Raw genomic sequence first — 72,089 nt, 5'->3', positions numbered from 1 at the left:
CGGAAGGCAGCATGGGATATTTTGCTGATTACGGATCACTGAGAGACTATTAAATTCTACAAAAGATGTACTACTCCGCAAAGGAGAGCAGAGCCAATTTCTTCTTTGGGAGCAGAAAAAAAATGCTACAGCTCTGGTTGCTGAGAGCAGATTATATTGACAAATGATCACTATGATGATCCACAAGCAACCCCATCATTGCATTGTACTTTTGCATTTAACTTATACCTGAGAATAATGTGTTGAGCATCTGGATGTTGGCTCGGCTTTCAAAAGAAAAACACATTGCTTGTTGCTGACAGTTTGCTTTCTACTGCCTATCACCATTTTCTTTCTATTATGGCAATTGAGCAGTAGTGATGCAAATTGTTCCTCTGTGAAATGTGTGCCAGTGGTTACTATTATCAACCCTGTCTCGTACAAATTACCTTTTTATACTATAATACTACTATAATGCTACGGTGGCCGACAGGGGCAAACGCACTGCAACTTAATGAAAGACACGCAAATATACAAAACACAAGCAAATTAAGAAAACATCTTTATTAATTTGACAACACATGCGCAGCATTTAGCAAACTCACTGCACACACAACACAACCAATTACACAGACGCAATTAAAGAAACGATACAAAAATAAAAGCACACAACTCAGAAAAACAGAAACAATGCAAAAAAGAAAAGCACACAATCCCCGAAAACAAATGTAACAAAAAAACGCTGCATCCAGATTATACACGGATGTTCTCCAGGCCTCTAGTGCTTGTCCCAGTTACAGTAGTAGGCTACAGGCTAGAGAGTGGTGGATAAGACAATGACTATGTATCGGCATTGTTCAGCAGTTGTTGGGTATGTGAGTGGAAATACATCTAACATGCTAACGCATATCTGACACCATCACCTAGATGTACCAATCACTGGAACGAGACAACCAGCCTTTAGATACAAATAATTAAATTTGATTAAAGGGAAAAGAGCTTGGATGTTAAACAAGAGCTTATTCATTATTTTACCTACTGTTAAAAAAAGCAAATACAAGTTAATCTCTCATACACTACTCTTTTTGCACTTGCTCTGTTTACTTTACATTTTTATTTTTGTATTCCTCCTGAAAGTGACTTTATTTTGTGGTTGGATTGATAGCCTACATCTGGTTTCAGGTTGCACTAAAAATTCATTTTACTTGAACAGTGCAGTGTTAAACAATTTTAAGAAATAGAGATTTGAACCTTATTGAAATTTGTTTTGTGTAAATTGTTAATAATTGAGCAATGGGAAAATAATCGCTAATTAATCGTTAGATTAATCAAAAAATGAATCATTAGATTAGTCGACTAATGGAAAAAATAATCGGTAGATTAATCATTTAAAAAATAATCGTTTGGGACAGCCCTAGCAGGGATACAGTAGTGCACAGAATCCCCATGGTTACCACACATTGATCGCTGGTGTTTAATCACAGAGCGTTGTCCTTCACATGAGGAGCGTAGTAGACCCCGCAGATCCATGCGGCTACGCAAGCAAAGTGTTGCTTCCCGTGTGCAAAGCCCTTTAGACATGTATGTAGTGAGAGTAAATAATACTAAAAATTTAAACTTCAGTTATATAGCACTTTTATAAAAAACAAGTTACAAAATGCTTTACAATAGGGCTATTATATCAATATTGTGATGTGAGACTAGATAACATCTTATATAAGACAAGTTTAGTCTTTTCATGATTTTAAAGGTTGCATTAAAGTAAAGTGATGTATGTAGACTGTGTGTTGTATGTACAATCAATTCTGTAAAGTGTCCTTGGGTTTCATCAAAGGCGCTATATAAGTGTAAGTTATTATGTAATTTTTTTAACTTACCAGACTGTTGTAGCTGTTTTATGATTTGCCTTTAACCACTTAATCATTATATCCACATTACCGATGATTATTAAAATCTAATTGTGAAGATATTTTGTGAAAAAAACAATTGTCAACCCTACAATATCGTTGCAATAGTGACATTGAGGTATTTGGTCAAGAATATTGTGATATCTGATTTTCTCCATATCGCCCAGCCCTAGTCGGTGAGGCATTGAACCTCCAACAAACAAATGAAAATTAAATTTAACATTATACCTAATAGGTAAAGAAGAGATACCGCTTACCGAGTTTGGGCCTTTAATTAATCTTCACTAGAAGAAGGGTGTTGATGTTAGGGTGTTGAACAGTGTGCTGTAATGCTCAGACAGATTACATTAAGCAGCAGGGACACACTGACTGAAGAAAACACAGGATGCATGTTACCTGTCTCTAACAGCGCATTTAAAAGTGCCAGATCATTTATACACGCTTAGAGGCAGGGAAACTGGTGACACGGCTGGTTGGCCAGATGCTTCAGCATACACACAGAGGGTGAGTCTAACCAGAGCTCTCCTGTCCCACCTCTAATAATATCAAGAATCCTGATTTAGACTTCATCGTGATTACTTTCATGATTGTTATCTGGTCATCTACGGTTACAGTGCAAGCAATAACTGCTAATGCAGCCCACTGCTAGTCTCGCATTGCCAGACCTTCCTCCACAGCGCTGCAAAGGAGGGTCTGGCTAGTCCACACAGCATTCAGGGATGGGAGAAAAGCGTGCTGTGGTTAATTGGAATTTCTTTTAGCCAATCATAATCATCATGGGCACTGAGCGCTGCACGGATCCACTGGAGTTTAAAATTACAACACAAAGAAAGCGGTAGGAAACGGACATCCGGCCGAAAAGAGGTGCATCCTGTGGAATTTCCGGCAGCAACGGAGCAATCCCCGGAAGTGGAACGTCGTGGATATAGACTAGCCCACTGCTAAATGACTGATCCAATGCCAACATCACTAACCCTGTTTACCTCACCCAAAGCATGATTGGAGCCCAGGTGGCAAAATATTAAAATATATTGATCCAATAATAAAAAGAAAAATAGGCTATAAATAAATAAATAAAACATTCCATCCTTTTTTTACGCTATTGGTATGTCATCATTCACACATAGGTACTCCTGATGTGTTCAAAATCTGCACACAATGCACAGAATGGTCGACGGTCTTTCACCTGCACCCATCAGGAAACGGGAGAAAGCTTTAAAGTGGGACATATCAAGTTACGTAGCTACACAACAATGAGGGTGAGTAACATAAATTAAGCACATAGCATATGGCGCTAGCCTAGCTTGATGTCTGTAAACAAATAGCTTTTCTTTAAATCAGTAGTTTAGCTAGATAGATTGAACGACATATGACGGACAGTATGTGTGTATTTACAACTGGTATTTAATGACTCCACTTTGTAATTTGTCCTCGTTTGGTTAACCATGTTCCTGGGGATTTGGCTAATTTCAGACATGTTAGAGGCAATTGTAAAACCTAAACTGTAATATAACTGAAAAACAAAAGAAACTGGATTGTTTGTATCAGTTTTTACATCACTGTTGCATGTTTTTCAGATGTTCTAAATTCTTATAACATTATATATATATCTGTATAGAAAGTTGTAAGTACAATTCCACTCCTATAATAAAACACTATTTAAAATAGCAGTTATTTATTTTTACCCTTATAAAATCAATACAAAGCAAATTGAAAAAAAAAACAAGTATTTTGTTTCAGTTTCCCTTCTTCCAGGTGGGGCTGAAGTACCCCTGTTGAGCTGCACCGTGTGCATGGACCAGTGTTGTACAACCACACTACTGTGTTGTTCCAGTCAGTACATTACTCCAAACGCAAAATCCCATTGGTTCCCCCTGTACTCACCTGTGTGCAGAGGGCAGGCATTAGTGGCACAAACCAGGTACGTTGGCAAGTCTGATAATTTAATTGTAAAATCTGTTACATACACTTATCATTTCTTTCTTGCTTAAATTCACAGGGTGCAGAACAAGGCCCAGGAGAGACAATTACTGTGATGTCCACAAATCCAAAGCAGAGAAGGTAAGGTAAGATAGTAATGATGTTAAAGAAAGCTATGTACACCTAATACCTTATGTGTTGATGTCTATGAATTTGTTTTAAATAGGAGCACACTATACAAAGACAACAGTGGAGAGTTGCTGGATCGGTCTGTCCTCAAAGTGCCAGAGATCTACAAGGACTTCACCCGTTTCTGCACCATCACCTGCATAATCCAAGTGATAAAAGAGAGAACAAACTATTTTGTTCTCTGCTTACATGAATAGGTGCCTGTAATGTCTGCACACATAAACAATCAATTAATAAATGTTAAGTATCACTGATATTTCTTAAATCATTGTGGTTTTTCAGAGCAATAAGATTATTAAAGTCATGTTCATACTTGCAACAAATTAAAACCCTTATCAAGGCAAATAGGTTTTTCATTTTCTGTAATCTAAATCTAAAAACAGTATAATTAAATTTACCAGAGTGGACACTTGCAGGTTGTTAAACAGCTTTAATTTACCTTGTCAAAACAATAAGTAATTCATAACCAACTGCACAATATTTGACACAAAACCTAAAAAGCGTATGGTTCATACTCCTGTGAAGCAGTACACTTTGCCTGTAGGATTTACTGTAGCAGGAACAGTGATATTGGCAAACTGATGACCCAGGTACAGGTGAGTTTGTGAGCAGGGTTATGATATGAACTAAAATAAAGATAAGATAAGTCTAGTGTTCACAAGAGGGATAATTCAGGTATTGCAACACAAGTTATAGAATAAATGAATTAAATAGGAGGTATATATAACTAGTAGAAAATAAATTAACTAAACAAGAGCAATTAAGGCAAAGTTATGAGGAAGTAGCAAGCTAAAGTGATGTATAATCAATAGCAGTGAGTCACATCAACAGTGTACACCAGAATAATATATACTGTGATTAAGTAATGATACTTAGTGTTGTCTGTAGACTACTAATATAACAAAACCGAAAAATAATATAGTGTACGATGCAGTATGGAGAACAACCGAGTCCCATATGACCCCAAGAGACTTTAATTGCAGCTGTTGATGATGTTGCAGATGGTTGTAGTCTGTAGCCAGTCATACAGTAGGTAGATCTGGAGCAGCAGGGTGACTTCTAGCTTTCATGGGCTGGTGATAAGACTCTGCTGCTATGATGGTCGAGCCCTTCATTCTCAACTGGAAGAAAAGAAAAGAAAATGCTTGTTTTTTTCTGTTCAGTTTGCTTTGTATTCATTAAAAAAAACTGCTATTTAAGGAGCAAATTATTCTAGATCTGTTTTTATTATAGTGATAACATTGTACTAAACATTACAACGTTTTATACAGACTGATATGAATCCATCATTTTCAAACTAATGTTATATGAAGAAATGAAGACTAAATTCTGATGAACAACACACAACAGTGATGCAAAAACGAACACAAACAATCTTTCACACAAATGTTCTTTCAGTTATATTACAGTTTAGGTTTTACTATTGGCTCTAACATTAAATTAGCAAAATCTCCAGGAAGGAGAGGTTAACCAAACGAGGAAAAATACAAATACTGTCGGTCATATGTTGTTCAATCTAGCTAAACTATGAAGAAAATCTATTTGTTTACGGACATCAAGCTAGGCTGTATGTTAGCATGTTTGAAATTAGCCAAATCCCCAGGAACATGGTTAACCAAACGAGGACAAATTACAAAGTGGAGTCATTAAATACCAGTTGTAAATACACACATACTGTCCGTCATATGTCGTTCAATCTATCTAGCTAAACTACTGATTTAAATAAAAGCTATTTGTTTACAGACATCAAGCTATGCTAGCGCCATATGCTATGTGCTTAATTTATGTTACTCACCCTCATTGTTGTGTAGCTACGTAACTTGATATGTCCCACTTCAAAGCTTTCTCCCGTTTCCTGATGGGTGCAGGTGAAAGACCGTCGACCATTCTGTGCACATTATTGACATATACTAATAATAAAGCGATGGACGGCGTTGTTAAATAAACTTGGGTTACAGACCCATGGTTACATGGGAGCGGGGCCGCAACGGATGTTCTCACATAAAACGAACGCACCCTCAACGGGGCAAGGATCATTTCATTGGTCAACACTACACCTGGCATTCTATTGGTTGTGGAATTTTGATACTGTTGTAACACAGAAAAATCCAAGCGCGCAGGAGAGATCCGAGAGCAGCAGATTAGCAAGCGCGCAGAATCAGGCTGAGTGCGAGGAGAAGGTTCAAAGCTGAGAGCAGGAAATCTGTCCACAGAACAACATATCTGAGTCCGAGCACAAAGTTTGAGCACAAGCAGAGCAAATCCAAGCGCGAGCATGACCATTTGAGTGTGAGAGCAAGGTTTTGAGGGAAATTATTACAAAATCTGAACGTAATATCAGTGAAAAATGCTCTCAAATTGAAAGAATGCGCTCTTGAATAAAGATACTAATATAACTCCATATATTTTATGTATTGTATATTTTTTGTATATTGTGTTGATAAGTGCCTATATGTATATTGTTGTCTCTATTGTAAAGTATGTGTATGTAATCTATATGGCCAATAAAACTGATTCTGATTCTTATATATTTTTTTGGTACCACGGTCAAAGTTTTTTAAAGGTTAGGGAATGTAAAAAAGAACGTTCCCTAAAGGTTCCATAAAGGTTACAACATTAGGGGAACGCACACCTCTCATGCAACGATTTAACCAAGAAACTAAACTAAATCAACCAAGAAAACTTTCCATGGGAACCAAAACCTAACCAAAACCTTAACCTTCAGGGAACGTTCCTGCAACCAAAAACTAGAACGTTCTGGGAACCATAAATTGTTAGCTGGGAAGGCAATAAACTGCAGAGACCAGGAGGGTCAGGCCTGAAGTTACCCTTGGAACATATGGTATGTTTTTATTCTTCTTCCATATAAATTGCCATACAGTAGGATCATGTATGTAATGTCACTTATATGCATTGGCTATGTCCATGTTTAGAATGGGTATATTCATTCCCATCATAGATTCAATGATCAGTGAGGTGGACAGGCGCTTTTCAAACTCTAGCAGCAAGATAATGAGGGGTATACAAGCTTTTAACCCATCAAACAATGACTTCTGGTTTTGTTAGTGGCTGAGGAATATGGCTCTGAAAAGTATTAAAAGTATTTTTGTGTTTGTTTTGTTAAAGCCATTCACATATAGGGATTCCCACATACCGTCTACCCCTGCCACCTTGCCAAGACCTCTTGCCACCCCTTTGCCACCCCATGTAACTAGATCCACCACTGCTCTGGATCCATGGACTGAGACTAAAAATGATGTCTAGTGGATGTTTGTTAGGATTAATAGATGCTTTTAACTTACAGTTTTTTCCGATTGCTAAACAACAGTGGGCACAACTGGAGTCACATGTGCAAAACTCAAACTACAGTCTGCACTACCAACAGTCACCTGAGCTAAACAGTTCACATCACCTGCAAAACAGGCTCAGTGCAGCCAAACACTATGCACAAGCCTCACTGAGATAACACACACTGTCACTCAGAACACACTGAGGGTAAAAACCCTAGCATCAAACACCAATACAGAAATTACAAACTTTTTCATCTTTACAGTTTGAACAATTTGAGTGACTTGACACTACTCAATAGTTTATTTAAGGAAAAAATATAGATTGTATAGCATACCAATTTTTACATAAGGTAAAAAAGAAGGAATGAAAATCAGCCGTTTTCTTCAATAAAGTATTTTGTCTCTAGTAATTTATGGAATTACTGGGGTAAAAAAACTAAATGTACATACGTAACAGTACCAAAGAATAGTGTGACTAAGCTTGCCTCGCTCCAGCATCATGTGGCAAGTTTTCTTCATCACATTGGATGTCTGCATCATCTCTAAATAAAAATGAATGTGGTATTTCTATTGCTTTCACCGCCATTACTTTCTGAAAAACAGTAAGAACGCAGTTTTACTATTGTAAAGATAGTGTTTTTCACTTTTTTTATAGCTGTGTACATAACCTCAGACATCTTACCTGGACATATTGGTATCTTTGCTCTTTTACCTGTTTATCTCAAACGGTACAGTGTATAATTGTTTCATTCTTATTTGGTGTTTGTATACAAAAAAAGGCTTTCTGAGCTTTCTCTATATAAATACCATATATGTTCACTAACTAGTCTAAAATAAGACACCTACTTAGGCTTTCAGTTAAAATTGCAATCAGCAGTGTTTGATAGGCACCAGACTGAAATCTATTCTGTTTTGAATGTGTGGTTAACAGTTTTACAGCAGTGTGTTAGCATTTGAACAAAGTGCTGTAAATCTACAGTGTTGTGCACGTTGTGGTTACAGTTTTTTACGATCAATATGACACGTTTTTCAATACTTTTAACAACTTTCCTAAACTCTTAACACAGTTAGCACAACATCCGTCTGTGTAGGCTATACAATTAACACATTTCTTGTTGCTTTGACACAAAATGCATACAGTTAACACACATTTAAAATGCTTGAACTTCTTTTACACACAAGCTCCACCAAAACCAAAACAATGGATCTTTACTGCCAAATGTACAAATGCTTTCACACTGTATGTCAGAACAGATAACATCATGTTCTAAACCTAACTTATAGGCTAAAGTCAAAGTGAACAGCTGATCATATTGTAAATTGAAACCAAAATATATCGCCTGCATTTTATGCATGCATTTATTGAGAAACAGCTGATTGAAGTTATAGATCAATCACAGCTGATTCCCTTCTAAGAAACAATCTTTCAATCTTTCAATCACATGATCATATGGTAGTACAGTAAAAGAGGACCTATTTGAACAATATACTGTAGATGAACACAGAAAATAAGAAAAATGCCTTCACAACACACACAATTCTGTCTCTGTCTCCTTTTTTTCATAAACCGTACATTCTATAAAGCTACTCTGAGATGGGTCAATCATTTTTTGGATTGAATCTCTGCAGCAAAAGAAACAAATTGGTGAGCGGGTAGAGCAGGCGCACATATACTTGGAGGTTTGTGCCTCGACGCAGAGGTCCAGAGTTCAAATCCGACTTGTGACGATTTCCTGCATGTTTTCCCCCTCTCTCTCTTCCCTTTCTCAACAAGCTGTCCTCTCAAATAAAGGCGGAAAAGCCCAAAACATAATCTTCAAAAAAAATCTAAACCCAACAAAACAAAAATTTAGAGAGGCTTCAACAGAAACTGCAGTGCAAAACACAATATATGATCAATACAATCACTTGTGTCTGTTCAATGTCGATACATGAGGAGGAGTGGTCTTCTGGTCCCCCACCAGCACACTGAAGACACTTGGGGTCTGCAGGCCTTTATCTGAGTGTCTTGAAAGGGCAGACCTGACTGACACATATAAAATAATGCAGTTTCTGTAATTCCATGGGATGTTAGTGTTTTGTATGACATTGTGCTATGATTGACTAAATGTTCCTGTTGGGAGAGAACATGTGTTAGTGTTTTGGAAGAATTATTTGATTTTGAGACATGATTGCATTGTTTTGGTAAACAGTGTATTGTGTTAGTGAATTATTGTATTTTGAAAATCAGTGTTGGAGTTTAGTTTACAATGTGTGATTTTGAGCATGAAATTAACTGTTTTGCCAATCGTGTGTTGTAGTTGTGTTGGTGCATTAAGAGTTTAGGAAAGTTGTTAAAAGTATTGAAAAAAGTGTCATAGCGATCGAGAAAAACTGTAAAGTCATGGGATAAGTGTGTAGAGTTTTGAAAACTGTGTTCAAGCAATGAAAAACAAACTAGAGTTTGGTCCACATGAACTGCTGCTGTGCAGACTGTTGTTAGAGTTTTGCACATGTGACTCCAGTTGTGCCCACTGTCGTCTAGCAATCGAAAAAAACTGTAATTTGAATTCCCCCAGCCTGCATATGGTCCCCTAGTGGTTAGAAATGGCGATAAGTGTAAACCAAGCCCTGGGTATCCTGCTCTGCCTTTGAGAAACTGAAAGCTCAGATGGGCCGATCTGGAATCTTGCTCCTTATGAGGTCATAAGGAGCAAGGTTACCTCCCCTTTCTCTGCTTTGCCCGCCCAGAGAATTTGGCTCGCCCATGAGAAAGAGAGAGACATCATAGCTTGCAAACAAGCAAAGCGGCAGTTGGTCAAGGCCACACCCCCACCCTCCACCTTGCCCCCCCCCCCCTCACCCCCCCCCCCCCCTCCTCCTCAATAGCATTTAAAGGTACAGACACAGAAATGGCACATCCTAAGGAAAGCTCATTGTAGGACTGGCTCTAATGGCTGTAATTCTGCACTAAGGCTGAATTTCAGGAAAGAGACTTCAGATACAGTATTAGGGGACCACTAAGGCCTATTTAAAAACATCCGAAAAGCAGCATGTCATAGGGCCATTAAGCTGCAGATCATCTTGCCTTTGCTGCCTCACAGAACTGTCTAATAAAGTGAGAATGAAATGCTTTCCTTCAGAATGAGATTGTCATGCTTTGACACCTTTTCAAAAAATGAATGCTTAATGTCCATGTTTGACAAAATTAATATTAAATGTATAGATTGGATGCTCTATATGTAATAAGTATTTATAAAATGTATAAGGTGCGATGTTTGTCCTTTTTATGTAGGGAGAGTTAGAACAGTATACTTTGTCATTATTTATTTGTCAAGTTGATCCCTATACTGTCTTCTAGCCTACCCGTAATAAACAGAATATAAAGTAGTTCAACACAGGTAATCATGTTTGTTTAATTTCTTTTCATGACTCAAATGTATGCTATACAAACAATGGGCCTCATTCACCAACCGTTCTTACAAAGAAATGCATTCTTAAACCCCACTTACGCACATTTTACAGAATCTGACATTCATTAATGTTTTCTTATGTTGGATTTGTTCTTAGCTAAGAACAAAATCTACCAACAATGAAGAGCACTCTAATGCACATTTGAGTGATGACAGTTTGCTCTAAATAATTGGTTACTGCATTTTATTTAATTCTACAGTCGTTTACAATGATAGTAATTTACTGTAATGTATTTCTGATCATTTGTTGGAAAAAAGAAATCATAGTATGCAAAGAAACACAAACACTGCAATTTACATCAGGAATTAAACTGATTAAATGCTATTTGTAGGGGCAAAATGCAGTGGTGGAATGTAATAAGTACAAATACTTTGTTACTGTACTTAAGTACATTTTTCACATATCTGTACTTTACTTAAGTAGAATCAATAGTGCATACATTACATTTTGCAGCAATTATCTATATTCTCTACTCCACTACATTTATACAACGTTCCGTTAAATTTTCTGATCAGTTTTCCCCCTGCCAAAACGTCTTCTTGACCATCACATGTTTGTCTCACCAGTGAAGTTTGGTTGCCATAGATATATAGGGCACCGCCGATCCTTCATCGGCTTCCAAGCCGGCTCCGGTGCTCCAGAGCAGCGCCGCTGACCCTCGGTAATACAGCCTCCGGTAAAAGTGAAAATGAAAATGTTTGTTTTTTCTTATTCCCGTTTTTAAATCATAGTTTCCATCTATTTGTCTCCACACCGTCATACTTCTCCGCCAGGCTGCATAAGACGCGTTCATATCTTATTTATTTGGCTGGACCTCTTCACATTGACTCCCCATTCCCGCTGCTTAACACACTTTATTTGCTTACGCTTCCATGGTTATAGAAAATAAAACCATCTTAAAATAAACCCATGAATAAAACCAACCGCATTCCGATTCTAACAACATATTTCCATTTTATGCTGGTTAGGATAGGAACTTTTTTTTTAAAACCCAGGCCTTGTTTGTGGTAGTGGACATATTACCATTTAAAATGGTAATATGCAAAGTACATTTAAAATCAGGTACTTTTTACTTTACTTAAGTAGGGTTGTCATTGTGGCACTTCTACTTTTACTAAAGTAAATATGTCTCTGGTTATTTGTACTTTTACTTAAGTACTGAGATTCAGTACACCACTGCACAAGTTATCTGCGACTCCAACAACCATCTCAGCACTTCCCAGGAGGTGCACAGGAAGTGTCATGTCCTTATATGGGAATTTGCGGGGCGTTTTCTTATGCTAATTAGGAACAATTGACACATGCTTTCAATTACTAAGACGTGGGATTCATCAATCCTAAGAACACAGGTGCAAACAATTCTGCTGTTTAAGAACACGTCATGAATCCGACGTATACTTTTCTTTGGGACTTTCTTAAGAGAAAACTTAGGAAGATATTGGTGAATGAGGCCCAATGTGTTTATGGTTAAATCGCTTACAAGAACACAACATTATTTACAAGAGCACAGATTCTACATAGATCTCGCCTCTTAATTTCGCTGTCAAAGTGCACCACATTGATGCATCCAGTTTGCATGCCTGGTTGCCCAAACTTTAGAAAAAACAGCTTTACTAGCTCAGTCTTGAAACTACATCATCAGCAACAACAAGACAGAGCATATGGGCAAGTGTGTTCACATTAATGCCATAGCACTATATCATGGGACAAATTGGAAAATGTTTGAAGTTATCCTGGCTAACAGAGTGATCTAAATAAAAGTCTCCAGGGATTCCTGGATAAAATGTTCTGACCCAAAACTCGACCCTCCAAGTGCCAATCTCCAAGGCCAACAGACCCCTGGAGCAAGAGAAATACATTTACATAAAGACAGATGAGAGTTTACGAAAGACTACAAAATAATAAAGTAGGCCCTTTTATTCATGATCACAATCCATAGATCATTGCATGGTGAATTTGTAATCCTGAATCTGCTTACTTGTCATTTCTAAGAATTGTATGGAATAAAAAAGACTATCTCTGGTTCTGCTGCATCAATTTTTATCCCTTTTTATTTTTATTTTTTTAAACTGTCCAACCTGAGTCTGACAGTGTTATAGGAGTGCATTGCTAAATTTATAGAATGCTTTTTTAATCTATGTGACTGTCCATGAAGATCATCCATATCACTCACCAATAGTGAAATGCAAAAAAAACAACAATAAACCGTAAAGACTTGTGGCTGCAGGCGCCACAAGACTGCAAAACATCCAGACTGGCTTTAAGCCTCTTCTGCTGTTGTATTTATAATATAATGAGTGTGTTAATGAGTGTCACCTGCTTTAAAGAGAAATTGCATAACTGTCAGTCATTTATCTGTAATTTTATGAAGCTGCTGACACAGTATTTCTCTTTACATCTGAATATTGAGTTGCTTTAAGCATCAGACTGCATGTTGATGAAAGAATACAGCCCATGTGCTCTGTGTAAATCCTAATATGTCACTTTCTTTTTGATGTTTTTCTTTAAACCTTTGGCACTAGCCATCAGTGCTGTTTTTGTACCCATTTTTTTCCAGTAAATTGTCACTGCTGTCCATCATTGCTGTGTCCTTTTTGCACCACCTGCCCAAAAAAACTGTGTGGCCTTACAATCACACTGGGTGTTCAGTTAAATGGATGTTTATTTGTAAACAAAAATGTACTGTTATAACCATAATACACATGATAACATATAGCTACACCTCACGTTCCCTGCCAAGCGTGGCTGTGTTTAATAACAGCAGCATTGGCATTAAAATTCTTGCTGTACTTGAAATGACATCTCAGTGCTGTCAGTCGTGTAAATATCACAGACTGGGTGTTGAAGCATGCTCATTATGCTTTCATGTCTGTTATGGCTTGTTAATGAGAGAAAAATGCCATCAAATGTCGAGAATGACTAAAGAATGGCCATTTGTTTCAGGACTGATATTCACTTTCGTGAACAGTCGACTTGGCTATGAGTGGGGAGCACCATTAACTGTTGGTGTTCTGCCTTAAGATCTCGGTTACAAGTTATGGTTATGGTTATGGTTATGGTTAGGGTTAGGGTTAGGGTTAGGTTTGGGTTAAAACGCAGCGACCCAGGATGGGTGCTGCAAGGGGCACGGGCACAAGGGGACCACTGGTGTGAATAAAACACTTAAACACCTCCTTAAAAAGCCGGGTTCGGTTATATAGTAGAAAGTAATAGAAAGAAGGTATTGGAAATTGCAAGCGTAAGAAGAAAGAAAAAAGAGAAACAAAATGAAACCGTAGAAGATTACATAAGTAAATTATGTCAGAGATGAGAGCAGGCATACCAAAGAAAGAGACAGAGAGAGGCCAGACACAAGCACCTTAGTCATGGGTTCTGCAATCTGTAAGCTTACTAGCCAGCTGTAACTAACAACAACAACAACAACAACAACAACACACACACACACACACACACACACACACACACACACACACACACAGTGAAAATTCCCACAGAAGTGCCACAAGAGCCACACCTCAGGCTAGCTGTTCACACACATCCCAAAAGAAAGAAGCTTTGATGCAAAGCCTGAATGCTTGCTTTTATCTGCCTCCATTGGGTCTATAGTAAATGTGCATGAGAGGGGTGTGTGTGTGTGTGTGTGTGTGTGTGTGTGTGTGTGTTGGACCATTTCTACACAAATGCTTTCAAAGTGTAGATTTTCCATAGTTTGTAAAAAGAGGCAATATGTTTGATTGGTTAAGGATGAGAGGAATATAGACAGAGAGCCTTGTTGGCTTACATGTCTGGCTTCTACGACCAAATTAATCTCCTAAAGTGTTACCACTACAATATGTGAGTGAAAATCTGCCCAGTGCCACTGGACATTTTGGTTGGCTCCACCACAGCAACTTGAATCCAGTTTTCCTCAAAGATATTTGATTTTTCTGCTTTCTGTCTGTGTGGGTGTGTATGTGTGTTAGGGTGACTAGATGAGAATGGTTAAAATGGGGGGTAACATGAAGGAGGGCATCCCAGTTGCTTTAGATATCAACTGTAGAAACGTTTGGGTCACGTCATGATGTCTGAGAGTACTGAACACAGGTTTAGATTTCTGTGTGGCTGGAGGGACATGTAGTTAAAGGAACACGCCGACTTATTGGGAATTTAGCTTATTCACCGTAACCCCCAGAGTAAGACAAGTCCATACATACCCTTCTCATCTCCGTGCGTGCTGTAACGCTGTCTGACGGTTCCAGTATTAGCTTAGCCCAGCACAGATCCTGCAGGTAACTGGTTCCAACTAGCCTACTGCTCCAAATTGTGACAAAAGTGACAAAATAACGCCAACATTTTCCTATTTACATGTTGTGATTTGTATAGTCACAGCGTGTACAAAAAACAACGTAACATGAGACACAGCCATCTTCTAACAGTAAACAAACCGGGAACTATATTCTCAGACAGGCTTGCTGCGAGCATATCACTCGGCCCAAGTACTATATTCTTCCGCCTGACAATATAGTTCCCGGTTTGTTTACTGTTAGAAGACGGCTGTGTCTCATGTTGCGTTGTTTTTGTACACGCTGTGACTCTATAAATCACAACATGTAAATAGGAACATGTTGGCGTTATTTTGTCACTTATTTGGAGCAGTAGGATTACTGGAACCATTCACCTGCATGTTCTGTGCTGGCCTGATGCCGCTGGAGCCGTCAGACAGCCTTACAGCACGCACGGAGATGAGAAGGATATGTATCGACTTGTCTAACTCTGGGGGTTACGGTGAATAAGCTAAATTCCCAATAAGTCGGCGTGTTCCTTTAAACTCTCCCGGCTACTACTTAAGAGTCTGCTCTTGAGACTTTGCTCTAATTTTTGGGACATCTGGTTACCCTAGTGTGTGTGCATGCGTGTGTCTGTCTGCACTCCCATAGCATGTCTGTAGTGGCTCACAGAGGCAACTTTCACTGTTAAAAGTTTGGACTAAACAGTGGGCTGATGGTGATGGACCCAGGGAAGTCCTCAGGCACCTGCCTTACTGCCCGTACGATATGGATAAGGGCTCTCCGTGAAATACTCCTGCGTGTCACTGTGGCAAATATGTGCCTGCCACCAAATTTAGTGCTGCAGGTAATAACTGGAAAGGTCTCTGGCCCCAGCGTCACAATTGTTTATCTGATATCTCAAAGATGAACTGAAATTCACAGTGGATATGAGAAATATTGCTCAATGGTGTTTTTTGCCCCCAACTGCTCCTTCCAGGCAGCGTTGCTACCGCTACCTTCAAGGCACCTAACCCTAACCTTAACCTTAATCCCAACCCTAACCATAACCAGTGCCTCCCAATGGTGCCTTCCAGGCAGCGCTTCCTGGTATGTTACTACTGCTATCACAACTGTTGATGCATTGATCAGCCATGTTGGATTTTGAGCTCGGAAATCCAAAGGGGGGCGTGTTTCCGACTTTACAAATGGAACGCACTATTACTACCTTGAATTCATTGATTGAGGATTACCCCACAACTACACAGTAAAGTTTCAGCTCACAGAGAGCGAAACAAGAGTTGGATTTCAACCGGAAAATTATACTGTAACACTGATGGTAATAATAATAATAATAATAATAATAACAATATATTGTTTATTATTATTTAATATTTTTTGTACAATTAATTATTGTACAGAAAATACCTAGATTGATATTGAAGGTATAAAGAAAAGCATGGTTATAGCTTAAAAAGGTGGTGTAGTGTTTTGTTCAATAAAAAAAGTACTGGAAGACATACCAATGACATTGGTAAAAAGAAATGTTTACAGCAAAAGACATGACAGGAGAACAAGTTGAAATGTCATGAAAGAGGGAGAGACATCCTCTGAGAAAAAAAAAGTTTTGTGATAGTAAAAGCAGAGACAAAAAAGAAAATGTGTGTGGAGGAGAAGAGGACAAATGACAAATCTTGATGAATATGAGAGCCAACAGAATTCTAATACTTACTTTATCATCCAGCCAGACTTCTCTGACAAATCACTTAATATGCAAATAGCTCTGTATTTATTCCAATGACAAATCACACCGTCATATAAACAGACTCGTGAAATACAATGCATACAGACGTCTGCGTGTGCACACACACATTAAAACGCAGGTGGTGAAATGAGTGGTGAAATAAAACCAGTGATGTTTAAAAACTACTCCATTTGTTCCATTGATAAATGCCACCGCTGTACTGCATAAAGAGGATAGATGCCACAGTTCCACCTGCACTGTTATTGTGTGTGCTAATGTGTTTGTCAGTTTAATAGGCAATAGATGTGTGTGTCTGTTACTTATGTTTGCACCTACGCTACATTTTTCAACTTATTAAGTCTTTAATGGAGCTCTGTGTCATATTTTAGAACATGAATGAACAATTACTTAACGGTGTCAAATTGCAGAAATATTTGTGCCAGAAGGGCAGCTGAAGTTGCAGATGTTTCATAACTATGACAATTTGCTCTAAAAAAGGTGAGAAAAATAATGCAAAACAAGTTAATCTAGTGTTTTGTAGTCTCTTTATACAGTATAATATATAGCATTGTGACAGCTTGCTGTAATTACCACTAACAAATATGACCACTGTTAAGCATCCATGTCAAAACAATTCTATTTGGCAACTCAATACACTTTACATAACATCCATTTCGCAGTTTGAGAGATTTGTCCAAGTAACTTAACAATAAGTGCATTTAAAGTCCACACGGACAAGAGTTAGATGTCTACGTGCATAAAATTCCATCAAACAATTTTAAGTTAAGGCTTTTTAAATTTCATTTCTTTATTATTATTATTATTATTTTTTATTTTTTTATTGTTACATACATGCACAGTCCAATGTAGCGAGCATCCGTCGGGAAATATATATGATCTCTTTTCCTAATTCTTGTCAGCAAAAATGCCAAGCAGGGAGAGAGCAAACAGGTGAAACACATTAGTGACCAATCAGACTCAACAGATAAAGACACAAGAAACCAAACACTACAAAATAATGGTAAGGAAGTAAACAATGCGAACATACACAAGTAGGATCTAAGAAAACAAAACCGTGAACAACCAACAGGGTATCAGGAGACAAGCAAACACACAGGAAATAACAAAACTGAAAACCACAACCATGACACATGGTGGCTCTAGAGAAAGAGAATGAGGGCCCTATCTTGCACCTGGTTAAAGCCCAATGCAAGTGTCTGCTATTTTAAGACCGACGCGGTTGTCAATTTCCCACCCAGCGCCCAAGTCTTTTGAATAGCAAATGCAGATACCAGCCAAAAAGTGGTTGCAGGCAAACAGAGGTTTTATTGTAAGCAGTCTTTTCAGAAGATAGTCCAACAAAAAAAAACAGTAACTCCAACTCAAAACATACTGGGAGTAAAACTACTAGGTTTAGCAAAGTCCTGGTAGCTTAGGTTCTTTCCCCATGAACTCTGCTTTTTTTAACTTGCTCTGACGTCATGCACACATGGGCAACGGTAATCTCACGAGACCAAGGTGGCCGCAGTTCTGAGACGCAGGTAGCGCAGTTGCTTTTCACCAACTGCAAGAGCCAGGCGGACGCAGGCGGACCCAATGCATGCTGGGAAACGCCGGCCTCTCAGCTGATCGAACAGCTGATTGGTTCAGAATCGACTCAACATGATGACGTTTTATATAAACTTTTTATTGATTTTGAATCGGAGGGAATTTAACTGCGATTTGTCTGATTTAAAAGCTTATTCTGTACAGAACACATGTTGTGAGGCTGATAGTGATGTTTAGAAGTCAGAGAGACTAAATCTGTTCGGATTATGGATCATCTACAGTGTGTTGTTAATTAAAATCAGCAACAGATCGCATGTAGAGCATTTTGACAGCTACTCTGTCATAATAAAATCAACTGGAGACTGTGTAGGTGCTGATATATGGGTCTGATAACATTTTATTAAATAGGAATCGGACCACCAGTGTTTCTGTCACTTCCTGTTCAGCCTGAAGGCTGCTGGAATCAGCTGTAAAACTGTCCGACTTGAGAGCGGATTTTTGTCACCGCCCCCGGAAGCTGCCGCCTGCTCTCGTCCACTTTACAGGCGAGGCGCAGTTCATCTAGAACGAGCCTATTTGCACCTCCCTATGCAGTGCATTCTGGGACTTGTAGTTCGGGTGGCGGCTATTTTGTCACAGGGTAGCCACTCCTGTAGAGGAAAATAGCGTCCCTCTACCACACGTCCCCTTGTGATGCCACAGCGCCCATTGTCTTACAGGGAGGTATGTTTAGGTGCGTAGTTGGCGTAGTGCTATCTTGAGGCAGCAGAAAGTGATCGTGCAATTGACCAAGAAAAACCTGGTCTAAATTCAATAATGCATAATTTCATTGTTTTTTAAAATGCACCTAGGCTCGTGCACAGCGCGTGCACACTATGCTTGTTACACACAAACATGCATAAGATGACACTCTGATTGGTTTATTGCATGCAATAAAATCCCAAAACACACCTATGAATTAATTAAGACACTAAGTACAACCCTTTTGAACCATGAGCACGGACCCTTTTATCCGCCGTTAAACTAACACAAGTGGATTCATACATGCCCTAAATGCACCTGCGCCAGGCGCTTTACACCGTGCGCTCAGGTTGTTAAAATAGGGCCCAGAGGGTCATCAAAGTAAATGGGAAACATTGTCTGGAATGTTAAGATATTTCACTGACCAGCTGGTAGCTCAAATCATTTGTCAAAGTCAGTAAGATTCATCCTCTTTGGACCATGAATCTCAAAATGTTACAGAAATCCATCCAATATTCCAGTTTGGACCAAAGTGGTGAAACAACAGACTGACCACCATTGCTGTCCCTTTTACATCCGTTTTTCACTCCTTCCAACTCTAGAGAAAAAAAAAAAAAAACCTTTGAAAGGTTTAGTTCTGTGCCACAAAAACATTGCCAAGCTTCTCCGTTCTGTGGCATTCACGGAACAACACAGCCCATTCTGGATGGAGTCTGCCAGTCTTCTTCATAATGGTCTCAATTGTTTATGATAATTGAACTAATGTCGGGAAAGTAATGTGTTTATGATTTATTGATCTTTGCACATTTGAAATCAGCTTTGTGTGCAGAGGTGTGCGAACACTCTCTTTGTGCAGCACTTTCATTTAACATAATGCAATCCAGTGATATGAAATGCAACATAATGTGTATGTACAGCGGCCACACAAAGAGTTACATCAGCAAGATGGAGAACAGCCAATGGGAATTATCATCCAATCAAAACCACACTGAGTGCTCTGTGTGTTGTTTTGTTGCTCTTATCTGCCTGCTATTCTATAGAGACCAACACAACAATAACCACACAGCTCTCATTCACCATCAGCTGTCACTTGTACAATCCATCTGCTTTGTTTTCTTTGTTTATGTTCAGGATGAGTGGTTACATGAGGAAATTGTTGGATGAATTAACTCCAAGTTATAAAGACCTTTATTGTCTTTGTGTCCTATCAAAGACCATCAGGAACGGATTCAAATGACTCTACAGAATCTTTAGTAATTGTTCAACATAGTTGAAATGTGTCGACATAAGTTAGGGTAGCTCATCTGAACTATTCATTGAACATGCATGCCCTGTAGTTGCAGGCTTTGTCATCCTTTGAGATTCCACTCCCTAGGACTCAGAAATGTTCCGACATCTTGTTGTCACTGCTGAGTCACTTTGTTCTCTCAGTTGAAAAGTATGTTTTACAATCTCACAATTATTGTTGTTGTATGATGGTTTTGTTATTGTAACTTCAACGCCAAAAAATACATATTACACAATCATATCTTATTCTAGAATGATTAAGTCATGTTTTTTATTATTAAAGAGAAATACCATTGTTAAACCCTATATGCATTAGATGCTAAAACATGTTTTAAGGTAAATTACCTTGATTCTCTAATTGACAAATAAATTGAAAATCTAACTAAGAATTCAATCTCTTTTCAGCTAGATTTTATGAGAAACAAGTCAGAAAAGACATTTTAAAAAAATAGATAATTTAGCTTTTTTTGAAAGAAATTGGCCACTTGAACACCACATTGCTTGATGTATTTTCTAAACCCCATTTATGGATAGCATCTTCGTGTAATAGTCATTCAGTGTATTACATTCAGTAATAGCAAGGGCTATGTATCAGTACTCAATACCTTTTAAAGTATCGACCGAAATGACCCAGTATTGAATAGTATCGAAACTTCTGTCAAACAATACCTGCATCCAATCCTTTTTGTACCCAGTCCAAGAAAAAAAATGACAGCCAATAACGGAAAGCGTTCATCGATTTAATGCAACTTGTGATTGGCCCAATATTGCAGCAGCTAGTGGTGGAGTGGTGGTGGCATTTTTCACAACTGAATGCTTCCATTCACATGATTGGTATCAAATGAAGAAGAACAAAAAAAAAAGGTTTCAAATGAACTACTCTATTGGTATCAGTATATTTTTAAGGGTACTGGTATTGATACTGGTATCGTCATTTTATAAATGATGCCCAGCCCTCTCCATATAGTTTTAAATGTTAGAGGTGGAGTCTGCCATTTGCACGCTGGACTCAGACTACTACACACATACTGTACAAAAGATTCACAGATGTACTTTAATGTTACTGTTCATAACTATCTCATTGATAGAAGCCTCATATCAGAGCTGTATTACGTTACTGCTAGTCTGGATTAATGGAAATACATTTTCAGGGTAATTGCCTGTGGAAGGTAAGGGACAAGGTGATGTAGATATGGAGCCAAAGATATTGCTTTTATGTCATTAAAAAAGTCAAATATCTTTGACTGTATTATTGCATGTCTCATATAGTCTTCTTACTTACAGTTTGGTCGATAAAAATGTTGAAGAAAATACCAAAAACTTGTATTGGAAAAAATGTCGGGAAAGCATCAAAACCGATGAAAAAAGCGTCCAACATTTATTGTGAACCTAAATTGATATGTGGGCCGGATCAAAATTTGCAAGGGGCCGGATTTGGCCCGCGGGCCTTGAGTTTGACACATGTGGCCTAACCTAATTGAGTACAGTAAAAGTTGGGGAATGACTTTCTCAGGCAGCCTTAAAGTTGCACAGTAAAGCAGAGCCCTGCACAGGCACTTACAGTAAGAATGATATATATAAAACACTTTAGGCATATCAAAATATTAGCTTAAATGTTTATTAGCAGTAAAAATAAATGTTTGAATGAGGCTGCTCGCAACACGTGCGAAAAAACTGAGCGACATTCCAAACAAATAATAATAGCCTAAATAATAAATATATAAAACAAAAAAGGTGTAGGTTGTCTTACCTTACGCTAGTGCGCATAAAAATAAAGGCTTCACAACAGAACATTGCATGCCAAAAGCCCCCAAAACTAAAAACAATACAGCCTCTTGTTACCAGTCTACGTGATACGCAGGTATACACTGTATACCAACTAAGAAAGTTCCAGACTTTCCATATACCCACTTAAAAATGTTCATTTTTATCTTTATGTTCTCCATCATTCATGTCAAAGGCAGGGAAACCCATGAGTGACGTCACATGTGTGTGATCTTGGTCTTTGTGTCAGTGTGATAAGTCATAAAACCTCTATCTTCATTTTTGAAATTACCAACCTTATAGTTTATTTAAATTGCATACTATTAATTCCTATAGTGTATTTACTTTATTTAATTAATTAAAAAATAAAAACATAATGCAGGAGCCCGACACCCGGCCCGTGTGTGAACTTTGATTCAATTCAATTTTTTATTTATAGTATCAAATCACAACAGAGTTATCTCGAGATACTTTACAGATAGAGTAGGTCTAGACCACACTCTATAATTTACAATTTACAAAGCCCCAACAATTGCAGTAATTCCCTCAAGAGCAAGCATTATAAATGGCTAATGCGACAGTGGCGAGGAAAAACTCCCTCTTGGGAAGAAACCTCGGCAGACCCAGACTCTTGGTAGGCAGTGTCTGACGGGGCCGGTTGGGGGTGTGAAGGCAATAATAGTCGCATTGAAAATAGTGGAACAGTGACTTTGAAGGTAGTTGTTGTAGTTCATGTCGCAGCAGGACGTTGAGGGATGAAACGTGGCGCTGCAGAGCACGGGTGGGTGCAGCAGACGCAGCAGGACGCGGCCGGGCGTTGAAGGGAATCGCAGAGCATAGCTGCGATTGAAAACATTGATGAGAGGCTGTACTGGCCTGCCCCCCTCAACTCACACTATATTATTGATTATATGATCAATAAATCTGATGACTACGAAGAGAAGCAGGTGGACCGGGTTAGGCGGACGCTGCAACTCCTCACTCCACCATAGACCCATATCTAACCTAACTATAAGCTTTATGAAAGAGGAGAGTTTTCAGTTTACTCTTAAATGAGACGATGGTGTCTGCCCCCCGAACCCAGACTGGGAGCTGGTTCCACAGGAAAGGAGCCTGGTAGCTGAAGGCTCTGGCTCCCATTCTACTTTTGGAGACTCTAGGAACCACAAGTAACTCTGCATTCTGGGAGCGGAGTGCTCTAGTGGCACAATAAGGTACTAAGAGCTGTTCTAGATAGGATGGTGCTTGACCATTTAGGGCTTTGTAGGTCAGGAGAAGGACTTTAAAGTCAATCCTGTATTTTACAGGAAGCCAATGCAGAGAAGCTAAAACAGGAGAAATACGATCTCTTTTCTTAGTTCTCGTCAGAACATGTGCTGCGGCATTCTGGATCAGCTGGAGAGTCTTAAGGGACTTATTTGAGCTACTGACAGTAGAGAGTTACAATAGTCCAGCCTGGAAGTAACGAATGCATGGACCAGTTTTTCCGCATCGTTTTGAGACAGGATATTCCTAATTTTGGCAATGTGATGTGAAAATTGGCCTGAAGCCCGGCCCGAGGGGCATATATAAGTCGGGCCCCGTCGGGTTCGGGCTGAATTGGAGGGCTTTACAGTAAAGCCAACCCGTTCTCATTCCCAAGTTGTCAAATACCGACTCTTGGTCAGATAATGACTCAAAAATCACCCTTTAGCGTCTAAAGGGAATGCACCGGGCAGAGCAGCAGCTCGACCGTGGCGCTGTAAAATGACGCAGTATTAAGAGTGAAAATCTGCGTAAGGAGGTTAGTTAGGGTGGTAGATAGGTCAAACAACACAGGATTTTCACCCAGGAGACTGGGGTTTGTGTCCTGTTTTAACCCTAACCCGTGTCACTGAAACGTACATTTTGTAAGCCCACCCACGATCTTTTCCTAAACCTAACTGTTCCGTTGTTATTCCGCATGTCAGTAAAACATACATTTTTGAAATTACGCCAAATTGGTCCCAACCCAGAGCGCAAATTAGTTGAAAGCCCCACTGTGTCTGACTGAGATGCTAAATTAGAATGGGAATGGGAATTAGAATGTGTTGGAAAAGAATTAGAGAAACTCTGAACCAATTAATAAGCTTGAACAGGCAGTTTCTTTAACAGCTGTATTTTGACAGCTTCATATGTGGAATATGCTCAGATTAGAGTGCAGAAATGTCTGGTTACACCTAACACTCCATTTTAGTAGTAAAATGGTTGAGGCACCGGAGGCTTTAGTCTACCAGCTGTAAACCAAAGGTCACACAGTCGGCTGAATCATCCTTTACTCTCATCTCAATAAATAAAGAGGGAAATACTCTAGTGTGTGAAGTTCATGCTAAAAGACAACCACGAGCCTGAAGTCCCTAAGCTGACGGTTTCTGGCAGCTCTGTTTAGTGTGTGATGCATTTTCCTGGCATGATTTTGATGCACTGAACCCCCTAAAGAGCATTGCAAATGCCAGCAAATACAATGACATGCTGAGTGATTATGTTCCTGTTGTAATACTTTTATTTGCAAAAGCACATTTAGAAACAAAGTGACAAACTGCTTAGATCAGGTGACGTTTTAGCCTGATATGTGAGATTACATGTCTGCAGTACATCACAAGTGTGGGGACTCAGAGGGGACTGTTTCCTCCAGACAGATGTGCCGAACAAGCAAATCTCTGTGGGGCAGGCACTTTGAACCTGCTGGTGAAGTGTGTTCAGATCAACATGGATCAAAAAACGTGCTGTTAACAAACTGATAATATTAACTGTAAGTGCCAATGTCAGCATGTTTCAGATAAATGCATTTGCCCTCAAGTTAAACATGTCGACAAATGGATGCTGAACTTGCATTACAGGCTTACTTGACGTGACACATTTTACTTTAAAGATATAATGCTTAAGATTTTCTAGGGCTGAACGATTAATCGTTTTTAAATTTAAATCGTACGGTGGCCGACAGGGGCAAACGCCCTGCAACTTCAGAAAACACATGCAAATAGACAAAACACAAGCAAATTAAGAAAACAACTTCATTAATTTGACAACACATGTGCAGCATTCAGCAAATGTGCATATACACACAACACAACCAAATATACAAACGCGCTGCAATTAAAAAACGATGCAAAAAGAAAAGCAAACCCCGAAAAAAGAAGCGATGCAAAAAGAAAAACAACTTCATTAATTTGACAACACATGCGCAGCATTCAGCAAACGCGATGCAAATACACACAACACAACCAAATACATAAACGTGATGCGAATAAAAAACGATGCAAAAAGAAAAGCACACAAACCCCGAAAACAAATGCAACAAAAAAACGCTGCATCCAGATTCCACAACGGAAGTTCTCCAGACCTCTAGAGGGAGCAGCTAATCAGCTGGATTTTTGACCCCTTTTCTGCCTTTTTATTAGAGTCGGGTATGGCTGCATAGTAAAAAGAGAACTCCTGTCTCATGCCCTTATTAATAACATAATATAATATATTAGTAAAAGTCTATGCTCCCGTCTCAGCCGGGAGGCTGGTGCCGTGCTCGAGCTTTGACTTTTCAAAATAAAAGCTTGCGTTTGGTCGGCTGGTCTTCCTTTGGTGTTTTGGATGTTTTTGAACTAAACAGTACGGCAATCATGCTAATGAATACAATAATGTTTTCAGCAGATGTCTTACTTACAACACGATGGAGCAAGCTAAGCAGTTTTGTCTTTATGTGCAGGCGGGATTTATTCAGTTTGATAAATCCCACGGTAAATTGGCTGGTTTACTAAACAGAGAGGGACTATTTTAAATAAACGGGAGCATAGACTGTATATTACTAATATATTATATTATGTTATTAATAACATAACCTGCAGAGAGCTGGAACCAAAGTAACAAAGGCTACCATCAGTAACACACTACGCCGCCAGAGACTCAAATCCTGCAGTGCCAGATGTGTTCCCCTGCTTAAGCCAGTACATGTCCAGGCCCGTCTGAAGTTTGCTAGAGAGCATTTGGATGATCCAGAAGAGGACTGGGAGAATGTCATATGGTCAGATGAAACCAAAATAGAACTTTTTGGTAAAAACTCAACTCGTTGTGTTTGGAGGAGAAAGAATGCTGAGTTGCATCCAAAGAACACCATACCTACTGTGAAGCATAGGGGTGGAAACATCATGCTTTGGGGCTGTTTTTCTGCAAAGGGACCACGGCGACTGATCCGTGTAAAGGAAAGAATGAATGGGGCCATGTATCGTGAGATTTTGAGTGAAAACTTCCTTCCATCAGCAAGAGCATTGAAGATGAAACGTGGCTGGGTCTTTCAGCATGACAATGATCCCAAACACACCGCCCGGGCAATGAAGGAGTGGCTTCATAAGAAGCATTTCAAGGTCCTGGAGTGGCCTAGCTAGTCTCCAGATCTCAACCCCATAGAAAATCTTTGGAGGGAGTTGAAAGTCTGTGTTGCCCAGAAACAGCCCCAAAACATCACTGCTCTAGAGGAGATCTGCATGGAAGAATGGGCCAAAATACCAGCAACAGTGTGTGAAAACCTTGTGAAGACTTACAGAAAACGTTTGACCTCTGTCATTGCCAACAAAGGGTATATAACAAAGTATTGAGATGAGCTTTTGTCATTGACCAAATACTTATTTTCCACCATAATTTGCAAAGATGGCGCCAGTGTGTGAGGCAGGCTGTCAGCTACTCCGACTGTTGTGTGTGTTTCTGCTGCTTGTGACACTTGTTGCACATACCGTCAATACTCTGCTGTATGATCGCCAAACACTGCTAGATCTGAGAACCTCTGCCAAAAACCTTGTCAACTTTGATAATTATGGACATAAAACTCTGCCTCCTTTCCTATCGGACATCCCGACATACCTCTGCAGCGGTGCAGCGCTGCAGCGCCAAATCATTTATCCTTAAGGATTTCTTCATATCCCAGGAACTGGATTTCCTTTTTATCTCCGAGACCTGGCTGAGTGTTGGTGAGTCCAGTGTTTTCACCAACCTTTTACCAGATGAGTGCTGCTTTTTTAATTCTCCTCGGACTTCTGGCCGTGGAGGAGGAATTGCAACTGTTTTTAAGAGGGACTTTAAATGTAAACAGTTATTGCCGTCATCCTTCACCAGCTTTAAACTGTGTGTTGCCCTGAAAACGCTTTGGCGTGAGACTTTTTAAACCTCATTGACTCTTTTAATCTTGTGCAGTCTGTACTTGGGCCTACACATGAACGTGGTCACACACTTGATCTTGTTTTATCTTATGGTTTGCCTGTTCTTAACCTAGTGGTCTGTTACGCTTTTTTCTCAGATCATATGCCTGTACTTTTTGAAGCTGCTGTCTGCTGTCAGACAGTTAAACCTTGTGCTGCAGCTCGCAGATGTCGAGTTATTAACCCCTCCACTGCTGCTCACTTCTCTGCAGTTTTCAGCCAAATCTGCGTCATTCCCGAGTCTGTGTGTGAGGATACAGAGGCTCTTAACTTATGGTTTCTCAACACCTGTCAAACTGCTATAGACATTGCGGATCCATTAAAGACTAGGCAGCAGAAAGCCAAATCAGAGCCTTGGCTGAATGAAAGTACCCACACTGCCAGACAGGATTGTCGAAGAGCTGAACAAAAGTGGAAAAAGGACAAATTGCAAGTGTCTTTTTAAATATTGAGGGATTGCTGGCGTCATTACCAATCCACTATTAAAGAGGCTAAAAGAAAATATTTCTCTGACATTGTTCTTCTAAACTGTTGTTTAAAGTTATTAACTCGGCTTTAAATGCACCACAGAATGTCATTGAGGCCTCTCCTGCTGTGTGTGAGAATTTTCTTCACCATTTTATTAATAAAGTCACTTGTACCAGATCACTTAGTTCACCTGCTGCTTCTGATCCTTCGGTGTTTGTCCCCTGCCCTGCTGTGTTTGACACGCTTGAGCCTGTGACCCTGCCTTTTGTGCAGGAGATTGTGGGTCATCTGAAGCCCTCGGGTTGTCCGGATGATACTGTCCTGCCCCGATTTTTTAAGGAGGTTTTTCCTACTGTTGGGCCATCTTGTCTCACAGTTATCAATAGCAGTCTGTTGTCTGGAGTAGTTCCTGTAAATCTTAAACATGCAGTTGTACTGCCTTTATTAAAAAAACCTGGGCTGGATGGCAAAAATCAAACCAGTCCTTCAGAGACAACACTTTGAGAAAGTAATCCATGCCTTTGTGACTACTCGGCTGGTTTACTGTAATGCACTTTACATAGGGGCTAGTGGGTCCTCCATTGCTCATCTTCAACTGGTTCAAAATGCTGCTGCACGTCTTTTAACTGGCACAAGAAAGTATGAGCACATTTCACCTATTTTAGCTTCACTCCACTGGTTGCCTGTCCATTTCAGGATTCACTTTAAAATTCTTTTATTTGTTTTTAAAGCCTTGAATGGCCTTGCCCCACCTTACCTCTCTGAGCTGCTACACCCCTACACTCCCAGCATATCTCTCAGGTCAGCTGACCAGCTGCTCCTGATGGTGCCTAAAGCTAGGCTCAAGCTCAGAGGGGATCGATCGTTTGCCGTTGCAGCTCCAAAACTTTGGAATGGATTGCCTCTGCACATTAGACAGGCCTCTTCTGTCTAATTTTAAAACTCTTAAAACCCACCTCTTTTCTTTGGCTTTTAACACCAGGTAGAGTGTTGATGTTATGTGCAAATTTGCTTATTTTAATTGATGTTTATTTAATTTTAATTTTTATTGCATTTATCTTTATATTGGGTACATCTGTGCTTTTATTGTGTTATCTATTTATTTTGTTTTATCTTTTGTGCAGCACTTTGGAAATCTTGCATTTGTTAAAATTGTGCTATATAAATAAAGTGGATTGGATTTGATTGAAATAAATTCATAAAAAATCCTACAATGTGATTTTCTGGATTTTTTTTCTCATTTTGTCTCTCATAGTTGAAGTGTACCTATGATGGAAATTACAGGCCCCTCTCATCTTTTTAAGTGGGAGAACTTGCACAATGGGTGGCTGACTAAATACTTTTTTGCCCCATTGTACGTACTAAAGCTCTAAAGCTTTTGTGATAAATGTTCTGCGTTTGACTGTTCAATCTCATGCTCATTAAAAGAAATACACTTATTGCTGGCAATTCATATCTGTTATCATCCTTACATTAGAATATAAAGCAGTTTTAATGGTTTCTCATGTTTAATTCTCCATGACATGTTTTATCTGTTACATATTGAATACTGAACTTCTAAGAAAAAAATCGCAAATTGAATCGTAATCGCAATATCTGGCAGAAACATCGCAATTCGATTTTTCTTCAAATCGTTCAGCCCTAAATTGAACTGTTTTTTGAACAAAATTTTTCATTTGTCTTAAATCAATACATTACTGTTTTAATCTTTTCAGCTGTATGTAGCATTGGTACACATTACATTCAAGTATTAAACAAATAAATCAAAACAACAACCCCATATCCAGGTAGAGAAGTAGCATTATAGAAATTATTTAATAGTGAATGACTCATTCATGTGCCTGGATCAATAACATTTATAGTAAAAGTAATGGTTATCCAGAATAAGTGCTCCTTTTTCTTCCATATCTATCTCTACTATGAATTTGAAATTCTTTAAGGCTTCAAGATGTATTGATTTACTAAAGGAGCAGAAAAAAAAATGACAAGAAATAAATTTAACTGTGGAGACCTTGGACAAAAATAGATGTTTCTAAGAACAAAGTAGTCCTCTTTGAAAGTGCATGGGTTACAGTGTTTGACAAGCAGGATATGAGCCAGTAGACAGGATTATGAGACATATAGGAATATTACGAGGGGTGCAGGAGTTGGATTTTTTCGATTGTGAAAAGTTTCCTTTAAAGTCAATAAAGTAAAAGACTGTGTCCACCACACCTCTGAAGGTAAATAATTTACTCATTTCACTGTTGGAACTGTAGGGGGCTAATGGCAATTATTATGTAAAACAGGACTGTGGAGCTGGGATCTAAAATAATTGGGTTTTTGTTTTGAAAACTGAAGGTTTTTTAAGAATTTGTAGAGATGTGTTGTATATTGTCTTATGCTTCCCTGAATCTAGTTAGTTGTGTGTGCTCATTGAGCCAGGGCTTAACCTTTGCTTTCATGTTTTTCTCTTTAATTGGAGCAACTTAATCAAGGGTGGAAAGGCAACTCAACTAATTTGATTCAACACAGACTAACTCTAGATCTGATGGGTTAGTTTTGTAGTAAAAAATATATAAATAAAATGGCAGCATTATTACCTAGGGATGATGACGTAAATGAAAAAAATGACGAAGCTGTAATGCAAACAGAAATTTTATGAGGCTTCATAAAATGTGTGTGTGTGTGCAGAACCGGATTAAATGTAAGAGTTTACTCTAGGCATACTGCCTTTTTTTGGGGCCCCTCAGTATCTGGGGGGATACTTTGTTGTTTGGTGAATAAACAAGATTGCTTTTAACAGCCACATGATTTTTAGCTAATTTATTTATTTAGTTATTTTAATGCATCTAATTTAGGCCTATTTCAAGGGTCTGAGAGAAACTTTTATAAAGCCCCTCTTTAGCCCCTTGTTTTCTTTCTTCTTTTTCATGTTTCTTTTTTTCTGCTTTGCTGCACCCGAAAACATCCCAGAAAAGTGGCGTTCGTATAACCGTTACAACTAGCTAACATAAGGAACCAGAAACGCATTTTCCTGCAATTAGAGTGAACTTTTTTTTACTATACTTTACTTTTTATTAAAACAATACAATATATACACAGTTGAACATTCTCTGGGATCTGTTTTCATGCTAATCGAATGCATCTCTAGCTTTTAACAAGCTACCACAACACCGGTGGTTAGCCACTAACACTAGCTTTCGGGGCATGGGGTAAATCACGATTTTCTACAACTAACAAGGCTCAAAATAGCACCACACTTAAACGGTAGGATAATGAGGGTCCCTACATGCAAACCGAAGCATTGAGAGCTTTGTAAGTATACAGACAGTTTATTAAAAAGATAGATTATGAAGACAGTAACGCTACTGTCGTGTTTACATTCGGCCGGCATCTTGGAAAACAGTCATGAGCAGTCAAACCACGAATGCCGTGCAACCAGTAACCAGTAACATAGCTCAAACACAGCATTCATGATTTGACTGTTCATAGAGACGCATTCGATTAGCATGAAAACAGATCCCAGAGAACGTTCAACTAGATACACATATGTTATTAACCCCTAGGCTTATGCGCTGATCTGTTGACATTTCCGAATGCCTTCCTACAGTTAAAAGCGGGCTTTCCACACAAACAAACGTACACGTGTCATAAATTGGATGACATTTATTAGTATTTTGATATGGTCAACCCAATGCTATGATTTTATCTGTAGGTGTTCGAAGTTACCTGTAGGTGCCCAAGCCCCGGAGCACCCACGTAATCGCTGCCTGTGTTGTGATACAGTTTCTAAAAATCCCCTGTCGTGGGTTGCTGCTTAATTCAGCTCTCTCCACCTCTGCATAAACCTACCACCACCATCACCCCTGGTGAGGTGAGAAACAGCTTAATTTTAGCTTCACAGTTTGATTGGGCGCAAGTGTATGTGCTTGGAAAGTATTATTATATAAAGGCCCTCTGTATGCACTGTTTATTATTACTGCCAAAAGACTTTGATTTAGTGAGTTTGCTGCGGGCGTCATCTATAGCCCTTACTTTTTCTCCTCCTTTGCCTGCCAGTGATTCATTTCATAAAGAAGCTAAGTATGTACAGTATATAATGTTTTCCAGTCTATTCACAGTCCAGTCTATTAGCTGTGAGGAAAGTGCAGCAGGGTGAATGATCAACTGTTAACCACTACTGCTACTCCACTGATTACACTGCCAGGCCCCTCCATCTGTCCACCCCCTCTCTGACTCTCCCTCCACCATCCCAGGATGCACAAATAATTCGCTCTCTGACCTACAAATTACTTCACACATGCCGTCTCTCTCTCTCGCTCTCTCTCTCTCTCTCTCTCTCTCTCTGGGAGAAATGCTTATGATTGCTACCTCTCCTCTCTCCTCGCACTTGCCAGGAGAGAGGAAAAAGAAAAAAATGAATTGAAGGTTTTGGCAAGAAGGCAGTACGTTCTATTATAGTTTAGAAGATTGAGGAATTCATCAGGCTTCTCTGCATCCATTCATCTACTCCACTAGACAGCCCTTGTCACACACAAGGACATTTCCTGCAGAAATTGACCTGCACTCATTGATTTGTCTCCTGTTGAGGCAGTTGTCTTGTTGCTTGGTGGAAAGAGGGTGGTTGTTCACTGACTGGATGACATGGCCATGTCAAGCTGCTCTTGGTAATTGGCCCGTTTCTATTTAGGCACTGTACAGAGGGAAAAGCGGCAAGACGAGTCTCAAGGGCTGGATTAAAGGCAAAAAGAGCCAGATTTGGTTGTTAGAGTGTTGGGGGCAGGCGGGGGGGTTGTCTGTCACTTTGAGTCCAAGCATTATACTGAGGCTTATGTTCATGCTTATTTCAAAAATTTCAGTGTAAAAATTGACAAGTGCCACATGAATGGCTATCTGAGATTGTTAGTTTAAATTAAGAATGCTTCCTCTGTCCAGTTAAAGCTGTACCAGGTAACCCTCACAGTGGTAATACATTGAAGTGAGAGGCAATTAGAACCCTCGAAACTCAAAGACAGTCAACAGCTGCCTTGATAAACTGATAAACTTAGGTAATACCAGGCAATTAAAAAGTACACAAATTGTGTAAAATAAACTGTTTCTGCGACTATATCTCCTACAAATTAGAATCATAACTAATTTCCATAATCAAATATGTTTTGTAGAAGCTTAATACTGTCAGTTTAACATATTTTGTAAAAAACAAAACAACTTAATGTTAATACTGTTAATACAAAACATTCATCAGCAACATTTTGTTTTCCCTACAATATCAGCTCCTGACAACTAAAGAATGATTCTTTTAGTTATGTTTAGACAACTCTTGAAGCACATGAATTTTTAATATGAAGCTCAAATAAACGTATTCATCATTTTAAAACCATGATGAAGGAAATTGTAGAAATATTTTATGAACAAAATATGTGTATGTGCTCACTGCAAAAGAGCTGTGTTAGTCATTGAGGAAGTGGTTAAAAGACAGACAGGCTTGCTGCGAGCATATCACTCCGCCCAAGTACTATATTCTTCCGCCTGAGAATATAGTTCCCGGTTTGTTTACTGTTAGAAGACGGCTGTGTCTCATGTTGCGTTGTTTTTTGTACACGCTGTGACTCTATAAATCACAACATGTAAATAGGAACATGTTGCCGTTGTTTTGTCACTTATTCGGAGCAGTAGGATTACTGGAACCATTCACCTGCATGTTCTGTACTGGCCTGATGCCGCTGGAGCCGTCAGACAGCATTACAGCACGCACGGAGATGAGAAGGGTATGTATCGACTCTGGGGGTGACGGTGAATAAGCTAAATTCCCAATAAGTCGGCGTGTTCCTTTAAGTGGTAGTTGAAAGCGGTTTGTTCTGGTTATATGTGCATTCATTAGCCATGGTAGCAATGGATACGCGGCATCTCCTAGTATCATAAGGGGTACATCCACATCCTGAATGGTTTCTCGCCACCTTGGCATGAGTGTTCAATTCTGTCCTCGTACGTAAAGGGAGGAGATTGCAAATACACGGGCATCATGAACCCTCCTAGGCCAGCCAATGTTGACATCCCAAAACTTCATCCTGTCCACAACACCTTGTAGGATTACGGAATAGAAGCCTTTGCGGTTGTAGTAGTTAGCTGGGTTGTGAGGTGGTGCCCGAATGCCAATATAAGTGCCATCCACAGCTCCAGCACACTGTGGGAACCCCCATCTGTTGTTGAATCCTTTGACTATTTCTTCAAATTCTGCAGCTGAAGGTGTGTGTAGATATTCTGGCTTTAGGGTGTTGTTACACAAGTACTCGACAATCCCACACCAAAGAGGCAAGAGATAGATCGGAGCTCGAGATTGGTGGCCAGCCTCCACAAGCATATAGCCACGCGCAGCTCCACAGGCACTGCCTGGCGGTATGTTGTATCCTGTCGAGTCAGCCTTGGACGAAGACTGTCACAGAGGATATGGTAGATGGTTCTTCTCATTCTATAATTGAGCAGCCAATCTCTTTCTGTCCAGTTGTCACATACATGCTGCTACCAAGCATGACACTGTGGTTGGGCCCAGATATGCCTGTAAAAGATAACAAACACAAACACCATTATAGTCAAAAATGATTAGGCCCTATGTAATAATTAAAAAATAGCATCTAAATAAAAAACATATGCAAGAAGGCTATGTTAATAAAAAACAAGCAGGCAAATGCCTATTGTTTTTCACTGTTTGTGTCTAATAGCCTATAATGACATGGTGTAGACTTACAACCTGTTAATAAGGCGGTCATGTTCATTATATTTTAGTTGGTAATTAGTTGATAATTGTCATACAATAAGGGAAAGGGTGGATAAAAGACATAGGCTTTCCATTAGCCTGACAAGCCAGACCAAAATCAAGATGTTGGGTCTGGGAACTCACCATTGGCAGGGCTCAATCTGAGGGACGGGATAAATGGTTGTCTTTCAAATTCCCTCTGCACTCATAGCCAACCAGAGCAACGCTAGTTAATAGATTAAACTTTTGCCGTATCTGGTTGGCAAAACTCCAAACGCATCTTCAACACATCACAATCTTCCTTTTTTAAGAATGACTTCAGTGCTGAGCTCCAAGTCTTAGCAGCAGCCATCTTCTTTGTTTTCAAGTAGCAGGGAAGTCACGCAGAACTGTTGCAACTCTGCCGTCCTTATGTTAAGCCCGCCCACCGACTCTATATGCGATGTGATTGGCCTGACCAGAATTTGGTTTTTCCAGCTTGCTAGCCAATGGAGAGTTGCTAGACCCCCCTGGCTGCAAATTACATTTGCTGCTGATAGGTTGCGTCTAGATTTCTAGGCTAGCTTTCCATTGCTTTAAGGCCTAAACTCAACAATAGGCCTATATTCATTATTTTTCAACTCTTTAATGTTTTGGATTACCCATGTAAAGTCATTGACTGTTATATTATCACTATTATCTTATGTCATTATCATCTTTTCCTGCCCTCTTTCCCTATCAGTCATTGTAATGGTAACACTTACCTTACTTGTCTCTCCAGAAACAAAGTTGCCAAGTCTCACAGGATTGCTTGCAGTCTTCACCTCCTTTCCTGTCGGCGACGATATACTTTTTGCACTACGAGAACGTACATTTCTTGCGAGTACTGCGCTTGCAGTTGGTGCTGACGTTGTTGCTGCTGATAGTAATAGTATAATACCATAATAACGCAATCGGGATTTGCTCATTCATTTGTTCATTCATTTTCATTCATACGGAAAAGTCTACCCGCTAAAAAATGCCAAAATGACAACACGCCATCATCAGACACACGCCTGTCTACTCACCAAGCAACACGCCGTAGGTATGTCATGGAAAGTTCTTTAGTGCGGTAGCAAAATCACTATGTGAAACCAAAAAGAACAGGATTAAATGTATAAAATGTTATAGACCTTTTTCACGGCAGACATGTTGACATGTCATAGTAAGAAAAGCACAGGTGTATTCAAAACCATTAATGATGGCTGCATTCCACTTAGGCGAGGCCCTGGTATTGTGCATGCTGACTCACTGAAATAGCTTACTGGGACACTTGATGGAATTGAGCCATCATTAAGGTTATCAATTTCAGCTGTGCTTTTCCTACTATGACAAGTCAAAATGTCTGCTGTGAAAAAGGTCCATTAAACACGAACGTTGGTTCGGACCCTGGACTTTTAAGTGGTGTGAAAACGCCCTGAGTGTGTGATTACGTGACAGAAAAACGTAATATTGGGATGCCCATTTCCAGAGCAGTCATTCAGCTGAAGGCCCTGGAAATAATTACTAATTTAAATGTGACACTTTCATCTAGCAAGATATTGAAAATATTATTTTATTTAAAAGATCTTAAAAACAACAGCCTACCTTGTTTTATTCAATGTTTTTTATTAGAATTATTTTCCCAAAAAATTATTTTCTTTATGAAAACAATATTTGGCTTAAGTATTTTTCCAAAAATGAGTCTTATAATAAGGGTCGTCTTACATTCGGACCAATACAGTAATCATTTTTTAAAACTGCATGTAAACGCAGAGTGAGTAAGATAAGATAGTCTTCCTGGCTGAACTTACACTTTGATTCATTTGTTTATTTTGTAATGTGTGGGTATTTAGATCTTTTAGAAGACATATAGACATATACTATATAAATAATGAAAATAGTTACTTATGTCTCTCTTATGGACATGATGCGCAAAAATAGATAATTATATATATTGGAACCTATGTGTTTTTAGTAGGAATATTCTAATGTAATTTTTTGCCAATGAGCTGTAAAGTGTTTTAGTTGCCTAAACCAAACAACTTGTGGAATGCAGGACACACGTCTCCAGTGTCAATAGCAAATCAGTCCAATATACGTAAATCAACATGTTGATCTGCGACAAAACAGCGAGGTAGGGTGCAGAGCATAGAGGCAAAGCGCAGCGCAGGAACGTTCTGGAATTGGTTGTACACATGGTTGCCCCTTGATAGGTCAGCAGCAACGAGGTCATAGTTGAAAAATGTTGAACTTCGCCAAGGGTAGCGGGGCGCCTAGTTGGGTGGCACTGCTGTCTCCATAGAAAATCAAAGGAACGGTCAGCGCAGAACAGTTTTAGTCATGCATAGGTGTTTTTATGTGACTTTATTGGAACAACACAGTCACCATGCAACACGTATAAAAATAGAACTAGGCCTATAAGAACGAGAAATAGATGAATAGTAGAACTTGCATCCACTGGTAGTTTGTTCAGTTTGGTGTCAGAGAGAAAGAATCCCTGAAGAGACAGGAACACACACACACACACACACACACACACACACACACACACACACACAAACAACCATGCTCAACACTACTCAGGACTTGGAGCAGACACACCGAGCCACGCTTACACTTCTACAGACAGCAGACAGAGAGTGTGGACACTCAGGATGCAGCAGTGACTGGTTTGCCAGCAGCAGGCTCCTGCTGTCACAGCTCAGAGAGCAGAAGAGAATGTACTGCTGTCGTGCCACACAGTGCTGCTGTCAGCAAGGTGACAAAGAGAATAAATAGGTTTTGATTTTTTAGATTTGAGGGTTTCTACAGAATTGTCCTCCCTAATCACCACAGGGAGTTGATTCCAGAGATGAATGGTGTTTAGAAAAAGTGAGGATGGGACATTTTCTTTTGTTGCAGCTTCACTTGCTGATTCAAGTGGATGACAAAAGGGTATGGATACAAAACACTGCATGCCTCTCACATCACATGGATGCTGCTCTTTAAAGCTGCTATTTGCTAGATTTGAAAATGTGTCTCTTTGGCAGTATAAAAGTGAAGGTTCTTGATGCTTGTGCTATAATGCCATTAGTTGTGTTTATTTTTTTTTTTTTTACATTTGAGCATAGACCAGCATTGATTTTTTTTTTGGCCTGTTTGGGGCACAGAATGACCTGTAAACACAATACTGACTGATATCAACCTATTAAGTTCACATGTTCGTGGCCGGGTTAGCTCAGTTTGTAGAGCAGGCGCACAAGTTTACTCCTCGCCGCAGAGGCCGCGGGTTTGACTCTGTCCTGCGGCCCTTTGCTGCATGTCACTCCCCCTCTTTCTTCCCTTTCATGTCTTTATCTGTTCTGTGGAATTAAAGGCCTAAAACCTAACCTAAGAGTAGGTTGATAATTTTCAGTGAGCTTTCACATTACATATACTAATTTGATCCATTGTTAATATACATACACATTGTCTATTTGTTAATACACATTGATTACTGCACCTTTAATCACATAATACATTCTATAACAATAGTGTCTTTAAAATGCATTCTTTAGCAGCTCCTTTAAATACTAAACTCTTGCATTTGTCAAGTCCAGTAAGGGATATGCCTACCTAATGTTTCTCTCTTTATCTTCTCCTGGTCAATTTTTCTAACCTATTTCTTCCCACTTCAGTGTTCATACATTTCCAGCCTTTTTTGTCACTTTCCAACCCTGTTGATGTAACTTAAAAAAAATGGAATCTCCAATCAGTCTCCAATTGTTTTGATTATAACAGAGTAGCCTGTTTAAATGCTCTACAGGCAATCTGTTGCTGATGTTAATATACAACAGACTGTAGATAGTCAGTAATGGATTTAGGGCCCTATTTTAGCAATCTAAGTGCACGGTGTGAAGCGCCTGGCGCAGGTGCGTTTAGGGCATGTACAAATCCACTTTTGCTAGTTTAACAACGGAAAAAAAGGGTCAGTGTGCCAGGTGCATTGTTTAAAAGGGTTGTACTTAGTGTCTTAATTAATCATAGGTGTGTTTTGGTTGTAACACCAATCAGAGTGTCATCTCCCATTCGCGTTTGTACCTTGGTGCATTGCTATTATGATGGCGGATTTGCTAAGCAGGAAGGAGAGATTTCCAGGAGAAGACACTGATCTGCTCGTGTATGAAGTGAAAGCCCCAGTTGCCGCTTGACAGAGCAAGATTAATAAAAAAAAAACTGAGCCGTATTGGGTCGGATTGTCTGTATTAATAGTAACTTTATCCCAGGGTCATCAAACAGTCTATTCTTATCCCACATTCATTGAAGATATATTAAAGACTAATTATATCTTAGCAAGTTAAATGAATAAATCCCATGTAACTGTTACAGTTACAGTTAGTGGACTGTAGCAGCAATTTTAGTGGTATTAACGTTAGCCTATATTCGTCGATGTGCTACATCACACAGGAATCTACTCGCAAGAGCAACATGAAGAATTACAGGTCCCTGAGGCTCACAATTTGTTTGCCAGTGGCTTTGTGGGAGTGGTTTTACATCACAAAATATCAGGGAGCGACATTTGTTTATTTCGTTGTGATGTGAGCCATCTCGGAGGGTTACTGAAAAGCCCTATCAGACCTTAGTTGCAGCAAGACAATACCTGTCTATTCTGCAGTATGTAAAACTTAAGATCAGGATTTTTTTTTAACTTAGTTTTAACGAGGTTTGCAGAACACCACAAAGCAACTTTTCTGCATTTTACCAAGGCCGGGCAACACGTCAGCTTCAACCACTTCTTTTCTAGTATGACTTGGCACTTAAGCACATTTCCCTTTATTTTAACTGAAGTTATATTTACTGGTGGCTTGAAACCTTTATTTAACTGTAACACTTTGCCCAAGCAAGTTTAAACTCTACTCCAGGTGGTAAACCGAGAAAACTAATTCTACAATGACGACCTTTTGACAAGAAGATTAAAGCTATTCTAGCCACATTTCTACAACATGTCACATTCTGTCCTCACCCTGCCTCTTTGTTTTCTAAAATAGTCTGCAGCTGGTTTGTGGCACTAAAATGACAAGCAAAAGTGCAATAATACTTTCCTCCATCGCTGTTTTCCAGTTTCTCATTGTGCAAGACCCCACAAGGTTGCAGCCAGTGACATTAGAAGCTCAACTTCATCACGCTTGTTGTATGGTAGCATAGCAACACCTGCTTGCCAATTACGTCCTGTAGCTCATGTCATTTTCAAAGGCTGCACTCCGATTGCTACATGTGAGTAGGTGTTCACACAGAACAGTGTGACACAGTTTGACATTTTCATATTTCTATTCTGTGTGATCCCAACCTCCTCCAGAAGGATCTCAGATGTTTCCCAACCTGGAGAGTCTCATTAGGAGCGACAAGCACAGACATCTGCACACACACTCGCATGAACATAGAGCATGTGTCCAAGTGCACATCTGCGCACACACGCTTCTTGTGGAGAAGCACAGATGTTCATATTTGCATGTCTGTACACTTTAACCTACAGGAACACACACACACACACACACACACACACATGAATAGATGTACACATTGATTCTGGCAAATGCATTTATGTACATTTGTCGACAAATGATGAACATATTTGGGTCTCAAAATGCACACACACAAATTTCCCCTGTGGATAAAGTATTTGATAACAGTAAAGTGAGTAAATGAAGCACTATAGTGTCAAAATCTATTTAGATTTACCTCCCAGTAAGGATGCACATGTGCCTGACTTACGAGTAGTAATAGTAGGTAACAACAAGCATCTATGTAGCTAATTATTACATTAGTGTAAGCCTACATAGTGTACATAAATGCGTGCATATATTTCAAAGACATAAACACAGTTTTGTCTTTTGAAAACTTGAATATTTTTGAAAACAAGAAACACATTTTCCAGATTGTGAATGTCACAGTTTGAGGCTTATTTACAGAGATTTTTTTTTATTTTTTTTTTGTGACTGAACAGGGTGATGTGTATCACACTGGTTTTCTTCTGGTGATTTTACAGTTTCTTGAAGGGTCGAGCTGATTCCTGCATTGTCAGCCAGTCAGCTGTGGCTAGACTTTGGCCAATAACGTGCATTTAAGTTATTCAATTAATAATCAAATAAAGATCAACAAATCTGAAACTATTCCTAAGTACCTAGATAATAACATCCCAAACTACCTTGTTCATGTTGATATCCACTGTAATTTTAGCTTCAAACCAAATGAAAGCACACTGAATTGCCATTCCTTGAGCCTTTTTCTTTAAACCAAGAGCACCATCTAGTTGGCTCAGAAAATAATAAAATTGTTCACGGAGGCTTCATTTGGCCATCACTAGCTGCAACCGTTACTATGTCCGTAGGCCAGGAGTTTGTGGAGTTACAGATTATGTTAAAAAAGCCCTGTTTATGACTAGCACATCCACTGGTGTTACTTCCCCACCGCATGAATGCCGGTCCTGGGTGCTGCTATATCAGAATGTAGGCAAACGTTAGACCCTCTGACCTGCAGCTGTTAAAATCGGCCAACAACAGTTGACATTTCATCAGGCAAAATCAACAGTTGTCGGACACGAGAGGCCTGCTTTTGTGTACCTCTGTTTAAAATCAAGGAATCATTGTTTAAAAGACTACCAAGACTTTTGAGTGGTAAATGTACCACCTTAATCATTGTGAAATGTGCAGTGACAGGAATAAAGAGTAACAAGGGAGGACAGGGCTTAGCAAGCAGTCAATCTCCCTTCGGGGGACCTTGCTGGGGGACAATGGTTAAAAATGTGCCCGCACACACACACACACACCCCAAAATACCTTGCAGGGGCACCTTGGTTAAAAATGTGCCCACACACACACACACACACACACACACATGCACACACAGCACAATTTTTCTATGTTAGCTTACAGCTCCACTGCAGGTCGCAGGTTCAAAGAGATGTATTCTTATTTGTTTCTTCAAGGTATTTGCCCCAAGCACAAGCAGACATGCAAAATATTTAGGAGACATAATTGGCATTTCGATAATGAGAAAACATAACTGACAGGTGGAGCGATAGAGGCAAACATGAAAGAGCATCAAGAGACACGGAAGAGAGAGACTGCAGATGAAACTCAATGAAATGTATGGCAGAGAATAAACTGTTTATGTGTCAAAGAGACACATAGACAGTAAACATAGAGTCAGGGGGAAGTTGTAGAGTCCCATTATGTGAGAAGCAGAGATGGCCCTCTGTAACGCATCAAAAGCACCCACAATTAGACTGACTTATGATACACAAAGAAATCTTTGGTTGACTTAGCTTGGATTAGAACAGCATTCAATTATTGGGACTGCTGTGCTGGCGTTTGGCCTGCACAACACCCTGCAGTCCACAGCAGAATACAGGACCTTATTGTTCAACAGCCAAAACACAGTCCCTGCTGGATTCAGCTTGATCCATCGCCTCTTTTTGTCAACGTCATTAAGAACAATGTTTACTCCAGTGGTAGCAGTTTGCAGACTGAATAAAGAATCCAAGTGGAATACATATTGAGTGTAAGGCTAGACTAATGTATGATTTAACATACTGTAGCTATGGTTCCATCTGTTTTATGCTTTGAATTTATACATTCAAAGGCAAAAAGTATATGTTGACACACTTGTGAGTGGGTGAGTATGTTCAGAAAGAATGCTTAATGTATTCCAACCTATAAAGTAGTCATTTGAAGTTGAGAAGAAAGGCATATCTCAGAGTTCTGGGTTGGGTGCTCTGCAAAAAGCAAACAAAACAATAGAAAAACTCATAGAATGAAGTAAAAGAGGGCGCTATGATACAAAATAAATTAATCTTCCAACACAGACCAGAGAAGTTCTGATCAACAACAGTTTTCATTTCATTCTTTTTTACTGTAGGTAAAAAATACAAACACCTTTGAGCACTACAAATTTAAATTATTTGTATTGGGGTCGAGGTAGTGTCACACTGCCAGACCACAGCACCGTCGAGTAAGGTCTGGATACACCACAGATACATTCTGGGATAGGAAAAAAAAACGGTGTTTTTGCATTTCTTTAAACCAATAACACACTTGGATCACACAGTGATGCAAAATATTAAAAACATATTTTTACAATCATTCACTGAAAGAACAAAGTAGGCCTGCCTTGTTGCACGATTCAAATTTTCTTTAAAACTTGCATTTTCAGTATGTAGCTTGCTAACTCGAGGTTTGTTTGAAAACAGAAACACAGAGAGCAGAAGGTGAGGAACGTGTCAGAGGCAGTTATCCTGGAAATGTACTTCCGTTGATCCAGACTGATGTGAGGCAGATATCTCAAAGACAGAAGCAGTTCAAACTGCTGGATATTGTGCTTATATCCTAATTATGGGAGGAGAAAACAATACTCTGGGTTGTTTGCATTTCCTTAAACCAATCAAAATCGTCTTGGACAACGGCGGCTCTGCTAACTAGTCTCAGGAAGGAACTTGTTTTGGTGAAACATTTGCACCCCACAAAAGAAAATGCCACATACAATATTAACTGAAGTTAACTGTTCACACAATACAGTAACATGAACTATATAAAATAGCTGGATACATGTTTAAACATAATTTGCTTTTACCAGTGTATCGCCATGTGTACTTGATCCACAGCAATCCAAATCGGTCCCAAAACATCCCGGTTAGATAGTAAATGCCGTAAACATATATGTAAATCTTTACAATCATTTACCGAAAGAACCAAGCAGGCCTGCCTTGTTGCACGAGCCAAATCTTTTTCTAAACTTGCCATTTTTTTGAGAATGGCAAAACACAGGGGCCCTCATTTATCAACCTTACGTAGAAACCAGCGCAGATAGGAGCGCAGAAATCATCTTACGACAGGGTTCACGCGTGATTCACGAAACGTTCGTATCACACCAATCAGAACGTAAGAATGGTCGTGCATTGATAAATGCAACGGCTGGAAACAATCTTAATTCAAATATCACGCCCCAATATATTCTCGGTTTTAAGGCCTCGCCCCTACAATATTCTAGTCTGGCTCCGCCCTCCTACGTACTTCCGTTCAATTTTCATTTTCCTTCAGTACTACATCTGGGTTTACGGTATATTCTTGGGTTTTCTCCAGTCAAAAAATTACCGGTCCAATCAGCAAACAGAGGGAGTGGTTGAGAACGATGACGTCGGGGTTCGGTAACCTTTGGTGAGTTCCGTAATGGCGGCGGAGAAAGATGCAAGTGAAGCCATTTGGTCCATTGTGGCAACACTGCCGAATATACAAAGTTAAAGCCTGAACAAGAACAGTCTTTGCTGAGTTGTGTTGGTGGCCATGATGTTGTGGCCCTCCTCCCCACGGGGTTCGGGAAAAGTTAGATTTTCCAGCTCGCTCCGTTAGTGGTGAAAGAGTTGGCTAAGGCAAACGCTAGTGATGCTAAGCCGACGTCACGACCAAACGTTAGCGATTGGTTATGGCAGATCCAGAGTGGCTCTGGGTAGATCCAATAGTTTTAAACTTCAACAAAGGAAGTTAACACTTGGATGGATAGTGGCCAGACTCTGTACAAATGAAATGTAAGAGAGTCTGGTAGGACCAGGCTAACAATTTACGACATGGCGAGACTTAGTCCGGCTAAGAAGCGGCACCCTTATATCTCAGGTTTATTTGCACTGTGTGTGGTATTTGGCAGCCTGGTATTAAAGGCTGTAGAAAGAATGCGGAATGAAAAGAGATCACTGATGCGGTCAACAGTGTTGCTGTAGTAAATCGGATTCCAGCTGAAGTTCATTTAATTTATACATCCTTGACATATGTATGCTATAGTCCTAATAGTAATATACAGGCTTATATTGCAATCTCTTAGGCCTACATGTAAGTGTACCTATATTTAAATAAACACAGTAGCAGAGTTAATGCAGTATCTTTTATTTTACTAATTTTTTTCATGAGTCAGAACCAGGCAACCGTGAGCTGGACCATCACCCCGACCCTGACAGCAGAGCGACTTGAAAAACAAGCTGAAATATGTCAGTCAATGGCAGGAATAAATCATTCACTTGTAGCCATTTTGACGAAACGAAAACCTGAAGAATAAATAAAAATGTTGTGCATCGTCTTGTTTCCTGTATTGAATATCATTGCCAAACATAACACTACACCTTTTAAAAGAGAGGAATAATATCCTGTCTCCTTTTTATAGCATTTATGGCACCTTGTTTTCCTGCGCGATGTTGTGCAGGCTAAAATAATGTTGCAGACTTTTTCTGGCGTGTATAGTAGGGTCGTTACTGCGCATGTGCTACTCCCAACAAAACATGTGAGATGTCTCACTCTGTAGCTAAAACAGAGAGCTCAACACACAGGGTGAAAAAAGGAGCTGCAGCAATGTGAAGTACAACAAATACATATATAAATATATGTTTTCTGAAAATTAAACCACATAAAATTATTCTGGTACAACCTTTAAATACAATTATGAACCTGAAAATGAGCATAATAATGGCACTTTAACTCAAAATCTGGTTCTTGTGTCTTGTGTCTGATTTGGTAAGGTATTATCAGTGTACGAGTTCAGCTGTACAACTCTTGTCAATTAGCCATACCATAAAAATAGCCCCCTTACATTGCTGCACTAGTATATTGGACTGTCTTCATGCCACATTCCGACAGCCTAGAAGTAATTACAATGAGTACAGTTGCATCTAAAGTGAGCCCCTCCCTCCGGACTTCATTACATTTTAACTACAGTACAATAAAGTTGCAAATAACATTTGACACAAGGTGCTTATTGAGAAGAATTGCGCTCAAGTTTATTCCTCCTTGTGAACTTCATTAAATACTTGACTCCAATTGTAGAACCTTCTTATGCTGTTTTAACCCTGTGTGACACATGGAAATACTGGCAAAGAATAATTAAAATAGAATTAGAATAATAGAAACCAATTGAGATGTTTTCATTGTTATTTAACAACTGGAACACCTCAGAGACCTCTGACAGAAGCGTTGACTCGTAGAAAATTGAGGTTAATGATAATTGAATATTTGAAGAGAAAGCTGAATAATAACAGCTATAGAACACGAGCATCTGGAAAGTTGAGCGTGGACGGTCGATGAGAATTACTTTTTGTCTGATGGGTAATTACATGTAAATGTAAATGGACTGTTTTTATATAGCGCTTTTCTAGTCTTAACGACTACTAAAAGCGCTTTAACATAGTACAGGAACCATTCACCATTCACACACATTTATACGCTGTGGCCGAGGCTGCCGTACAAGGTGCCACCTTCTCATCAGATAAACACTCACACACATTTACGCTCCGATGCACAGTATCGGGGGCAACTCGGGGTTCAGTGTCTTGCCCAAGGACACTTCGACATGGAACTGCAGGGCCAAGGATCGAAACAACCAACCTTCCGATTGGCAGGCGACCACTCTACCAAAACAAACCCACATTTATCATGCACACACATACAAACGTACATCATTTTCTCTCTATATTGTTCCCTACAGACTCAGTGTCCTGATGCCGGCTCAGAAATAGGTTGTACCATTTCTAGGCCACTTGTTTTCAGTGTGAGTGAAGCAGTTTTCGTGCTGTCTTTTTCATCGAGTTGTTTGAAACAGTGCATCTTTATTTGTCCCACCTTCACAACATGGGATCAGGCCCACCCTGTGTCTGCAGCCTTGAGATAGAAACTATAGAACTGTGAATATTTGTGTGATTATGTGTTGTAAAACTGGTCATGGATCATCAAATCAGGTAATGGTAAAAGCCGTTGCCGACTTTCACTCTTTTCGGCCGGGTGTCCGCTACCTTTTGCTTTCTTTGTGTTGGAATTTTAAACTCTGGTCGATTTATGAGGACTATGGTTAACTGCTCCTCAGATCTCTGCAGGGTAAATCTGAGTTTTCTGTTGCACGACTAAAACAACTTTTGAACGTATACATTCCACCAAAACAAGTTCCTTCCCGAGGCTATTTTGCCACAGCACTGCAACTTTTTTCAGCGCTTAGCATTGCCCAAGGTGATTGTGACTGGTTTAAAGAAATGGCAATAAAACAGAGCACGTTTTTCTCCCATCCCGGATTGCTGTGTGGACTCGCCAGACCTTCCTCCATAGCACCGCGGTGGAGAAAGGTCTGGCAAACAGAGACTAGGTTGACACCTGTGGATCAGTCGACGTGGTCTGCATTAAAGCTAAAGTGCGTAGTTTCTGTCGCCACCATGAGGAATTCTAAGTAATGACTTCGGTGGTTGCGCACCTCCCCCACCAGTTGCTAGTGGCTCAAGGAGGAAATGGTGGATCACAAAACGATGGACTCTTCAGAAGAGGCATTTTTTCCCCTCTTTTTTAGCTATGAGCGACGTTTCAGTCACATGCTTCATTGTACGTCATGATTTATTCACTGTCATGATGTATTCACAACAAAGTCTGTTTTCACTGCATTTTATTGTATTTTGTTTTTATTGACATATCACCCTTTCCACCTAGGCCAATCATTACAACATTTTTGCCATATTAAAACTTTTTTCAGAATTTCTGGTACACAGTAGGACACAAGCGCATCCCACCACTGTTTGAATGCCATTTGACTCCCTGCTGATAATGGAAATGATGGGAAATCCCCACACTGACATGCTCACGTGCATACTTGTTACCACGGTTTTCAAATACCCTTTCATAACTATAAAGGAAATTGCTTGCTTGACAGTTGCAATGATATGTGTACATTTAATAGTAGTTTATCTTCTTAATTCAAGCTAAAGTTAGATATCCATACCCACATTAAACATCTGTGCAAGATCTCCTTCTAACACCTCAAGAACTTTGCCAAACTATGTCCCACACTCTGTCAGATGCTTGAAAAACTTGTCCAAGCATTTATCTCCTCAAGGCTGGACTACTGCAATGCTCTCCTCATCGGGACTCCTAGCAAGAGCCTTCAAAAATTACAACACATCCAAAACAGCGCAACTAGGATCCCAATGAAGATACAAAAGTACAATATCACACCCATCCTTCACTCACTACACTGGTTTCCTGTCTCATACAGGATTGAGTTCCAAATCTCCGCACTCACCCATCAGTGCATCCACGGCAATGCCCCTCCCTACCTCAAAGAGCTACTCACACCACAAACCTCCTCACATAACCTTCGCTCCGGAATCAAAGTCCTTCTTCAACCCCACAGGACAAAGCTCAGCACCATGGGGGAGCTTATTTTTCATCTTCATTTCTTTGCTTTGCTTCTGTTTTTACCCTGTTTTTAATCTCCTGTAGCCCTTTGGGATTAATTTGTCAATGAAAATTGCTCTAAATTATTATAATTATTATAATTATTATTATCATTATTATTATCTACAATCATACAAACGTTTGATCCACTTTGCATTGGCACCACAAATGAACCTCTCCTGAGAGGACATACTCATATGTCAGGAAAAATGTCATGGAAATGTCATATGTCAGGAAGTGCTATGGAGAAAAACATAACAGCTACTTCACATATCAGGTCCAGCTACATATCAGGTCCATCTCTATGAAAACCGAGCTAACCCCATCTACTCATGAAGTGCAAGTGATAAGTGGGTCTGGAGTTGGTATTGTTTTGTCACCCAAGGTCAAGAATGAACTTTCATGATTATTAGGGCTGATTTATGTGACACAAACACCCGTTTCCTGGGTGAAAGTCTTGTGTTTTCCCCGTTAACTTCTTCCAGGACACAAACTCTGCTCCCCAGCTTGAAAGCCCTGTGTTTTAGGACAAATAGGACCCTATGCAGATTTTTGCAGTCATATACAGCGGCAGTCAATGTGGGGTGTACAGAAATAAATATGTGGAATACATACGTTTTACAGAGCATTTCTTTTCTTAGCTATATGTACGAATTTATTATGGGAACAGCCTGTGGATGGAGGTGAAGGATGCTGTAAATGCCAGAGGTTAAATGTAGACACATTCTCAGCAGTGGACAAAATGTTTCTATTCTACTTCTTTATTTCTTTATGTGACACATAGGCCTACTGTACTAGGCCTTATTTACTAAGTAAATAACAGGGACATAAGCTGGGAGTGTGTGCCATTGATCACTTTACCTGGGTTTCCCACAGTTGTGTATAATACAGGTAGCAGTGGGTTTCATATTGAAGCTCTGAATAAGGACACATTTCAGGGAAAAGCTAATACACTACATGACAGAACTGCAATTTTGGTCCAATCAGAAATAGTTAATAAATATCCAGTAAACCAGGAAACCCAATTATACTCACTTGTTGTCAATCTTATAAAGAGAGCATGAATTGCTTTATCAGGTATTAGCTCTTTGGACAAGTAATATGTTATGCATATATATTAGCACAGTACAATGAAACTACCCATCAGTGACAGTGAAAGAGAGGTTTAGCCAATACAAAACCAGATCAATAAGAAATCATACCGGTCTAATGAGATTTCATAGATGACATACAGGCCATTTAATCTCCTTTTAATATTGTTATAAAATCATCCTTTCCTTTTTTAATGGCCACATTTGTACTGTGTATACATATGTGTATGCCAGTTTTCTTTTCAGACAACAGTTTGGCTCCATTATTCTGCATTACTGATGAAAGATCGAATGAAAGATCAGCCAGTCTGTGTGTGTGTGTGTGTGTGTGTGTGTGTGTGTGTGTAAAACCTAGCTATGATGGAGAGTTGTGCCTGGACCTTAATTAGCAAGGCAGATTTTTGGAAACTTTCACAAGCTTGACAAACACCTGATGTTGTTCATAAATAAATCTGTTATTTTAGTTATTAGTCGTGTAGAAAACATTCATCCATTTCAGTTTCTTTGGGAAACAAGCACATTTCGCTGGAAGGTACCTGTTTGAGGCGGTAACCTCTACTCCCCTTGCATGATATCACATTTACATTTTCACGAGTTGTCATTTTGCTCGCTCGAATGTCAACCATGTAACAGTTTTCCATCCGTACATCAACGTTAGATGATAGCGACCTTGGCTGCACCCTGAACACCGTGTGATTGAGTTAATATCAGCATATTGGAAGATTGCAAAGATGCCAGGGATGACACACCCTCACACTTGAGTGGTTGGTACATATTAAGCTGTAAAAAGGCCAACAGGCTTGTCCTTGGATCAAGGCACTGGCCCATACAATTTAATGGCACATATACCCTTCCTGAGTTTACAGTGTTTGTGAGTGAGAGTGAGTGAGTGTGTGCATTTTAATGGTACCTACTGTATAACTTGTGAGGAAAGGAGCATAGCAGAGGTGAGTGGAGGGCAACACATTCTCATGAATGGGCTAATGTGAGACTGGAGCAAGATGTTTCAGAGTGGTAAGTCATTTGAATGTTAAAAATTAGTCTTTCATACGTAATGTTTTGATTCTGCACTGTCTCCTGGACATGGCAATACAACTATCTTAACTCTTCGGGCCTCCGCTCTAACTAGTTTGCTTTGAGGGTATGCCACGCTAGCAGCTAGGCGAGCATTATAACGTGTGTTACAAAGTGACCCATGTTTGTCATGGAAGTAAAGGCTGGACTACAATAGAGCTGTTTTGAGTAGTTCATGAACAGTGTTTTCCGTGGGAGATGGTAACTCCCTTTGGGGTGGACTCTTTTTCACTTTGTAAGCCCATTACATGCACAAAAAAGATATACAACACAATAAAGGAAAGGAAAAAAAGCCAAAAAGCATACTATGAGCCTTAAGTTTAGCTGACTGGTCAAGTGATAGTTAAGTTTAGTGGTCATTGCAGTTAAGTTTAGCGGACAAAAGGTGACTGTGAGATGGGTACTGGTCACTGTGAGGTGACATTCATGACAGTGTCTGTGACAGTTAAGTTTAGCCGATAAAAAGGTGATTTTGAAGGGCCGTTTAGTTTAGGCATTACAACAACTAGCTAGGATTAGAAAAATGTTTGTGGTTTGTTTTACAACACTGATCCCCTTAAGTAGTACTTTCAGGACACGAACACCTGCGCTGTAAGAAATGATTCTGTGGTCATGTAGATTTGAATTAATGTATTAGGTAAAATATATTCAATATGATCGTGTTTTTGATTTTGAGGCAAATATTTAATTAAATTTCAAATAAAAATGTTTGGAATAAAATCTACCCATTGTAGTTAAATAAAACATAAGCATTATATTTATCTAATCCCAAATAGAGAGAATATTGAGTTAATTCAAATCAATGTAATCAAGCAAATTTTAATTGAAAAGCATTTCCTGTTAACCTAGCTAGCTAGCACATATAATGTTACCCAGCATGCCCTTGGCTGTGTAAATTTGTAGACTAAATGTAAAATTATTAGTGTTGGAAATTGTTAAAGTCACAAATAGTTGTGTGCTATGGTGTTTTATCCTGTTAAAGAGAGTTAATTGTGGGTTATTAATTGTCGTTATAAATTGACAACCATGAGTGAGAAGGTTACAAAATTAACACGGCTCCTGTTCTGAAGTCACTCACAGATTCGGCCGTAGCGTTCTCTGCGGCATTGTACCGGTATTACGGTATATGAAAAATTCATATCATATGGGAAATTAATACCGGTATACTGCCCAGCACTACTACAATGAGTCGAAAGCACAAAAGTGAATTGTTAATAAAATTCTTATTTGAGTATTTGTTAAGTTCTGTACTTTCTGGGCCATAGACTAGCAAATCCTAAAAAAGAATATTTAGATTGAATTCAGTGCATTGATTAAATTCAAATCGATGTGCAGATTAATGTGGATGATTATTACTCAATTATATATCATTGATATGTAGAATTAAATACCTTTTTATTAGTACTATTTACACATTAGGGAGTTTATCTTTTTCAAATAAACTCAATATTTTTGTTTAGGTTATAATTAATTCTGTACAGTTTTCTATTCAAATATACTCATATTAAATGGATAACTATTAAGGGTCTCATTTAATTAATATTTACTCAATACCAAACCATGTGAAATTTAATTAATAATATTGCTTGTAATCTGTTGCCTCATTTTTATTGAGTAGATATGGTGTATCTTTTCTTACAGTGTGTTTCCTGGGTGAAAGTATTGTGTTTTCCCCTTAACTTCTTCCAGGACACAAACTCCCCTCCCCAGCTTGAAAGCCCTTTGTTTTAGGACAAATCAGCCCCTATGCAGATTTTGGCAGTCTCATACAGCGGCAGTCAATGTGGGGTTTATAGTAATAAATATGTGAAATACGTATTACAGAACGTTACTTTTCCTAGCTATATGTATCTGTTATCATGGGAACAGCCTGTGGAGGGAGGTGAAGGATGCTGTTAATGCCAGAGGTTAAATGCAGACAAATTCTCAGCAGCGGACTTAAGGTTTTTTTTTTTATTCTACCAGTGAGTCACACTAAATGTTTCTGTCACAGATAAGACACAAGGGTAATTATCTCGGACATTCTACTTAAGCTCAAAAAAGGTTAAAGTAAAGTTAAAGTTAAAGCTATCTCATCACAATTTTAATTTATTTCCTTTTAGGAGTGTAATGAAAATGGTAAGACTGAATCATATTAAAAGGTCCTAACTATAGAAATATCTCTGCACACTAATCAACTTTCCTTCCAAATGTAATGTCCCGGTCTAATTCTGTGGTAGACACTGCAAATCCATCATGTACGTCATAATATAGTCCCTAAATCTGATTCCATTGGACTTTGTTGCATTTTGCGTGTATTAATACGCAAACATTTATACCTCATCAACCCTGACAACTTGTTTGCTATTTTCAGAACATTTTCTCCATTACGGCGTTACAACTCAGTTTTTTTTTTTTGGGCAAATAAGTAAAAAAACACACCTATTGACATAAATAAGAATTTAGAAAAAAACAACCATTGATAAATAATTAAAAGTTTGAAATTCACCTAAATGTGTCTTCCCAGACACAAAGTCTCAGTTACTGTGGCTAACCCACAGGCAAGGGCTGTGAACAGTTTTCGTTGGAACTACTTTCTACAGTACCAAAGAAATGTTTGCCTGATATCAGACTGAATTGTCAAGTCATTACAGTTTACATCTATTGTCTGACTTTGGCTCCACTCTAACCAAGTTCCGTGGGGGAGTGGGATTTGATTGTCCCTAACCAATAGCTACAGTATTCGTAATGATTGAAAATGAATTTGTGCTTATTCATTCGTTATTTTAAGTCGGCAATGATGTATCGCATTGCCTACATACTGGTTTTGTTTTTCAGAGTGGAGTGGAGTGAAATAAAAATAAACTAAACTAAAATGTTGTGTGATATTGAAAAAACACATTAGTCCCGCCTTTGGCACTGATTTGCCCCCGCGGCGACCACTTGGGAATAAACCTTTCATTAAGAACGGGCGCCTGGATAGCTCAGTACGTGCAGCAGGCGCCCATATATAGAGGTTTACTCCTCGACACAGCGGGCCTGGGTTCAACTCCGACCTGCAGCCCTTTGCTGCATGTCATTCCCCCCTCTCTCTCCCCTTTAATTTATTCAGCTGTCCTGTCAATAAAGGCCTAAAAATGCCTAAATATAATCTTAAAAAAAAAAAAAAAAAAATAATAATAATAAAAACCTTTCATTAAGAACATCAATGGTAGCTGTAGCCAGAATGCAGTGTTCATACATTTGATTCCTGGGGTTCTCATCCAAATCCTCAATTATCTCTTTCTCTCAGAAGAATGTTGCCAAAGCATCAAAATACAATTGGTCTAATTATTCAGACAGTACACAATAATCAGTAATATAAATATTAACAAATTAAAGCTTTAGTGTGTAACTTTTTGATATTAATGAACGTCCGTTACATTCAAGCCATTGCCAAATGAGTTGCTACAGAGCTAATTAAGACTATCAGCTCCACACAACTCTCTCTGTAGTTCTCAGTATGGCTATGTTCAGAAGATTGTGTCGTCAGGAGACTCGCGTGCAGAAACCTTGAGTGAAGATAATTACCTCTTCTGAAAAATCCATCATGTTTTTTTAATCCTCCGTGTCTTCCTTGGCTGGTAGCAACTGCGTGGAGGAGGGGTGGGGGCGGTGCACAGTCACGGAAGGCTTGTATTATGTGGACGCGCTGACCGTTTTTTTTGTCATTACTTAGAATTCCTCATGGGGGCGACAGAAACTACCCACTATATAGCTTTAAAGGGGTGATAGAATGCAAAACTGATTTTACCCTGTCATAGTTGAATAACGACAGTTCGGTGGGTAAATAGGACATACATAGAAGTTCAAAGTCCCACTGACACCCCTTTACTATGAAAATTTAATATTTTGAAACTGCCACTGAAAACGGGCGAATCCCAACAAAGCTGGAAGTTGACGTCAACCTCCCAAAAACCGGGAACCTTTGTCAGCCCATGGGTGTATTAAGAGAACAGTCACGCCCCAACATTTACATAGGCTACACAACTGACCTGAGATCAGGTAGTCTTCTGAATCTAGTTCGCGCAGATCTCTGCTATTCCATTACAAAATTCACTTCTGAAACTTTTTTATGCGAGAAATCAACTATGTAAAGCTTAAATATGGGCCGTTTTACGAAAATGGATGGCTAATTGCAAATTTTGTCCGACTGTGTGTCGGAGTTCAGCGCCGGTGCTGCCTGTGTTGTTGCCTCGCTGCCTGGCCTGCCTTCCTTTACACACCCCGGCCTGCTCTGAGGTACTTGGAGCTCCATCACGACTGGCAGCCCACAGCACTCCATACCCGCTCAAAGTCACCGGTTTTAGGATAATGGACTACTAAACGCTGGTGCTCTGACAGAGCTCCAGGGCCTGCAGCTCCCCTCTTCCTGCTAGCTAAATGCCCGGTGTGTGTGAGTGAGAGCACGGTCAGCGAGCTTGTTACGCCAGCAATCTGTTACCACAGGTTCCAGTTAATCTTTTAATGTGTGTAATTATAATGTGTTGAGTTATTTAAACAAACGATTGGGGAAATAAACGCAGCTTGTCCGCGAGTCTCATTGATAGAGCCTGTGGCTGGATGTAGCTCTATCAATGAGAGCTAGCTCCTCCTAGAATTCCTCTGAAATTCACAAATATTCATTAACTTGAAATCGGACACCGTGTTAGCTTTATAAGACATTTAGGGAGATCTTGTATAAGTGGCGTGATGAAATTCAAACTGTAAATATACAGAAATTACGCCAAAAATGAAGCTAACTATCCGTGATTTGTAGCTAACTACACATAGCTAGGATTGAAGGGACAGTCATAGCTAACGAAACCCCCACTGTTCACAAAAATTCATCAATTTGAAATCGGACACCGTTGTTAGCTTTATAAGACATTTAGGGAGATCTTGTATAAGTGGCGTGATGAAATTCAAACTGTAAATATACGGAAATTACGCCAAAAATGAAGCTAACTATCTGTGATTTGTAGCTAGCTACACATAGCTAGGGTTGAAGGGACAGTCATAGCTAACGAAACCCCCACTGTTCACAAAGATTCATTAATTTGAAATCGGACACCGTTGTAAGCTTTATAAGACATTTAGAGAGATCTTGTATAAGTGGCGAGATGAAATTCAAACTGTAAATATAGCTAGTTATGCTGACAGCCAGCCATGATTAACTAGAACTGTTGTAAGAGATTGCTGGTGTAACAAGCTCGCTGGCCGCGCTATCACTCTCACACACGGGCCATTTAGCTAGCAGGAAGAGGGGAGCTGCAGGCCGGGGTCTGTGGAGGAAGGCAGGCCATGCAGCGAGGCAGCAACACAGGCAGCTGAACTCCGACACACAGTCTTACCAAATTTGCAATAAGCCATACATTTTTGTAAAACGTCCCATATTTGAGCTTTATATAGTTGATTTCTCGCTTAAAAAAGTCTCAGAAGTGAATTTAATAACGTAATAGCCCGACAAACAATGTATAACTTTGCAATGAGACCTGCTGTCAGTCTCCCATGTGTTTCTATGTAGTTTGCTCAAACCAATCAGCGCGTAGCTCATTCTGAATATTCATGAGCATACCATATTTGGAAGAAAAGCTCTTGTTCCAAATAGAGCCATATTCACAGGGAAGTTAAAGGCCTAATAAAATACCATTCGGGCAATTTTCAGCCCAACCAATGTTACATACCCCATTAGGAGACCTTAAGGAACAGTGTAAAATACCCTATATAATCATTCTATCACCCCTTTAAGGTTGATATATATTAATTATATATGCTGCCCTCAATTAACTCCTATCTCTTGCATATCTCATATCCTTCTCATTTTGTCTCTTCCTACATTGTCCACCCCAGTTTTCTTCTTCTAGTAAAGACTTGAGAATTGCAATTTAAAACCCAATACTTAAGTGATATTGTTTAGGGGTTATATTTTAAACCTTTAATCTGCTGTAAAACATAGACTTGACTATTAATTAGATTTGATCTTGACTTCAGTTAGATGTGTTTATTCGTCAGTTGCACACATTTTCTGAATTAGCAAAGGGGAAAGCTGTTTTTGTTGCAGTTTATGTCAACTTAGTTGACCACAACAGAGATAGCATACATCCATCTTGAAAAAACACTTCAAATACTAGTTTTATATATATTTTTAGATTTGTTTGTCTGTGGTTATGTTTTTGGTATGTTTGTCAAGTTGTTTTATTTTTTCATTTGTCTTTATGGTCCCATAACTTGTTTTTACATTCACGTGACATCACTGCAGCATAAATATTCTATTAGCCCAGTTTGTCCTGAAAAAAAAATCTTTTTTAGAAAATAAAACCAGGCGGAGGGTTAAGTTCTGGGTTCTTTACATTGTCATCACACAGCAGCTTTTTAGGCATTTTTCTGTTGTTTGTAGCAGACGAGGAGGCACACAACACAGTCAATGGAGAGCGGCAAGCTGTTTTCCCTTCGATGGGAGGCAGGACTTAAATGCGCTCTGTCTCTATGGACTCACAGTAGTAAAACAGATTTTATTCTGATCCAAAGACTGAAATAGAACTCTTCCTGTAAGAAAAGAGAATATCCTGGAATGTAATTTAAGACGTGATGTAATTTAAGTCTGCTTAAATTACATGCATGCGTGGGGGAGCCATGTCTTTTATGGCCTTTATCTTGTTGGGGTCGGGCCGGGTTTGCCGTCTCGTGTCAGCCTTTGCCCAAAGTAGCTCACCTCTGTCATGCAGATGACACTTTTATCCTTGTTCAGCTTGATGCCTTTCTCTCTTGTTCTCTCCAGCATACCACGCAGGTTGGCATCGTGCTCGTCTTTGGTGCGGCCATACACCAAGATGTCATGTCACAATAGCGGCGACGCCCGGAAGCCCCTCGTAAGCCTCATCGACTCTCCTCTGAAACTCTTCCTGTGCCGAGATGATCCCGAAGGGGAGCCTCTTGAACCGATACTTGCCATAGATGGTGTTGAATGTAGTTAGCATGGATGACTGGTGGCTGAGTTTTATCGCCCAGTACCCAGACCTGGCGTCTAGTACACTGAAGTATTGTGCACCAGCTAGTCTGGGTGTGACATCATCCAGAGTGGGAAGCGGATAGTGGGGTCTTTGAATGGCTTTGCTTAGAGAGCGGGGGTCTAAACATATTCTAAGCCTCCCTGTTTTTGTCTTTTCTACCACTACCACTACCATTTACCCACTCAGTCGGCTCTGTGACTTTCTGTATAATGTCCATTTCTTCCATCTCTTTTAGTCCGTCTTTGAGTCGGCTCCGCAGGACATATGGGATGCGGCGAGGTGGACACACCACTGGTGTTATGGCAGGTTGAAGGCGCAGGGTGCACTCCCCAGGAAACAGTCCAATGCCTTCGAATACGTCGGCAAACTCATCTGTGATGCTAGTGTGTGGCAGTGCGTTGACCATGTGCACTATGCTCGCATTCCCAAAACAGGAGGTGCATTTCTTCCACATGACTATGACTATTTTTTCTTTGAATCTGCACGAGAGCTTGCATGACCCTTCCACTACAAGTCTCTGTCCACCATATCCTGAGATAGTACTGTCTGGTGGGTTAAGCACTTTATTGCCAAACATTTTGTGGAATGTTTGGGCTGGTATTATGTTGGCCTGGGCACCCATGTCTATTTTAAATTACAATTTGTGCCTCTTTTCCCCTATTTGCACCTCTGCATATGCCTGTTCTTTGGCAGTGTTAGCATGTAACTTTGTGATAGTGTCAATATACAGTTCATCTGGTGGCTGCTCCACTCCGTCGCCGATAACATGCACTCTCTTGGGCTTGTACTTTGTCTTTGGTTGCTGTGTTTGTGTCCTGCACACTTTAGCAAAATTTCATCCATGCGACGGGCAGATTGGATGAATCCGAATCCATCCGTGGCGTGCGGACACCTGTGTGTTCCATCTTCTGTTGTCAGGTCAATTTGAAACACTGGTCTATTCTGACACCATGTAATGTTTACTATTATCTTTAAATAAAAGACTGGACTACTCATCAACTGCTCATACCGGCGCTGCCATTTTTATTATTTAGATCCCGTTTTTCCTGGTGCACATTTCAATGACATCCATAAAACAGAACATTCTAACAGGAAGTTCCAAGGATGTTAAAGTTTTGTTAATAAATACACAAATTGAGCACTTAAATAGCCTCCTCTCCAGTCTCCAATTGTGACAATGGGCCTATAATTCTACATTATAGAGGTGTCTAAGTTGTTCTTTTTGAGGAGGCTTTAACACTGCTGTTTTCAATGTTTAAGGGAAATGGCCTGTGAGAAGAGAAGTGTTCACTTTTCAGGAGGTCTAATGCCATGCAATTAAAACCATCTTTCTGAAAGCTTGTGGGAAAAATGGCAAGGCAGCAAGAGGAAGAACTTAATTTGAAAACGATCTCCTCCAGGCCGCTATGGCTGATGGGATTGAATTGTGTCAAGCAGACAATTGTTTTTAAGAGGGAACATTACTGACATGGACCCTTTGCCTGATACAAAGGCACTGACAGTTTGTCTGATGTATTGATTTTGTCTGTAAAGAAGGAGGCAAAGTTAAAGGAGTTCAGATGCTACTACTGGGGTGGGGTGGGGGAGTGGCTGGGGGTTGTCAGCCTGTCAACAAATAAGGCATGTGCAATATTGCTATTTTTGGTAATGATGTCAGAGAAAAAAATGTCTTGTATTTCTTAGTATTGTATTATAAGTGCAAAGACTATCTTTAAAAATGTCAGGTGGAAGCACAGGTAAGGGATTACCTGCAGGGCATTGCTGCCTGTCGCCCCTCCAACGTTGCCATTGAGGCAGCTGCAGGGTTATCAGCCGGGAGCCACCCTTTAAAGATGTTTTGCTCCATTAATCCCGAAACATCTCAGGATGGTGGAGCCATAGCCATAGGGACATCTCCCTACCGCCCCCCTGCAGCTGCCCCTAGGATCCTTTTTCCTCATGACTGGTCTTTCCTCCTTAGCCAAAGCAATTTAATTATAGATCCTATAATTAAACTTCAGAAGAGCGATTATAATAATACATAAAGCTTGTTATTATGAAACAACTAATACATTTTTTTATAAGTCACAGCATCTTAAAATTTCCAGATCTTGTTTATTTAAAAACTTAAATACTTTTTTGAGTTGTGAACAATGGCCTTCCTGTCTGTATTTATTTATTTATTTATTTTAAATTAAAATTATAATTTAAGACAGTTCTCTATCTTTGAAACTGAAAGTGAGGACTAATGTAAAATATGGATGTGTTTCAGTTTTGGGGGTTAAACTTAATGATGAGTTGAAAGTCTCTGTTGAGTTTCAAGAAAAGCTTTAAAGTGCCCATATTATGAAAAAATCACTTTCTGGGATTTGGGGTGTTATTTTTTGTCTCTGGTGCTTCCACACGCATACAAACTTGAAAAAAAACAAAACATCCATGCTGTTTTGAGTGAGATACGGATTTCTGAATGTATCCTGCCTTCAGTCTACTGGTGAACTGGTCAAAATCGGCAGGGCCGTCTACGTCATTGGCCAAAATATCTGGTGTGTGTGCTAACCACTTTAGCTAATGCCACATCAGCTAGCTGTTTCTCCAACTTCGGTCAGTACAAGGCAGGATTAGCCGGGAGACTTCTTCTAAACAAGGGCGCACTTCCAACTTTGCGTGGAATACCTGCAGACGAGGGACATGTAAGTAGTTCTATAGTGTTGTAGCAGTGTTTTGCCATTGAGAACAAGGTGGCTAACCACTAGCAGTGCTAGCTTCTAGCTAGTAGTCCTTACCTAGCTACTGCACATATGCGACTCCCAACAAAGATGGGATAGAAGTGTGATGCCTCACTCTGTAGCTAAAACAGAGAGCTCAACACACAGGACTCTATCTTGCACTCAACGCAATTGCCTTTGTACACCGACGCAGGTATCATTCCTATTTTGCACCCGACGCACAGACGCACGTCGGTAAATTAGGGAATGTATTTGTGCCCCCGGGGGCGGTTCAGCGAAAAGAGGAGGCGTGTTCAGGCGCAAACATTCCCTGGTGCTATTTTGCAGTTTCAGAAAACAATTCCACCACAGACCAGGAAAAACCTGGTCTAAAGTCAGTGGCGCTAGTCTAAAGTCAGTGGCGCGTTATTCAGATTCTATTTTAGGGGCGCATTCTTGGCCATAATGTAGCGTGCGCACAACGCGCATACACTTTGGTTCTCTCATCTACACGGACGCAGCAGTTCCCACTTTTGCAAACCATACCACCACAACAGGAGCAGGTGCTGCGTTTGGAGGCCCACGCTCCATGGCTGCAGCAATCCTCTCCAGACTTGAGGAGATGCGCCCAAGAGGCTGCAGCAACATCGCTACCCGGTCAAGACGGGTATTTATTACTTTGCCGCATCCCGGACAGCTCCCGCTGATCCCGCGCCAGGCAAATCATAATAGCATTCCGCCATGGAACAAGCACGCCTGCTCTTAAAGGGAATGTGAGATGACGCTTTGACTGGTTTATTGTACGTTACGCCCAAACCACACCTAGCTACTTCAGACCAACCCATTTTAGAGTTGCGTCGGGTGCAAGAGTCATTTATCCCGCCGGTATAATAGCAACAGCACCCGAGATCCGCCCACAAAGCTACTTGCGTTTCACATTTTCAGATCGTTAACATAGGGCCCACAGGGTCAAAAGAGGAGCTGCAGAAATGTGCAGTAGTTCTTTGAGTGCCTTCTTTAACTGTGTGCCAGTCACTCCCACACTCTTCAGGAAGCGCTGGGTGGATGTTCCTACAAACCCCCTGCAGCTAAGTTCCCCGGCGTAGTTGACAGCAGACCATCCTGTGCCTCTGCACTCCGAAGGCTGCCTCCATCCCTCCCCTCCCATGGGACAGTGAGCTCTGAGATAGTGATACTATCTTTAAAAATCTCATAGTGAATATGGCTTTTCGACATTCTTTTTTCTGAAGCTTCACCAGTGTGGCATTTTTACATGGTCCTTTTTTTACTAGAGATGACTTTGAGCTTTGCAGGGGCAGGAGCATCAATAAGATGTGTAGTTTTAGAGCTAAAATGGTCCACCAAATCATCAACAAACAGATAAAGCGTCAGTAATGCTGGTGTTTAATGATGATTTTTGTTTCTACTTTAGTGCAAACACTGAAATTCATTTAAAAGAAGACACAGGAGTGGGCGGAGAGAACATCAGTAACCACAACACTAGAAATATTAAGACCTTTTGTCATAACAAGAGTGTGTCCCCTCTTCTGCTTGACGTGCAGACATGAGAGTATTAAAATAAGCAAAGTACATAATGTGCACAAGTGCATATTTTCCAAAGAGTCCTTTAAAACAAGGCTCTTCAAAGTTTTTTCAAGCCAAGGACCCCTTAACTGAAAGAGACTGAGCAGGGACCCCGTACTACATAAACTGTATTTTATAAAATGAAGTTGCATATTAAACTTGGCCTACAACAACTTGTAGGGCGGCCTACAGCCTTTATACATAGCTTTTTTGAATAGAATACTAAGCTATTCAATAGCCTAATAATGGTTGGCATGATTTTATAAATCATGTTTTGATGTTAAACATACATGTGGCACAGTGAATCCTTAGGCTGAAATGTATCTGTGGATGGCTACCTTAGTGACTACCTTACCTATAGGCCAGTAAGCAGTGGGGATTTATATTTGCTAATAATATGTTGGATTCATGTTAAGACTTTTCAATTTTTGAAATAACTTTCAAAAATTAACAATACTTTGGAGGCCCCCCTGCATTGACTCTGAGGACCCCCTCGGGGCCCCAGACCCCCTGTTGAGATCCCTGCTTTAAAATATTCCTTTTAAATTTACTTGACATGCTGCATTTGATCCCCTGAATATAGTGGATCACTGTTACTGACAGAAGTGATTGACAGATGATTATGCAGTTGTCAGCGAGAGGTCTCTTGCTGCCAAAAACACATAGCTCAATCAAGGCAAGTGCCTGTGAAATATCAGTGTCATTGATAAACTCAAGATTATGGGGTAAACGACAGTACGATAATGATTTTTTTCCCCTTGGAAACACTTTTTTTTTCTGTCACAGTCTAACATTAGTAGTCTAGGAGCTGAAGTTAAGACTGGTCTAACTCTACAGACCAGTCTAACATACCTTCATTACACTAGCCCATGGTTCAGATGATAATACCAGCGCCTTTTGTTCCCACCTGTTCAGTAATCTACCCATAGTCCTCTGCACACCTTACTCTTTCTTCCCCTATGCTTCTCCTCTCCAATCTCTTCCTCATCTATAAAAACTGAATATACAATATGTCCGCTGCATACTTCTAAACAAATTTGGAAGACTTCCTATAAAGACTGGTCACTCCATTAACTGTGGAATTCTTCTAATCTAATTTCTTTTTGTGAAAGGCAAAATGAGAAAATATTTGTTTACAGCAAACTGGTTTTAAGAGTAATTTATTATATTGCTAATAGGATGCTTCCAAATTTCATGAAAGCACATTAAACAAAGTGATTCTTGTTTCTTGTTCCACTCCCGATCTCACCATCCATCTTGCTTCTACCCCTCCTCTCTCATTACTCAGATTCCTCTACCATCTCTTTCTCCTCCCTTCTTTCACTCTTCATTTCATCATTGCGTTCGTTACTGCCTGCACTGTATTTGTAATTTTCAGGCCTTTCTTGTCTCCTTCTCATCTCCTCTCTCATTTCTTTTCTCTAATCTTCTGTGTTGTCCTGTTTCATTTGTCTCAAATCAAATTGATGTAGATGGGTCTCAGTCCTCCTATGACATGCACTTTTGCTGGAGGTGCTCATTTCAAAAGTTGATTGGACGAGAGGATGTTTCACATGGTTACATCACGTCTTTGAAAAGTCAGATTTCTTCATTTGCTGCAGTACAGCAGACAAGATACACTTTGCATGTGTGTTGGATGAATGATTGGGAAATTAATCATTGTCTGAATAAAGAGTTTGTATGTTTGTGTAAATATTCTCCATATTTCCCCATTTCATTGCAATCATTCATAATTTCTATGAAACATTTTTAGCCATGCTAGTAGCATAGCTCAAGGGGTGACAATATCGAATGGTTGCTCCACCACTCGAAATATTTCAACAGTCATTTCATCCAATTAGCAGAAACATTGGTACAGACATTTGTGGCTCTTGATGATGGATTCTAAAGATTTTGGTAATTCCCTGACTTTTCCTCTAGCACCACCAGCAGGTCAAAATGTGTTCTTTTGTGTGAAATGTCTCAAACTATTGGATAGATTGTCATGGAATTTCAACATTCATCACATTTCATTTCATTTCATTTATTTGATTGGGACAGTGCATGTTAATGAACAAATGGAATACATGCATGTAAACATGCCAGATTGTAGCCAAGGGCTAATTTCCATCCGTAGTCCCACACTTATCCTGGAGACTTCTTTTAAACGCGGCGCACTTCCAACTTTGCGTGGAATACATGTAAGTAGTTCTATAGTGTTGTAGCAGTGTTTTGCCATTGAAAATGAGGTGGCTAACCGCTAGCAGTGCTAGTTTCTAGCTAGTAGTTCTTACCTAGCTACTGCGCATGTGCGACTCACAACAAAGATGGGACAGAAGTGAGATGCCTCACTCTGTAGCTAAAACAGAGAGCTCAACACACAGGGTGAAAAGAGGAGCTGCAGCAATGTGCAGTACAACAAAAATATGGTGTTTTTTTAAAATTACACCACATAAACCTATTCTGGTACAACCTCAAAATACAATTACGAACCTGAAAATGAGCATAATATGGGCGTTTTAAGTAACATATGTATGTTAAGTACGTTACGTAAGTAAACTTTTGTTAAAAATTATTAAATGAAAATAATAACCTTGACTTTTGCTTTTACACGGGACACAAACCGCAGTCTCCTAGGTAAAAGTCCTGTTTGTTTGACCCATCCATCCACCCCGACTTCCTCCCAATGTTCTTTATACAGGGTTCCCGCGGGGTCTTAAAGGTCTTTAAAAAGTCTTAAATTCAATATTCTAAAAATAAGGCCTTAAAAGTCTTAAATTTCATTCACAAAGTATTACATTTTGTTTACAATGGTCTTACATTATGTATTGTCCTTTTGTAGGATGAAATAAATACCGAAACATCATAAATAAATGCAGTGTGCCTGTGTGTGTGTGTGTGTGTGTGTGTGAGAGAGAGAGAGACATTACAATTTACTTTGTGTGACTTGGATGTTATAAGACAGTACAGGTACTATTTACGTCAGAGAGAGACATTATTTACGAACATGTCTCTACCCGCTGTCTTCACACTTCATATTCTGTTAACCCTGGAGAACTGAGGTTCATTATAAATTCTACTGCTCATACTCATCATTTTGTCCTGTATTATGATACTTAGATCATCCATTGGTAGATTATTTTTTATAGAACCATTGTTGGTATTTTGCCTTGTTGGCAGAATGGGAATCCAACCAACAATATTCCTTTAACTGTTTACATAAGATTTGAAAATGTCAGAACTTTCAAATATTGTACGGAATAAGACCACATAACATGATTGTATAATCATGTTATGTGGTCTTACTCCGAGATGGATTCAAAATTAACATGGAGCAACTGTAGATAAACAGCTCTATCACAGATCCAATTTGGGCAATGATACCATGTGAGAAAGAAAAAGATGAACTGCAGAGTGAGGATTTAAAAATGGCTGGGCAGAAACATTCTGCAGTGAGAGGTAAGAAGGCTGGTTTGGATCAGTGAAACCTTTTAAGTTGTGTAGCCTTGTTAGAATGTATGTGTCAGATAGTGGCCTGGTGAGCCTTCAGCTTGTTAACAAAGAAGCTGTCTGGTAAATAAAAAAATACATTTTTGCATGATGCATTTCAGTCTACCATAACTGAAACACCTCTCTGTATAATACAGTACAATTCGACAGCAACACAAACTACATCTCCAAAGTGACCATAATTTTGTATCAACACCTCTTTGAAACTGTTTCAACATATGTGGTGTCAATGTGTCATTTTTATCCATTACTATTTTCATCATATGTTTTAGGCAGAAAAAACTTTGTCAAAACATTTTACAATTCTCATGAAGAAATATGCAATGAACCCAGTAGTTCAGGACAGAGGTGTGGTCACTGGTACAAACGGCACATAGGAAGAAGCATTGCAAAAAATAATTATGGCACAAAACATTGGGCTAAAGATGGGTGAAAAAAAGAGAAGGAATTCATAAATTCAGAAAGTTTTTCATTAAACAAACCAGTACTCTTCTATCAGTTTCCCTTTGTGATGTTTTTGTGTGTCAGAATGCAAGCTAATAAAAACACAGTTCCTAAATTAATGTCCATTTACTAGCTTTTTCTGTATCTTTCAACCACATCTCACAGTGTTCGGAGTTAGAGTTTAGAGTGCTTAGCTGTCATGGAGATGGCACAATAGTAAAGTTCCATGCAACGGTCAGCATATATAAAGCACATAATAGTTGAAGCATTAATTGGGATATATTGCTAACGACAACTTGTGTTAAATGTATTTGCATTCCATTTGGTGTGGACATTTTGCAAAAACTGGCTTGTGAATCCAGCCCATTGACTGTGTGTTCCTGTCCTGTAGGCTAACGTTTGGCTGACTTCTGGATTCCCTGCTATCGCCAGTTTGGTAATCTTGTCCTGCGTGAGTGTGACACATTGTGATGGTCTGTGACAGCTATGCTAACGTTTTCTCCCGCTCTTGGAAATAAAAAATTGTTTCCGTGCTGGAAGGGATGACTGTCCCTTTGTCAATTTGTTCATGTCAGAGTCGTTTAGCCAAAATGTGACTGTATGTAGAGAGACAGCAGTAGAACAGTATACCAGACATGTTCCCTTTTATTACTGTGACCGAGAGAAAAATACCTGTGAACTGAAGTATTCTGTGAAGGATGTCAACAAAGAAATAGTTGGGGATATATTTCTTTGTGCAGAAGCAGAAAGAAAAAGACACAATGTTCATTCAAAAACCATAATTGGATAATGATAGGTTTGTGTATGCATGGACAATCACTCCACCATAAATGCCACACAATCTATTGTCTCACTATGTGTGTTTGAGCTTATGTGTGTGTGTGTGTGTGTGTGTGTGTGTGTGTGTGTGTGTGTGTGTGTGTGTGTGTGTCAAGCAAAGTCATACTGCTGAATGACTCGGTTATGTGTGTGTGAATTCTCGTCCCCACCAGTTATGTTTTTCTGATTGCAGTCATGTGAGGTAAAGCACCTTTGTCCTCCATTTCAGCTGCAGCTCAGTGTAATCACACGTACACACACCTACACACACTTTCAGGGCCAAAAGCTTTTAAATTACTGTAACTCATCAAACAAGATAATGAGGAAACATTACTGGATTTAAAAAGCTGCACAAGCCATTTTAATGACATAGTTAGGAATCCCACTGACTTGTATTACACTGTGAAAAATCTAATTCCCATAAAGATATTTTAGTCAGTAATCAAAGATCATTCCTGTGGTTTGGAAAATGTTCAAGCACATTGACTACAAATTACAAATTATGGAAACCAATAGCTGCCTGAAATAGTAAGAAAAACTACTGTACTTCCAAACATCTATAACTTTGTAACACATATTCAAGTGTAAGTGATTCATAGTGAAGGAGCAAAATAAGACTTTATTTATTAAAATAGTGTGGGCTTCAGGAAGCCAACCACTGGCACATATTCTGGGAGTGACCAGTCATAAGACAAGTCTCTGTACCTTCCTTTCTTTGACTTCAGAGTTGCAGAATACAGCAACAATGGCAGTGAAATGCAATAAAGTAATGCAGTTATGTACAATTGAAGTCACAAGCCAAGAATATTTGGTTTGTCCTTTGTTTCATTGTCATCTTCTTTGTCCAGAAAGCCCCAAACAACAGCTCTTCTTGCTTTCTATTCATCCCCACGCTCCACAGTGAAATGCTTTGTGGGTGGGAGACAATCTCTTTATATGCTTATGGCTTTTCCCTAAATGATAAATCAATTTCCCAGACACAGAAAACAGTAACAATCACAAATGTATAATTTTGAGAGGCAGATAGTAAAATAAATAAGTGAAGCACAACAGGACTGGAGGCCATTACCATGTATAATTGGACTGAACGGGTTCCATCAGACTGCTTATCTGCTGTTAATTACCATTGTAATTGATTAAAGGAAAGGATCCAGCGCTCTTCCTCTGTTTCTTCTCTCTAGAGAAATGTTAATACATACCCGTTTTTGTTAGATGCATTCTGTCCTCTCTCGGTTACACACATATACATCAGTTTGTTGGCCTATTCAAATCAGTCAGGTGGTGAGAGCAGCTCTCTGCCTGCTCTGTGCATAATTAGATGCTTAGTCACTTCCTGGATATGCACCTCAAAAGTCTGAACTTTGACAAAACATAATTAAGTCGCCATCCAAAAACTGCACACCAATCATATTGAACGATGCAGCTGTTTTTCAGATTAAGTTCAGTCCTGATTTATGCTCGTATTCTGGTGCTTGTTTTCTACGCTAAATATAACCACAGCTCACTGTCACTTTGCATCATGTGTAACGTCTTATTGACACGCCTGTACTGTTAGCTGAGGCCACTGCCAACTCCTTTACTTTTCCTGTTTCTCTCAGCCCTCCCTCTTGTCCTTGTTCTCCACTGAAACAGAGGAGGGTAAGAATGCACTTCAAAAACCTTCATAAATACTTTAAAAAGCTTTCTCTCAGTTAGTTAAGACCCTTACTTATTATGGAATATCTAGACACTGTATTAGGGTGAAATTGTGAAAAATAGTTTGAGAGATATGATTAATATTTGATTGATAGGATTTTTTTAAAATTATTTATATATTTTTTTATTGTAGCCCATCTTTGCCGATTACAAATATTGTAAATAACTGCCAACCAATTTCCAAAGTATACTTTGGTGTATGGCATTTTTTAATGTGTTCCTTCTTACCCTCCAGACTGGCAGTGGTTTCCATTCATTCCGACTCAACTCACAGATAATTAAAACTGGCATACAATATATAATCTATCAAACTGAACATGATGTCTCCATTTATAGGTGTCAGTAATGGTAAAATTGCACATTCAAGGAAACAACTGTATGCTATGGTCAATCGGCAGTAATTTAGTTGATGTACATTTGAGTTATTTGGCTGAAATTTACTTAAAATACACTGGGTAAGTAGAAATTTGGATTGTTCCCAAATGATACTCAATGGAATTATTACTTGGTGTAATACAACACCAAAGTCAGTAGGGTTCAATGTCTACGAACCATGAATGTCTGTACAAAACTTTAAACCAATCCACCAAGTAGATCTGTAGAATTATAAATGTTTTTTAACGACCACTGTATGTAATCTGCTATTGCCTACATCAAATATCAGGGGATCGACAAAGTCATTAGGATTCATCCGGTAGGGATCTTAGGTGTCTGTACCAAATTTCACGCACTCCATCAAATATTCTTTTCAGATATTTCACTCTGGAACAAAGTAGTGCATTAGAAAATGTTGGTGGAAACGGCAGAATTAAAAAAAACGTACTTTAATTCGCAAAAACGTTTTTACGCTCACTTGAGGTGGTTTTTGCCTTTTTCGAAAAAGAGTTAATGCGCAAAATGGGAGATGGAAACAGCTTTGCCGAATAAGTTGTGACCTAGTAAACATGTAACTCACAGGACTATAGTCCCGGTATCCATCGGATAGGGGAAGGATCGGGAAATGGGTCCCATTCAGTGCGCTTGTGGCACAAGGTGCGTAGTGCAGTTGCGGTGCGCTATTGCCTGTGCCTCAGTCACGTCGGGTAAATTGACGAATTGGTTCAACAGCTTGAATTGCATAGCCTTGCACACCGCGTATCTGCCACAACCCTGTATTCTGCACAGGTGGCCAACTTGTACAACGCTACCTCTCTCCATTTAGTCAAAGAACTTAGCTTCTAAACTCTTTGATTTAGCAAGCCGGTTTGCAATCTACAACCATGCGTAACGTCCACTTGTGATGAAACTTTTTTGTGACATTTTAAAAGTTTGCTTAAAATTCGCTTGACAATTAGATGGAAACATGACTATTGTTGACTCTAGAGCCACACTGCTAGCTCGGCTAAAAACATGCAGGGCTTTGGTTACCACATGGTCAAATCTCTCTCTCTCTCTCTCTCTCTCTCTCTCTCTCTCTTTTGTATGTCAAATCAATGTACCTGTCCCTCTCACTATCTTTGAATTGGACAAAAATACTATCCTATCTCCAAAACAAGTCCAATTAGCTGGGCTGTAATTGGTTCTAACAGTCTCAGGGCAGGACTCTGTGACTCTGTTTCTTTACTAACTTCCCTCCTTTCATTTTTTTCTTGGTCTTAGCTTTTTTTTATAATAATGCCACTGCACCCTTTGCTTGACACAGCTTTTACTTTCTCTCACTGTCTCTCTCTCTGTCTGCCCTTCCTCTGTGATGCACGAGGACCGGATTGGTTCAAATTAAAGTTCAGATTTCAGAGTGACGCAGACGAATAAAAACATCAAAGACGTACCCATAAATATCTAATATAAAAAATAAGCTGAATGAGGATGAAATCCTGTGAGAGTAGAAGAAGGGGGAGAGAGTGACACAGACAGAAGGCACCATACAGAGCAGGAAACAATAAGTTATTAGTTACATTATATAACATTAACAACCTAACCTCAGCAGGGTTTTTTTTTAATTTCCTTATAGGAGTTTAAACAGGCTGAACTGGATTAACCACAAGGTAAAATAACCTGTGTTGGATTGCAGGGACCCAGGTTCCATTCAGCCCAAGATTATTTGTTCTGAGAAATGGGTCAATCCTAAATGGTATAGATAAGCACATAAGAAGCTGGGTCCAGACTAGTTTAATGATAGCCAGACAGATTATTTTTTAAGAGGATGGAAGAATGAAGGGGTGCCGTCAATCCAAGCGTGGGCTTGTGAGATCAGGCTTTATCCTGGATATCTGCTTCTGTTGATCCAGATTAGTACATATCCAGTAGCAGGATTTGGGGTATAACAAAATGTTTTTTTGTCTTCAATTACCCATTACAAACTAATAACACACCCTCTCTGTGTAGACATGGAAAGATGTTAAAGGAGGGTATTATCTTTTGTTATCTTCAGTCAACATGAAATATTTATTCTTGAATCTTGACTTATGTATGTATTTATTGAAGGAGGAATGGCAAATTTGAGACAGAACCTTTTTTCTTTTTTACAGAAAATGCCATACAAAACTTAATCCTGGAAATTAGTATTGAAGGTCAAACCTTTTTTGCCAAGTAAACACCTGGGTTTCTAGCACCTTTTGAATGAAAAACATTGAGTTCAACTAAATAATACACAGATGGTGAAACAAAGACAAAAAAGTAAAGAAATGAAATGTGTGAAGAACAATGGAAAAGCAGACTACAGCCTGTCAGAACTTTAAGAGACTTCAGGAACTCTCCTCGACAGTCACTTTGAAAGATAAATAGCTTTTTATTGGGTTTTTTAAAGATAATTTTTCAGGCTTTTTAATGCATTAAAATGTGCAGATACACAGGGAAGGTGATGGCACAGAGAAAAGGGCCACAGGTTTGATGACCCAGGCTGCTGGCAAGGACTCATTATACATGAAGCCCACACTCTGAACGGTGTGCTAGAGATCACCCAATAAACTGCTTTTAAAACTTTGTGTATCTCAAGTTAGCCTGGAAGTACTGAACATCTGAAAAAAATTCTCTAAAAACAAAATCCATAATGCACTGGGGACAGTGTTTACATGATTGTCTTTCTCCTCCGTACCTGTGCATACTCCCTTTGAGACAACTCCATGCTTCCCAACATGCTTTATTCAGTACATATTAGGGCTGCTGGAACAAATTCCGAAAGTCGAATATAATTTGAAAATTTAAAAAAATCAATACTATTCGAATGTAATTTTTTTTTTATATATATATAAATAGGTTGACTAAGGTTAGCTAATCTCCCTCTTCTCATGTCATGTTGCGTGAGTGAGAGTGATATGGCGTTATATATGTGTCACATTCCTGAGCGAGTAATTGTATGTTTTGAGCACAGAGAACTATATTTTGCAAGCACATTACATTGCATTTTGAACAGAAATTTACAGTCACAAAAAATAATTTAGTTTGAGTAAACAAAAACCTATTTCGTGCACAATAAATGTATTTGCATGTCTTTCTCTGCTCGCAGGTAGACGCTGCTGCTCCGGTCATGTCTCGCTCGCTATCAACGTCTTCTCTGCGCGCTCAACTCTAGACACGCTCGCTCAGATTTTCACAGCGTTACAAGTGTGCCACAAAAACAACCAATCGCACAATCAAAAGGTGAGTTCTGATTGGCTGTTCGTCTCCAATTAGATTGCAAATAGCAGGAAACAAAAATCTAGGAGGAACAATCTTTTTCAGTCAACAAATTACTTAGTTTATGACAAATTGTTTCGGCTGTGCTTTCTAACATGATGTAATTGTGCTAACCGAGCAACGTTAACCTTCACAACAGAGCCGCTTCAATACACTTGTTACATAATGTTTTATTACAGAGTTCTCTGTTGATTTTTTGGTTTGTCGCTGTGTATGGTGGAAAATAATGTATACAGAGAGCGCCGTGCTAGAAATACAATGCGTCATGACGTAGGTCCCCTTCAAGGCCAGGCTGATGTTGGAAGTCCCTCTAGTGGACAGAACGTATAACAACAACCAAATGGTGAATAGTGGCATTGACAATGCATATGCCTGAGTAGTGTAGTACATATTAAGAACAGGCTGAGCCTTAAATATTAAAATATTATTCTAATATTAAAAAAAATAACAAATGAAATTCTAATGGTATTATAGAGCAAGACTGACAGCTCTAGTACACATGCAAAACCAGGATTAGTGAACACGAGGACTGTGTGTGTAAGAACGTCACACAGCTCAACCACTCTACATGTTTGTCATTATCCTCGGTGGGATTACCAAAGCATCAAAGAGCACACTCAATGTCTCGTGGCTGATTGTGATAAAATGTTTGGGGACTGCTGAAGAGGAAGCTAAGGGAAATGGAGAGGATGGCAATCCCACGGCATGGTAGTCTTTATCAGATACTTTCATATTGTGTTTACTTTCTTTCTTTGATGATGGGTTTCCTCTGAAAAAATATGCTGGTTAGCAAGCAGATAGGTGTGTGTTTTGGTCATTCAATTTTCCTTTGATAAACTAATGGTTATTTGATTTTTGTTTTAAAATAC

Source organism: Perca flavescens, chromosome 10 (genome assembly GCF_004354835.1).
Source record: "Perca flavescens isolate YP-PL-M2 chromosome 10, PFLA_1.0, whole genome shotgun sequence".
Lineage (NCBI taxonomy): Eukaryota > Metazoa > Chordata > Actinopteri > Perciformes > Percidae > Perca > Perca flavescens.
Note: the sequence above shows the minus strand (reverse complement) of the source record.